This window comes from Dreissena polymorpha, chromosome 12 (assembly GCF_020536995.1).
Source record: "Dreissena polymorpha isolate Duluth1 chromosome 12, UMN_Dpol_1.0, whole genome shotgun sequence".
Lineage (NCBI taxonomy): Eukaryota > Metazoa > Mollusca > Bivalvia > Myida > Dreissenidae > Dreissena > Dreissena polymorpha.
The window spans coordinates 58131615-58203703 of NC_068366.1; the positions used below are offsets into that span (position 1 = coordinate 58131615).

Below are 72089 nucleotides of genomic sequence, written 5' to 3' on the forward strand. Positions count from 1 at the left end.
ATATAAGTATGTAATTAACAGCGTTATTAACCTCTTGTATTTTTAAGGTATTTACCCATAAACTGATGTCTAAGAGAGATAGTTTAACATTAAATTGTTGTTTCTCTAGAAAGGTTGTCAATTGATTCCATAGAGATTGAATATGTTTACACTTCCAGAAGAGGTGTTCTATTGTTTCAATATGTTCACTACACATATCAGATAGATTTGTGTTGGATAGGTTGCACTTAAAAAGGTGTTTATTTGTAACTATGATTCTCTGGATGTATTTATATTGAAAATTTCTCAGTGTGCTATCAGTAGTTGATTTATATGGCATGACAAATATTTTTTTCCAATTAAATTCTTTTTCTCCAATAAGGTTTTCCATTAAGTTAGAGCTTAAGAGATTTCGGCAGGGTTTTTAATTTGAAGTAAGTAAAATATTTTGTTCGTTTTGTTTTGTTTTGCCATTATGTTTTCTACGAATGTTTTTTGAGAACATGGTGTGTTATTTGTATTGGCTACAGCTTTAATATGTATTGGTATACTTTTGATCAATGTGTAGTACATCAGGAAATTACTTGTAGGTATTCCGAATATGTCGCATAAGTTATCAAAAGAATAAAAGTCGTTTATTCTGTAGTCGTATAATTGATCTACACATCTAATGTTTCGTTGAAACCAATGTTTATAGAAAACGTTTTATTGTTAGTAGTTATGTCTTTATTGTTCCACAGAATGATTTTACTATTTATTTTGATTTCTAAATTATTAGTAACTTTACACCATGCCGATATAACTTTCGATAGAAATGTTTTTTGGGTTGAAATTTCATCTATGATATTATTGTCGATGTCGATATTACATTCAAAAAGTAAGGAGTCATCATATGTTTTAGGAATTTTCTGGTAGAATAATTTCCATTTACTCGTTTTGGTATTATCTATATATCTTTTAACCCAACTGCATTTGATTGCATTCCGGAATGAATCTATATCTGTAAGTCTGATACCTCCATATTCTACTGATTGAATTAATTGAGTTCGCTTAATTTTATCAGGTTTACCGTCCCATATGACATTAAATATTTCTGATTTTATATTTTCAATTATATCATTTGGTGGGTTTGGAAGAACTGTTAGTGTATAAATTAATTTCGGGAGTGCAAACATTTTCAACACGGTGTTTTTTTCCGATTAGTGTAAGTTTACGATGCTGCTATGATTTTAAACAATTTTAAATTTTTTGTAATTTAGGCAATATGTTTTTTAGAATTGTTTCATTCTCACTGTTTGTAAAGGTTATTCCTAACGTTGTTGCCCCATCTGATGTCCAGTTGAATTTCATTTCTTTTTTAAGATGAATATTACTTTGCTACGGGAAAAACTTACAAAATGTGGAACCACTCTTATATTTGAATGTTTCGTAGATACAACTTTATTAAAAAACGTAAGGAAAGAAAATTAATTCTTGAAAGATCTGCCTACAGCATAGCAAAACATCAAAAATCAATATAATAGTTTACAAAGAAGTAATCTTATATGTCATCATGTTATATGGAACAACAAAGATATAAAAATATATAACAAATCCATCTTTCTAGTGAATAGGTATAACAAAGGTATAAAATCAATGGGACATGAGTACAATTAAAAAAGAAATGCATATTATACGTTTAGTGAAATGCAATTCTTATATAACATACAACCACATATTTTTAATTATTTTTCACTTTTATCCGCGACTCCAAACGAATATAAAACAATATTGCATATGCATTTATACATTATAAGTGCCAGAAAAACACCTTTTGTGATGTTATAGAGAATATAAAACAAATAAACAACTTTATAGATTAACTTTATACACTTTATAGTATACTACACGAATCACAAAATATTAATGACAACAGTACTGGAATTAAATGGTAAAAAATTGAATCTAAACGAAAATACCGATTGGAGAATAATATATACAATTCTATTTAAGTCAACAATTGATACATATCTGCGTAATGTTCAATATAAGTACTTATCTCGAATAGCACCTACAAATGAATTTTAAACAAAATGCGAACTGAAAGTGTGTAGTTTGTGCGAGTTTTGTCAAATAAATATTGAAACAATTTACCACTTGTTTTGGGAATGCGCTTACATTCAAGAATTATGGACGAACCTGCACAACTAACTTAAAGAAGTAAATATTGAAATAACATCTAACAAAGAAATCGCCTTCTTTGGCATTATCGACAAAAAGTATTAAGCGATGTTTTAAATTTTATATTAATTTTCCTATGAACATTCATATTTTACATGAAATGCATCCCATACGTCATCTTTTTTCTTAATTATCTTTAGATAAAAATACAGACGGAAGCAGATATTTCCCTTATTAAAAGCAAACACAATAAACGTTATCAAAATTGATCCACATCATCAGATATTTTTCAACCAATATTATTTAGATAACCTCTTTAAATACATATGTGCAATTGCTCTCAATACTAGTATTTTTATGTTTTAAACGTCAACAAAAGGTATGACCCAATAAAGAATTACGAGCTATGAAACTATTATGTTACTTTTTTTATAGACCGTCTAAACTCATAGTGTATTGTGTACATTGGCGCAAGTGCTAGCATGCATGTGAGAGGTGTCTGTGTGTGGGGGGGGATGTATTAAGTAACTCTGACAATATATCATACATGTGTATCAACTTATATGATTGATTGCACCGTATAACATTACTTAAAACTAATGTTCAACAAATCACAATAATTCTTAATTATTGTGATTTCTATGATATATTACCCATGCGGTTATTATGCGAATATTACTGGTACCAATGTAAATGTCAAACATTAAACATTAATAAGGAAAACAGTAAAAAAAAAAACAAAAAAAAAACACAACATTTAATTAGAACAGTTTTAGTATATGTGTCATCCTAGCCAAATCAAATTTATGTTAAAAAACATATACAATGTTACAATTGAGTTTTAAAATCTATACTTGTTATAGAACCTGCAGAATAATAGTTTTGAGTAATATGTGTACTGCTTTATCAGTTTTGTTTTTCTGAACGAAGCATCTACCCACAAAGATAAAAACAAGGGCTGTTTGTAAAACATGCATGCCCCCCATATGGGCTGTCCGTTGTAGTGGCAGCCATTGTGTGAATACGTTTTTTGTCACTGTGACCTTGACCTTTGACCTAGTGACCTGAAAATCAATAGGGGTCATCTGCGAGTCACGATCAATGAACCTATGAAGTGTCATGATCCTAGGCAAAAGCGTTCTTGAATTATCATCCGAAAATCATTTTACTATTTCGGGTCACCGTGACCTTGACCTTTGACCTTGTGACCTCAAAATCAATAGGGGTCATCTGCGAGTCATGATCAATCTACCCATGAAGTTTCATGATCCTAGGCGTATGCATTCTTGAGTTATCATCCGGAAACCATTTTACTATTTCGGGTAACCGTGACCTTGACCTTTGACCTAGTGACCTCAAAATCAATAGGGGTTATCTGCGAGTCATGATCAATCTACCCATGAAGTTTCATGATCCTAGGCGTATGCGTTCTTGAGTTATCATTCAAAAACCATTTTACTATTTCGGGTCACCGTGACCTTGACCTTTGACCTAGTGACCTGAAAATCAATAGGGGTCATCTGCGAGTTATGATCAATGTACGTATAAAGTTTCATGATCCTAGGCCCAAGCGTTCTTGAGTTATCGTCTGACAACCACCTGGTGGACGGACCGACAGACCGACCGACAGACCGACCGACATGAGCAAAGCAATATACCCCCTCTTCTTCGAAGGGGGGCATAAAAATTGAACAAGTATGGGCCAAACTAATCTGAATGCGTCCATACATTTATATCTACATTTGTGGACACATTTTGGTTACATATCATCTACTGTAAAAACACTTTGTTTGTAAAAAGGTTATGATTAAATATAAAAAAATACAACAATACGGCAATGATGAATACCAACTAATATTGTATTTATCTTTATCAATGTGAATGATTAATAGTTATAAAACACCCAATTGATATTTCAACGTATTATCTGCAAGATTGTACGATTGTAAAGCAGCATCCCGTTACAAATGTTGATTGAAATTTAGAACGAATATGTACAAATAATGTTAGCACACACGATATATTCAGGGCTTTCTAATACCAGTTAGTCATATAAGTGTGCTTGAAGTTTGATTGTTCCTATTTGTAATAAATCCAAATATATTAAATTGTTCACAAATAAAAGTAAAAGTTATATAAATTTGACATTATGTTTCAAGTAAGTCCTATTCAACGTTTCCATCAGTTCGTGAGCCGAGTGTCATTGCATATAAATAACAACCGGTCGCAACTACATAACTTAATCTGGTGATTTTTTCCGAAATTCTCCAAATGTGCCAGTAGGCAGGATTGTTGTTTGGTTTGCTATCTCGGGAAAGCGCGTATTTAATGACTGCTTTGCTTAGATCCCCTTCCATCTCATAGCAGTGGCCGAGCAGATTCAATGCAGTCGCCATATGGGATATCTCGTAGTTACGACCATGATCATAATGGAGATCCAAGATGCGATCATCAATATGCGTTGAAATGTAGTCTTCGAACTTTGTCAAGACAGCGATCTGTTTTTCACGAATGCCAAGACCTCCGTACGTAAGGTATTGCAGATAATACATAAACACACGAGAATCCACTCTAGCCTCACCATGCAATTCTGTATTTATAATTGGTTTGTCTCGGTTATCCGGTGCAAAGTCTGTTTTGGTCATTTCATACAAAAGCACAGGGGGAACGCACGGTGCCTCGTTAGAAAGAAAAATGATGCATAATGCAATTTTGCTTTCAATGTTAGGATTTGGTTTATTTTCAAACATTTCTCGGTGGTTTATGTACCGATTGTAATAACTGAAACATCGACATAAGGTCTTCATAGTGCACCGGTCAAATTGACGTTCTGCATATTCAAGAATAAATTTTGCCGACTGCAAATTTCCAGAGCAGTACATGACAGATGCTAATTTCAGTCGACTTGAGAATCCATTCGTCTCAAGGGCCTTTTCGAAGGTTTCAATGGCATTTTTGTTAATTGAACAAACCTTCATTTCCAAAGCAAGATTGCCAAAGCTAAGCATTTCTGGTAAATTATTGATTTTATTCGCGACATCACCGACTTGTACCGATTTCTTGAAACTGTCCATGACATCTTGGTTAATCGAGACGCCGCTTAGAATTAGTGGAGCCGCTTGAATAGAGCCTCGAAAAGACAAAAAAGTTGTCAATATTTCCTTAGCTGCTTGTATTTCAAATGCATTCGCGTTGTGACAATTTATTATTTCTTTACATTTGTCAATCAGTGTGGTCAGCTGATCCCCAACAACATCGATTGATTTACTGATGAAGCAATGGAAATCAAGCATAATAATATGGAACCAATGTATCCTTTCAAATGCGAGTTTACTTCGAATACATACATGAGAAATGAAACGTTCGTCAGTGGACAATCGTGTTGCGTTACCAAGGTAACTCACAAACCCCTGCAGGTTGTTATCTATGAGTACCGTCACCTTGTTACGTACTATGCGACGTTGTGCACTATTTAGTTTACCGTCAAACAGATTAACACGGTCAATGATATAATGAGGACATACGCCATCGCTAAGAAATTTTTGGAGTGTTTGAAGACATAGTTTCAATAACATTGCTAAGTAACCTTCTTGCGATTGGGGATCTTGCGTTCTTTCTAGTGTATAAAACAACACTGTTTTGCAGTGAAAACTCGTAAGTTCGCCTTCTTTCATTTTTTTTGTAATAGCGCGCTTGAGTAGTTTCAGCAACACATAGCATTTCAGCTGGGTTAGATTTAAACTGAACATGAGTTTCCTTTCAATAAGGTTCGGCGATAATCTCCACTCTGTGTGTCTTTTTTGCGAGGATGACTCTCCTACCGGTACAAGGAACCACACGCATTGTTTCGCTTCCTCAAACAATTTTTGAGGTGGCCAATTTCCCTGTCGGGGCCTGTCTAGCCACGTCTGCAATTCAGGAATGTCACCTGATACGCACAATGCGTGCACAATGTCTATATCGTCGCTAAAACTAGCAGAAGGTCCAGCCTTATAGGGAGATTGATCGTCGCTCATAAAAGGTTTAAAAAAAAATTCGGTATGTTTCCGATAAAACTCAGAGCTAAATACTACGCAATCTATTCCATGACTTACTAGCATGCCATTACACAAAGTTATTTTTGCTTTCACTGGTTCGGGCTTATCGCTTCTGTAAACCTGCATATCAAAATGTTGTGGATAATCCTTGATATCAAGCATCATGCAATTCAGCATTCCTTTTTTCCATGTTTTCGAATTCCCTCGCATGATATTAATACATGGTATACGCCGTAACATGTCTACGTCAGACCGTAGCCCTAGCGTTGTCGCGCCCTCTGACTGGCTGCCAAAACAGTAATGCTCGATTGATATATTGCTTTCTTTACTTAACATTGTTAAACCGGTCTCCATCATAAGGAATGCAATGCGCCTTGCCGTCACGATTTCCTCTGTAATTCCTTCATCCTCAAGCAATATGGAGAGTTGTTCAGATAATTCTGTGTCAACGTTGTCCATCTTAAACGAGATATGACATTTGTTAGTGAATTTGGTTACAATAGTTTTATTTCATATTACATTTTGGTATCAAAACATAGCGTATGCGCATTGTGAATAAGTGTTCTGAATATATCAAAAACAACTGTAGGTTAGGTATACTCATAAGTATGCCTCCAAACATTCTATTTTTACAATATGTTTTAAAATTAGATTTGTATACATGTACACGCTTATCTCACACACGATCCCATGCTAAAACGCCGTAAATGAAGAATAAAAGACGAACTAACAATAATATCAATTCTAAATGCACAACACATCGTTTCATGTCCACTTTACGGCTAAACATGAAAACAACACAAATGAGCTTCACACAGTACCATGTAGGTAGGTATACTTGACATGAACGGTGTTTGCTTTTGGAGTTTTTTCTTTTGATTGCTACAAATGGGCTCAGCTCCGCTTGTATTAAACCAGCAGACGCTCTTTGTTTCAGAGTTTGGGAAAATATGCAAAATATAAATAAACCCCCACTATCTGGTTATTAATGATATGTGGTATATAAATGAAAACATTGGATAAATGGTATCTTGGTTGTTTGATTTGTTTCCAATTTAAAGTGTTTTGCAGAAATGAGAAAGTAAGAAAGATGATTTGCATACAGGGCTCATATGTATAGTAAGGTTCCTATTATCATGCATAATACCCCGATACGATTTCAATTGTTCTAATTGCAATAGAGTGTGTTCTTGTTGAACATAATTTTCTTTTAAATAGTTAATTTAAGCCGATTCCGTTAAACACATATTAATATTTTATTAGAAAATTGCTTAATGCTTCATGAAAATCGCTTAAAGGTTAAATCCTTCAAATTGTTTACAGCAATAAGCCAAATCGAAATTGCGAACGAAACAAACGTTAACATATTAGTTCTGCATGAAACTGGGTTAGTTTCAATCGATGTTTTCGATGAGAAATACAAATTCGTGATTTTATTTGAGTTTTAAGTGTGTAAGGTATCGTGAATCGTTTTAAGTGGATTTTTAGGAGACTCGCGATCAAGTATGGCGAGTTAATTGTTTGGTCATTATAATAAAGGATCCAAAGTATAAGATCTTTGGTCACTCTGAAACAGAAGAATTGATGAAAACCTTGTCCGGAAAATACCAACATAAACATCTGCCAAGAATTTTCCAGATATTTCTTCAAAAGTGAAGACATGAACATGAATAGTTGATTCTTTTAGTTATTAGCTGTCTTAGTTAATGCTGAGTGCGAGCTGCAAATCATAGTTATGGCATTGCATCATATTCCATTAACAACGATATCAAAACCCAATTCTATATATAAATTATAAAACTATTTCCATTGTGTATCAGTCTACCAATAACCATTTATTGTAATAGCCTTACATACAGATGATAAGGTGTTGATGTTTGGAAATAATTGGATCCGGCAAATGTTGAAAATTGGACGATTATATTCTTAATGTTATAAATCATAGTTTTGTTCTATGAATATAGAGTATTATGTTGGGCGTACATTAAATTATGGAATTCGTTGTTCTTCTGGTTTAAAATATGAAAATATACCACATGTGGACAGGTTATTAAAATAAAAATTAAGTTCTAAACTGTACACAAGACTATGCATCAATTGAAACCGAAGAATCATAAATTAGTGTATGTAACTGCATTGTGATTCAAAAGTTAAACAACATATAGATGACGATAATGTAAATATTTAAGGCTTGCTCTTGGAAAAAGAGGCTTCACGCATGTGCGTAAATTGTTGTACCAGATAATACTGTCCGCACAAATCAGTTAGACACTTCTCTCTTTTATTGTCTTTTTTGTCGTTTAAAATAGTCTCTTTTTATGAAAATCCCGTTTAGGCGGAAAGTTTTTACCCTGGTTAGCCTGTGTGCACCTCACAGACTTATCTTGGTAAACACTATGTACATGCATTAAACCCCTTTTACTCAAGCATTTATCAAGTATTTATAAAATGATTGATTAAGTCTTCTCACATAAAATCTATTAAAGAAACATCAGTGGAGTGTGTTTATTTGATATCGTGCGCAGGAAAATCAAAAGTAATCAGTGTTCGACACTAACTATTCTGAGTAAGGAGTTCTTTGGACTCCCTTCTTCTGAAATTTAGGAGTCTAATCATACTTAATGTAGTCCAAAAATTATGACACTTTTTATATACCGTATTTTTGGGGGGTAATTAACCATGTTAACCCAACATTAATAAATCGTTTTTCATGTTTGATTTCAGATCGGAGTTCTAAGTGACTGCTGTTCACCATTTATTTGTTGTCATTTTTTTATTTTAGATTGCAAAATTATTTAACAAATGACACATTTAAGTTTATTATTGTAAGTGAAAAAACATTATTTTGTATAATGCATTTATAGATATGCCTGCTTGTTGATCATCGGGATTGGTCGTTACCACATGATATAAGCGTGTGGCTATGATATTTCTTAGTAAAAACATCATTTTGAATGAAAATTAAACGAATTATAACAAAAATCTACTTCTCTGAAGAAAAAAAAGATTTCAATATCAAATATATATATATATATATATATATATATATATATATATATATATATATATATATATATATATATATATATATAATAAAAGTAAAAACACGTGTCTGGGATTGTAAATATATATTGATTTAGCCAACGCGTTTCGTTTCAATATATATTTAAAATCCCAGACACGTGTTTTTACTTTTATTATATAATATTCACAATCTGGATTATTACATTTTATTTATATAACTATATATATATATCAAGGTATTCAACCCAATATCACCCGAAAACAAGGTGCATCGCTTTGAACAGCCATTACTTCATCAATTGTGCAGCAATTTCCATGAACTTGGTCTTAATCAACGCAGAAATGAATTTCCTTTCTAGCAATGTATATCTCTTGTGATATTTTTACAAATCCTGGGTCAAATAAAAAAACAACAACACGATACACAACTCGCGTGACCTTATCATCAACGATCAGACCGAATAGAGTTTTTTTTTAGAATTCAAATATGATTTAGAAAGAGTTTAACATACTTCCGTGTTGTGAGTTTTGACCCCAGATACAGTATTTGAGATAACTTATTAGAAGAAAAGAGGAAAACTATTTTAAGTTACACACCAAATAACAAAATACTGACCCTTGCGGTTTCAAAGAAGATTTTTGAAGTTATCGATATTAACTACACAAGTCCTTATCAATAATTTCAGTCCCGGGCTGTGGCAAGCTTTTACCCAAGGGGGCATGATTTAACAAATGTAACATAGGACTACTATACAACTAAACGTGCGAAATAATAAGCCTCTTGGCACTGCTGTTTCAGAAAAAAAAGACTTTCAAAGTTTTCACTAAATATATATAATTAAACAAGTAGCGCATAGGGCGGGGTCAATTATAACCCAAGAGGGATGATTTTAACATAGTTGTTACAGGACCACAATACGATGTGAAACATAAACTAATTTCCTGCCCTAACGTTTTGAGAGAAATCTTTTTAAATATATGTCTTCAAACATTTCTCCATCATTGGGCGTGGCCAGTTTTTACCCAAGGGACGATATTTAGACAAAAATGGTAGAGGACCAGAATAAAATGATACATGCCAAAAACGAAACCTCTTGGCCTTGCGGTTTTAGAGAAGACAAGTTAAAAATGTTTGCTCCAAACATATTAAGCAAGAAACCCTCAGAAAGGGGCCACTTTATTATTATTATTGGATTATTTTCAAACTTTTTAAAACTTCGGACGAGCCGAGCGATCAACAAGAATGACTTCTATATAATCCCTTCCTAAACTACTTTCACCTTAAGCCGTCTTTTGGAACGGACTGAAGCAATTTCGAATTCAGTTCAAATATTATGAGCACAATTGTTGCGATAGTTTCATTAGGATTTGGCAAAACATTTTATTTTTAGATTGTTCAGAAAGTTTCATAACACCCACATAAGGAAAATGTCTTAGATAACTTGCACTCATATTTTTCAGTAGACCAGAACCGTTTTCAAACTCAGCTGATATACCATTAGAAAAAGCGGACTTGGGGATTTGGTTAACATGTACCTTTTTTATTTAATTTTGACAAAGCAACCAAGTTTTTGAACGCTGTTTTGTAATTTAACCAATTGTTATTTAGACCGATTTCTTAAAATGTTTCGTGAATATTGGAAATAAATACATTCTCTAGAGTGTTAACAATGTACATTTTGACAACGGACAATGCAGGAACGATGATTAACAATCGGCAAAATGTAATCACAAAAGCTCACTGTAAGCAAGTTGTGCTAATTTGATCTAATATGGACTCTTGCTAGGTACATGTGTTTAAGCTATGACAGAGCACTGTGAACGAGTGTGTTAAAACAGACTGGGGTTCTTTGCGTTCCAAGTCGTTTGATTAAAACTCGTATATGGATTTTTTTTTGCTTACATACACAATAAAATTGACAAAGTATTTTCATCATTGTAATACAATTATAATTATACGAAACGCATCTTCTGACAACAAACTTGTTTACCAGACAGGGATTTTCATAGGATAATAGACAAATACTTATTCAAGTGCATTGTCCAAATGATGGTATTGTTCTTGTTTTCAATATGCTTCCGATATCACTTAGTTTTGATTGAACACTTCTCACTAACAATAGACCAGATGTCTATTATCTTCCTTGTTGAGAAAAACTATAACATCGCTCAAACAGTGGTTGAAGTGTGAGGTCATGACTTGGTATTTAAATTTTCCTTCTGCTGTTTGTAGAGGGTGAATATTAAATTATTACAATTTAAATGTGACAATAAAAAATGAAACTGAACGTTTTTATAGACAGCGATCAACAATTACTATTTATTTATTATTTACTGAGTAAACTTTTCTTTGTGCAGACATTCTGATTTTGCGAAACGAATAAATAAACGAAGGGATTTTTTTATAATTCACAGATGATTTTGGAGGAGTCCGATGGACTTCCTTGATACAAAAACAAGTAGTCCGAGTCGCATTTCCACGAGCATCGGTCTAATTAATCTCCACACTTAACTTAACGGCACTGTAGATGAGTATCAATTTAATTGCAGTTCACGATGGTTAATGCATACTTATAATTCTTTTACATTACTATAAATATTCTAGCTGAAAAAAAATGAAAAAAAAACCCATTGAATTGCTAAAATACATGTTTATTTACAAAGAACTGCCCCCTTTATTTGTGATACACTGTAAATATGCCACCGTGTAATATTGCTGACAAAAGAACCGGATAAATCAATAGTGGTTCAAAGAACAGTTGTTTCTTTATTTAGGAGACAAATAATAATTATCTTGATGTTCTTATTTTTTACACTTTAATGCAAGAAATAAAGATTACGTCGTTAAATAAAGAATGCGTCACTGAAGGTTCAAACGTGAAACACCCATTTATCAACTTAAAGGTTGCGAACATTCTTAAACAAGAAGACTTCAAAGATCTGCTAACAGTAATTTTATTTACTGCTTCCCGTAAAAAAAATACGACCGAAACAGCTACAAATATATAATTCTTTACTACTTCTCGTCCTAGAACAAAACCTTTATAGTCGCAAATAAGATTTGGATATCTAGCACGAATCCCTATCACACGACAGGCACGTATAGTTGTTCGGTAATCTCATTGAAGGCGCCAGTGTTCCCAATTGAATTATTTTGATAAGTAGCATGTCGCATCATTACATGTGTGCCCCCATATCTACAGACGGAATAAACACACATTGTTCTGAAACGTTTGATGGATATGGAGGGTGTGAGGATCAGTCACCACTTATCCCATTTCCTGTAAAATATGGCCACATAAAAAACTTAAAACCACTTGATAAATCTAGATATATATATGTTATTGTTCATTTTTTAGGCCGCATGGACATAATCGCCACTAGTTTGATAGTAATAAGATAGTGAATAAGTTAACTTAAATAAACTTTAGATTTTTAATTGAGGCGATTGCATGGGTAGTTTTTGGATTGTTTTATTTTAAAATTTCATGTATAAAAATATTTGATATCCAATTTTATAAAATGCATTATTAATGCTGTTTGTTGAAGCAAAGTGACAAGATCAAGCGAACCTATTTTCATGAGTTTCTTTTAAGCTTTATTATGGTTTGTTGTAGTTTTTTTTGCTGTATATTCTAACAGCCTGTGTATTTTTCTTTGGGGAAAATAGCTCGATACTAGTACTGCAGCTACTACTACTACTGCTACAACATCTAATACTGCTACTGCTGCTGCTACTGCCTCTACTGCTGCTACTGATACTGCTTGTACTGCAGCTACTACTACTACTACAATAACAACTGCTACTGCTACTGCTGCTGCCGCTACTGCTGCTACTGATGCTGCTGCTACTGGTGCTGCTGCTACTGGTGCTTCTACTGCAGCTACTACTATTACTGCAACAACTACTAATACTGCTACTGCTGCTGCTACTGCCGCTACTACTGATACTGCTACTGCTGCTGCTGCTACTGCTTCTACTGCAGCTACTACTACTACTTAAACAACTAATACTACTGCTACTGTTGGTGGTGCTGCAACTGCTACTACACTGCTACTGCTACTATTACTACTCCTGATTCTGCTACTACTACAACTACTACTACCACTACCACCAGTCCCACTACCACTTCCACAACTACCAGTATCACTAACACTACCGCTACTACTACTACTACTACTTCTGCTACTACTACGACGACTACTACTACTACTACTACTACTACTACTACTACTACTACTACTACTACTGCTGCTGCTGCCGCTATTGCTGCTACTGATGCTGCTGCTACTGCTGCTTTTGCTTGTACTGCTGCTTCTACTACTACTACTACTACAACTACTAATACTGCTACTGCTGCTGTTACCGCCGCTACTGCTGCTACTGATACTGCTTGTACTGCAGCAATAACTACTACTACTACAATAACAACTGCTACTGCTACTGCTGCTGCCGCTACTGCTGCTACCGATGCTGCTGCTACTGATACTGCTGCTACTGCTGCTTCTGCTTCTACTGCAGCTACTACTAATACTGCAACAAGTACTAGTACTGCTATTGCTGATGCTACTGCCGCTACTGCTGATACTGCTGATACTGCTGCTGCTGCTACAGCTTCTACTGCAGCTACTACTATTACTACAACAACTAATACTACTGCTACTGTTGTTGGTGCTGCAACTGCTACTACACTGCTACTGCTACTATTGCTACTCATGATTCAGCTACTACTACAACTACTACTTCCACTACCCCCAGTCCCACTACCACTACCACTACTACCAGTATCACTACTAGTAATACTACTAGTACTACTACTACTACTACTACTAGTACTACTACTACTACTACTACTACTTCTACTTCTACTTATAATAATACTGCTACTGCTGCCGCTGCTGCTACTGCCGCTACTGCTGCTACTGCTGCTGCTGCTTCTACTTCTACTACTTCTTCTACTACTACTACTACTACTACTACTACCACTACTACTACTACTACTACTGCTACTACTACTACTACTGCTACTACTACTACTGCTACTACTACTACTACTACTACTACTGCTTCTACTTCTGCTACTACTGCTACTACTGCTACTCCTGCTACTGCTGCTACTGCTGCTGCTGCTACTGCTGCTGCTGCTACAACTACTACTACTACTACTACTACTACTACTACTACTACTACTTCTACTACTACTACTACTACTACTACTACTACTACCACTAATAATAATAATAATAATAATAATAATAATAATAATAATAATAATACTGCCACTGCTGCTGCTGCTGCTACTGCCGCTACTGCTACTACTGCTGCTGCTACTACTGCTGATGCTGCTGCTACTGCTGCAATAGGTGTTTCTGCTGCTGCTGCTACTCCTTCTACTGCTACTACTGATGTTACTCCTGCTACTGCTGCTACTGCTGCTACTGCTACTTCTGCTGCTAATGCTTCTTCTGCAGCTACTACTACTACTAGAACAACTACTACTACTGCTACTGCTGCTGCCGCTACTGCTGCCACTTTCTGCTGCTACTGATGCTGCTGCTACTGCTGCTTCTGCTTCTACTTCAGCAACTACTACTACTACTACAACTACTAATACTGCTACTGCTGCTGCTTCTGCCGCAACTGCTGCTACTGCTACTGCTTGTACTGAAGCTACTTCTACTACTACTACAACAACTACTACTACTGCTACTGCTACTGCCGTTACTGCTGCTACTGATGCTGCTGCTACTGATGCTGCTGCTACTGATGCTGCTGCTACTGCTGCTTCTACTGCAGCTACTACTACTACTACTACAACTACTAATACTGCTACTGCTGCTGCTACTGCCGCTACTGCTGATACTGCTACTGCTTCTACTGCAGCTACTACTACTACTACAACAACTACTAAAACCGCTACTGCTGGTGGTGCTGGTACTGCTACTACACTTCTACTGCTACTATTACTACTCCTGATTCTGCTACTACTACAACTACTTATACCACTACCACCAGTCCCAGTACCACAACCACTACTACTGCTACTTCTACTACTACTACTACTACTACTTCTACTACTACTACTACTATTACTACTACTACTACTTCTACTACAACTACTACTACTACTAATACTACTACTGCTGCTACTGCTACTGCTGCTGCTGCTACTGCTGCAACAGCTGCTACTGCTGCTGCTGATACTGCTACTGCTGCTGTTACTCCTGCTGCCGCTACTGCTGCTACTGCTTCTACTGCAGCTACTATTACTATTACAACAACTACAGCTACTGCTACTGTTGGTGGTGCTGCAACTACTACTACACTGATACTATTACTTCTCCTGATCCTGCTACTACTACAACTACTACTACCACTACCACCAGTCCCACTACCACTACCACTACTACCAGTCCCACTGCCACTACCACTATCACTACTACTACTACTACTGCTACTCCTGCTACTGCTGCTGCTGCTGCTACTGCTGCTGCTGCTACAACTACTACTACTACTACTACTACTACTACTACTACTACAACTACTACTACTACTTCTACTACTACTACTTCTACTTCTTCTACTGCTTCTACTACTACTGCTACTACTACTACTACTACTGCAGCTACTTCTGCTACTACTGCTACTGCTGCTACTCCTTCTACTGCTGCTACTGCTGTTACTCCTGCTACTGCTGCTATTGCTACTTCTGTTGCTACTGCTGTTGCTGCTTATGCTGCTGCTACTGCTGCTGCTGCTACTGATGCTGCTGCTACTGCTTCTACTGCAGCTACTACTACTACTACTACAACTACTTATACTGTTACGACTGCTACTGCTGCTACTGCAGCTGCTTTTACTGCTGCTACTGCTGCTGCTGCTACTTCTGCTGCTGCTGCTACTGCTGCTGCTACTGTTGCTGCTGCTGTTATTGCTGCTACTAGATGCCGCTATTTTTACTTAAGCTGAAAAAGTTACTATAACACCTTTCTTGCAGATGAAAAAATTACTCCCACGCCGGTCGACAAGCGACAATTTCGCGATATTGGCTCGATATATCGTATTTAGCGTCGCATGATTGTCGCGCGTCAAGAGAGCGTCGCGAGAATGTCGTGTGTCGACCTAGGGGTTTTTAGGTCGACAGGCGAGATTCTCGCGATGTATCATATTGACTGTCGACTTATTTGTCGTGCGTCGGGAGAATGTCGCGAGAATGTCGAGTGTCGCGCTCGAAGGTCGACACACGACATTCTCGCGACATTCTTTCGACGCTCAATACGACGCGCGACAATTCAGTCGACAGTCAAGATTTTCTGCGATTTTTTTTTCTAAAACCCAGCGCGATATGCGACACTCAAATATTGATTGTCGCATGATTGTCGCGCGTCGAGAGAGCGTCGCGAGAATGTCGTGTGTCGACCTAGGGGTTTTTAGGTCGACAACGACAATTGCACGATATTGGCTCGATATATCGTATTTAGCGTCGAGAGAATGTCGTGCGTCGAGAGAATGTCGTGTGATTTTTAGGTCGACAGGCGACATTCTCGCTATATATCATATTGACCGTCGACTGATTTGTCGTGCGTCGAGAGAATGTCGCGAGAATGTCGAGTGTCGCGCTCGAAGGTCGACACACGACATTCTCGCGACATTCTCTCGACGCTCAATACGACGCGCGACAATTCAGTCGACAGTCAAGATTTTCTGCGATTTTTTTTCTCTAAAACCCAGCGCGCTATGAGACACTCAAATATTGATTGTCGCATTATTGTCGCGCGTCGAGAGAATGTCGCGAGAATGTCAAGTGTCGACCTCGAAGGTCGACACGCGACTCTCAACTTGGCTATTTCCGGATTCCGTAATAAACTATTAATGTAGAAAGAATAAGATATAAGAACTTAAATTTGTGGGAATCGCCTTTGGTTTGACGAGTTGTGAAATATATTTTGAACGAGTTTAACATAGTTTGGGGTCAAGTTAAAACTTTGTATTGTGGCGAGTTGCCTGGCACCAGCTACATGCATGGAAATGCCATGCCTGACAAAAGTTGTTTTACTATTTTTATAAATCTGTTTGTAATAAAGCTCATTTATAAATATCTGTGCATTTTATGTATATAAATACATTATATTTAGAAATCTATATGTTTGGCTTTTTATAAATAAATTGCAAGTACCAGTCTAATGCATTTTAGTGATTTATAAACTTTGTCATAAAACACACTTTAATGAGCATGTCAATATATGTATAGCATGTTGATGTACCTGCCAACAAATCAAGCGGTCAATTATAAGACAAGTAAAAAAAGTTTTTTTTAGATGAAATCAGTTCTCCTTTGCTGATGATAAATCATATTTATTTGCGCGAGTACTAACGTTTATTCTTCGGTCAACTCGGCTTTTGCCGTTTCTCATACACTTTCTGGTCTCTGTCTCTAAATGGGAGATTGAGCATTAACGCTTTGTTTGCTGTATAACCACTAGAACAATAAAATTTATACTTTTAAGTCATCTCGGTGACTTTTCTTTGTCTCTAGTCTAGACTTCAAACGACAGAATGAGTATATACGCTTTGTTTGCTGTAAGACCATATATTTAAGTTGCGAACACAAATAATTGTATTGTTTATTATTAGTTGTAACCTACTTTTAAAGAACTGAGAATAATTTGAAATTAACAATATGGAAACATGATTTACTTACTTCTTTCGCTTTTGATGATCTATGTTCCGCCATTGTTCCCACTTCTTTGGCTAAGCTTAGCACGTGACGCGATTGCACAGATCGCTTTAATATTTAGACGAGCAGGTCAAGTGAAATATCAGTGCACGTTTATATTTAGACGTTAAAGTGGACCTCGCCGATGATTCGCATGGATGTACGAGACGGTTATAAAACATGTTTTAGTACACGATGTATAAGACTCCACTGCAATTTACTATTAAACAATTGTGTAACCCGGTACAATGAACGATATACATTTTCTACTGATACATTTTAGTACTTATATCTCACGCGAATGTTTAGATGCAGTTATGCATTTCGAAAATACATTTGTTCATAAACAAACACAAAGCCGTATGTAATGAAATATAATGAAGCATATGTCGCTCCGTGGAAACGAATCTTCGATCTTTCGCTGACCAATCAGACTGTAGCAGTCTCCCATGAATCTTCCATAAATTGACCAATCAGATCGCAGTTGGTTGCCAGATAACTCACCCCATTGCCAAATCGCCCCAATAATACGACAAGTCGCCCCAATTTTATTGGACAACTCGCCCCAACCGAAAGACAACTCGCCCAAAATGTATTAACAACTCGCTTTGATTTGTTTACATAAATAATACATTTTTATTGAAGATATGTTTATATAACAATATTTAGTAGAAAACGAAAGTCGATTTTACGGTGTTCCCGGTAATTTTACATCTTTGAACTTCAAAATAGACCCAAACGACCAATACGGAAAAAACAAACATTCAAAGTTCATATTTATAATTTATAACATTGCTTATAGCAAAGACAAATACTTGTTTGTGTAAACATACAAAGAATCCATGAATGCATTTTAATTATCATGACATTTGTTTTCAATACTTATTATTGAAAATATGGACAAAAACACAACTTTCAAAGTACATATTCACATTTTAAAACATGTTCAATTCATTTTATTGAAAATATGGGAAAAACACAAAAGGTCCAAACATTCAAAGCACATATTCACATTTTAAATCAAAGCGTTGAAGGCACTAAAGTTGCTCGCTGTTGTATAATCTTATACGCAACTCAGTTTTCAAAATTATATTATAGCTTTTTATATCGCAAGTTTGAAATGAAAATTTATAAAGAGTGTGTCTTTAAACACAGGTTGAGATGTGTTTTTTTTCAAATCATTAATAAAAAAGATATTGTAAGCTTCATTTTAGGAAAACATGGCTTATGCATCAATTGTCATCCCAGTACCAGAGACATTCTTTAAACGAAAAACACCATAAAATCATGTGTCGTCTTTGAATAGCTTGTGCGCATTGCACAGGCTAATCAGTGTGAACAGGCTAATCTTATTTGACATGCATTAAGCCCCGTTTTCCCTGAAAGCAGCCAATATGTACATATTCCAATGATAAACACTAGACTGGCCAATGTCGACTTACAAGCTGTTAAACTCTATTGATTAAATACACACACTGCTGTGAATCATCAAAATTGTGAGATGGCTGACCCAGGCCACACTCAAAGAATGTAAAAAACTCAACAACATGTATAGGTTTTGATTGCAGAGTAACTCGTGATTTATTGCAGTATAACCACATGATTAATCGCAAAACACTCTTTAATTCCATCATCTGTCTACAGAAAATAGGTCGCGGGTGGTGGTAGAATGATAATTCATTAAAGCAAAGTTCAAAATGATACTGTGCATTGAAGTGGGATTGTAAACTTTTTAAAATTCACTTACTTAATGCTACAATTTGAACAAACACGTTTGCTCAAGCCATTTTGATAAGGCAAAAGGGAAATTATTGCTTGTATCGAGGTATGAAAACCATGGAAATAACTGATAACAAGTTTATCTGCAGTAATATGCAAGTACTATACTATCATAGATTGTCTAGGAGAAAACATAACACATTGATGTATTCTATGTTAAAATATACATGTCCGTCAATTACAAATAGATGTGCAAAGTATCTTGTGGAGCTTGTTTAACATTGCATAATAAGAGTACGAATTGAACCTTCTAAAAACAAACCTCTTTAACCAATGATGGGTAATACTAAAACACTTTTCATAGTAAGTAGTCACAATCAAAGCATTGTTAAGTTGAGTGTGTCTTTCAGATTCAGTTTAAAAATCACATTATGAATAAACTAGCCAGCCTAAAATATTCCTTGTTACGGAGAACACTGATTGTTATTAATTAGTGGTTGAAGTGTGCATTCTCGACTCTGTATTGAACCACTAAAAAACAATGTACCATACATTCTTCTCCAGTCTGAATGTTTAAATATCAAAAGTGCTTTTTGGAAGAGGTTATCACAAAATTTCCAACTAAAAGTTTGTTTATAGATTTAATAATTTCAAGCATAAATGTTGTATAGGAAAAAATGGTCTTCAACTGAAATATGCAAACGAAATTAAATATTCCTAAACACAAAAAGACAACAATGTGGAAAATCAAAATTAGAAACCAAAAAGTTAATTAAGAAAAATAATTCATTCAAGTGATTATACAATACTCTTAATATTTATGTGTTGCTTTCAGCCCATATCATACAGAACTAGATATGTCACAGACACTGATCCCCCATGACACATGTATGGACACAGTCAAATTTAATCTAACAATCAGTCCCACAATATGCTTCTGGACACAAAAGTGTTTTGGATGGAAGAAAGGATAGACAACACAAAAAAATATCATAGCTTTAATTCAATATACCTAAACAGTATTGAAAAAAAGCTCAGCATTTTTTCTTTTAAAAAACAAAGGGTGATTTATCTGCATTAAAAGGTGGTGTTGAACGAAAGTTGGTGTACATCATTCGCTTATCTATATATACACTCACACCAAGTTTCATTGAAATGCACGAAAGCAGTTCCACAATATGCTTCTGGACACAAAAGTTTTCTAAACGGATGGACAACGCCAAAAGGACAGACAAATCGACTATTATGCTCTTCCTTTTTGGAGCACAACATCTTTAACCTGTAATGTTTTAAGTACAAAGATATATACATAATTCTGGAAAAAATGCTGGTCAGTTTAGGGGTTTAGCAAACGACCTTACATAAAGAACTTGTGTAACCTTGACCCTTGATGTGAATCGTATGACGTTACATGAAGAATATTGTGTGACGTTGACCTTAACCCTAGAGATGAACATTGACCTTAGCCCTAGACATGAATCTTACATATGACACACAGCAAGAAAGAAGATGGAGAAGAATTATGGAAGGTTATTACAGAATCAGCTGATGCATAGTAAAATAATGGCATAATAATAAATATTTCTACAAATGTGTGACCTATGATGTGTGACCTTGACTTTGGTCAAAAACACATATGTCTTGCACTGCCTGATAATAAAGAACAATTACATCAGGATATTTTGCGAATTTTAGTATTTTAACCATTACCAAATAAAGCATATTCAATCAAAATGTGTGATTTTGACCTTTGTGTGTGACTCTGACCAGTACCCTAGCAACCCGGATCTTATATTTGACACTCAGCTAAATAATGGCGAACAATTGTGGACAGTAATTACAGAATACCTTGATGCATAGTAAAGTAATGACTAAATAATGAATAGTTCGTCACATTTGTGACTTTTGACCTCACTGTGTGATATTGACCTTGAAGCACCTCCAGATGATTGAGAACAACTATGGCAATTTTCATGGCTCTGGCTCATGTGTTAATGGAGATAAAGCTCTAAGGTTATATTAAAAAAGCATTTTTTTTTTAATATATAAAGGGCCATAACTCCGTTATTAACAGATTGTGTACAATGCCATATGATGTGCATCATCCTCTTATCCATATATATACTTAAACCAAGTTTCAATGAAATCCGCCAAAGCACTTCCAAGATATGGCTCCGGACACAAAAGTGCCGGACGCGGACGGTCGAAAAGACGTACGGATGGACAACGCCAAAACAATATTCCTCCGGCGGTGGCAAGTTTCATGGCTCTGGCTCATGTGTTAATGGAGATAAAGCTTATATTAAAAAGCATTTTTTTCAATATACAAAGGGCCATAACTCCGTTATTAACAGATGGTGTACAATGCCATTTGGCGTGCATCATCCTCTTATCCATATATATACTCAGACCAAGATTCAATGAAATCCGCCAAAGCACTTCATAGATATGGCTCCGAACACAAAAGTCCCGGACGGACAACGCCAAAAACAATATCCCTCCGCCTATGACGGGGGATAAATATACTTAGGAGCATACAAGTAGCCGGGTGCTGAACCAACTGGGCACGAACAATATTGCTCCAGACTTATAGAAACGCGCAACATATGTATATATATTGAGAACAATTATATATCTATTGAGGAAGTCTCTAAATTTTCGAGCAGATTTTTGGAAATATTTTTACATATCGAATTGTTTGGACATAAAACAATTGAATAAATCGTCCAAACATTTACAGCAATTACGGTATTCACTGACGTACAACAACAACGACGCAAACCTTCTCAAGGCTTGATAAGTCTGCAAAGCTCCTCGATGCAGAGTTGGTGGCCATCTGGGACCAAAATGGGAATAACAATTAGTCATCGATCTAAAGAGAACAACAACCGGTTATCGATCGTCGTGAAATGGTTCTTAGTAGTTCTGTATTAACCCGAAATAATTACATTTATTTCCCATGCGATAGCACGCTCATAGTGCTCGATGTGTGCATTCTACGAATTTTATTGGATAAAAATGTGTTTAATCGTGTGTGAATCCTAGATAATTACATTGTGCTTGAATGCTACTCTGTACGCAAGGGTGAAACGAATGATTAAAAACTAGTATATGCCATGTATGCTAGTTCATTTACTTTCGCGTATGCAGCAGCGAGATTTATGCATTTGTTGCTCGCGTTCACAAACTGAAATCTAATGAGACAGGAAAATTAAATATAAATTGGATATAAAATACACTTCATGTAGCCATACTTTTATATATTCAAATATATAAAAAATATATATATTAACAGTCCAAAGTTGAGAGTTTTAAATTAGGTGGTTAATGAACACTACGTGCTACATTCATAAGCACATAAACGTTTTACGATGTTTGAGCCAAACGTGTTTTTCCTCGTTTCGAATCATTGCGAATATTAATTGAATGTGTAGTTCACTATATATCGGAAACGTTCACCGGACAATGCGATATTGTACTGTGCAAAAATGGCGATTTGACTCAAGGAAGCAGTGGGGCATTTATTTCAATGTATTTTTCGACTAATTGTCATTTATATTACACATTTATTTATTCATTTAACGGATGCGTTTGTTGTCGTCCCTGAACGTTAACCTTGCATGTGAGACCTTGAATCATAGTTACTGCACATGGGGTCAAATTAGTTTGAAATGACTCCATCGCGGATGTTAACATAGCAAATGATTCTTAAAGGGGCCTTTCCACAGATTTTGGCATGTTTTAAAGTTTGCCATTAAATGCTTTATATTGATAAATGTACACATTGGATATAAAAAGCTCCAATTAAAAATAAAGAATACAATTTAAAAAAGAAAAGGTAACCCTCTGCAGGGCTCGAACCACTGACCCATGGAGTCCTGGAGTAAAAAGTCTACAACTTAGACCACTCGGCCATCCTTCCAGATACAATGCCAGATGTATTTTATACTTTATATAAGCAATCCTCGTAGTTTCCCCAAGACATAACGACAACAACAGAACTCTCCAAATTATTAATCCGTTTCGCGTTGCAACGATTTTTAACTTTCGGGTTTTTAAATCGTCAAAAGATGCATATAATGGCTATTTTAGAGCATGTTAAATGTTCAGTTTTACTGTTTCCTCACAAATATCACAACTAAAACGAAAATTTGCGAATCTGAAACAACTGAAAGTTTACTTATAATACTTTCGAAAATAACTTGACGTATTTTGCCACTTGTTAATAACATATTTCATAAGATCACACAAAGGTATATACATATACAGAGGGTGCAGAAACACGCGACTTTATGGTGTTCACAATGGATGTGAAAACACCGGTAAGGGGTGATTTTTTCAATTACCTTTCATAAACATTTTTTCTGATGAATTTCAGCTAGTGCAGTGGACGATATCTCCAAGGTCAAGGTCACACTTTGAGTTCAACGATAATAAATTAGCTTGTCCGGGCCATAACTAGGTCATTCATTGTAAGATTTTAAAATCATTTGGCACATTTGTTCACCATAATAGGACGGTGTGTTGCGCGAAAGAATTACGTCGATATCTCTAAAGTCAAGGTCACACTTTAATCAATAATGAGTCTTTACTACTTTGATAAATAAATAAATGTCCGCCAGACGATTGCTCATTTGTATGGGTATCATAAACGATCATATTCATTATTGTTGGCTGGTTTGGCTCATACAAGTGTTCTCTGCATGTCTGATTGTTTAATGGTTTGGTCCATGCATCATTGTTCCCCGTCATATTTATGATGGTTCAATAGTTTGAACAACAATTGATAAATAATTGATCTCTTTAAGGTGTTCAGTTTGTTAAACTGTTGATCAATACAAATCATCAATCATCGTTAAAATTCTGATAGTCAAAATTACACTCGGCGACACAAGACCTGTGCGCGTTAATTGCATTTGACAGATAACCAATCCTGTAAGCTGGCAGTTGTTCCTGCACAAGTCCTTATTCCTATAACATAGTATATTTACGTGAGAAATAAAAGGCCTTTATGCCAAACAATTTCAGATTGAGATTCGTTTTCGCCAATTGTACAAAACAACTTCACCAAATATTTAACAAACGCCACGTATCCAACCACATTGCTTAGACAAGGCTATACTCTTCGAATTTTCCAATGCCTCAAATTGTGTTTTAGGTACTGTTCTTTTTATGTGTTTTTAAATACTTAGGCAACACAAGATTACTAGATATGCGCCACGACTGCAAATATCACTTCGTCTTAAAATATATTAATGTTAGATCAACGGAAATGTGAGGTCAAATTTAAAGGCATCATCATCAATCCACACGTATAGCTAATGCTGAATAAAAGGTTCAGAACTGTCGTTGTCAATGGGCCGTGTCACCAGATCTGTTTATGCACGACAAAAGATGTACAATATATTCCTTTATATCAAATATTGTCACACACTGCATGGAGTACTCTTTGAACGAAACAGGCAAAAATGAGGATTTATAACAAATACGTCTATATACAATTTAATTACATATCAAAGAAATAATTAAACCACAAAACAACAGACATGGTATAACATGCAATTTACGTAAACATTCGGGTTCCAGTGGTCTAAAGCTTTAGAAACATCGTAGGCAGATCCCAAATTTATCTGAAAAGAAATGAACTTTATCCACTTACATGTTCAATCATTGTCGACTTAAGTTTACTAGAAATATTGTGGTTCTTAATTGAAAATGAAATACGTATCGTTAATCAAAAAAGCTGTTTTTTAATTAAAAATCTAATAGCCGTATCCATGTAAAACTACACATGAAAAGCAACACAAGTTTCCAAAATACACAACCAACTACAAGAACATACATAAATGCATTTGTACACTACATACTAAGTACATCAAAATGCACATTTAACATATTGTACACTACATACTAATTAAATCTAAATGTATATATAACAATTTCTCATACGATAAGTTTAAAATCACAAAATCTATGAACAGCCTGATATTAATTGAAGTACATTTAATATACTTAAATCGTCATCACAAAATATGTGGATAAGCAAACATGTAAGACATGAAATGTGACGAAAAAATGCTCATTAGAGATAGTAAGAAATAGATTGCCCACCTTGATCTGGACCTGCGTTTGTGACTCGACTTCTTACCGCTTCTGTCGGCTGACTCAACCTCCTCCCTCTCATACCTGTTGCCACGGCGACTTGAGTCACGAGTGGCACTGGAGTCGCGGCTCGCTGGCCTTCGCTTAACCTGAGCTCGGTGCTCATTTTCCGATGAGTCCGACCGAGAGCGCTCCCTTCGTTTTGGTTTAGATTCCTGGTTTTCTTTACGAGACTTTGATGACTTAGAGCCATTATCATGATCATCATAAGAATTGTCCCTTGACCTATTTTTATCTGCAGCCTTTTTGTCATTTTTCTTGGATCTTTCGCTCTTGTCATGCCTGTCACTTCTTTCATTTGACCTGCTGCGATCTCTTTCTCTCCCTTTGTTCCCAGATCTACTCATATCCCTCTCCTTCCTTTTCTCCCTGCTATCTCTCTCGCTGACTTTCTCCCTCGATCGACTCCTGTCTCTACGTCTTTCCCTTGACACACTTCTCTCTTTCTTTCTAGCTTTCTCCCTTGACCTGCTCCTCTCCTTATCCTTCCTCTTTTCACGAGACAAACTTCTGCTTTTCCTTTTTGACCTCTCTTTTTCTAGTCTCTTTTCCCTATCCAAGCTCACATCACTCTCTCGCCTACGCTTTTCCCTATCCCTGTCCCTCTCACTTTCTTGCCTTTGCCTTTCTTTATCATTTTTATCCTTCTCCGATTCTTTCTTTGAGTCACTTCTATGCACAACCCTGTCTGACTTGCTATCTTGTCTGCTAAATTTATTCTTTGACTTTCCAGACTTTTTAGCAGACACTGACGATGAACTAGAGCTAGACTCAGAGCTAGAACTATCAGAGTCTGAACTAGATGAACTACTTCCACTACTACTTGAACTAACTGAGCTTTCCTTTTTAGGTTTTCTTTTTGAGACACTCTCCCTGTTTCTATCACGCTTATCATTGCTTACTTCTTGCTTAACTTGCTTAGATTTCTGACCACTTTCATGCCTTTCTTTCTTAGTTTTTTGCACCACTTTCTCACTAGAATCAGAGTCACTATTATTGTTTTCTAGTCCAGGAATTTCCTCATGTTTGCGCTGTTTAAATGGGTATTTACTCTTCGACTCTGACAATGGCTCTTTCAAAAAGGATGGAGTATTTTGGATTTCATCTGAAAGTAAATAGTTATAACAATAGAAATATCTGATGAAAAAAAAGTGAAATGTAGAAAGCTGAAGTCGTAATTCTCTGCACAATATCAATACATGTAACATCCAAGATCAAAAAGAAGCTTTTAATTAACCCTGGTAAGTGACTTAAAATACGTAAACAAGGTACATTAAGTTTTGAAACCCAAAATGTTTGTAATACAAAAAAAATGTGCATTTATTTTTGAAGCAATATATGTTAACTTGCAATTTCAATTTCTTGTTCATAATTTTTGTACCTCATTATAGCTGAATTAAATAGGCTCCTTATAAAAGCTTTCAAATTAAGGCGAGTTATATATTTTAATTTAGATTACTTTAGTTCAACCTATAAGGCTCCCATGCTTATTTTAACCTTATTTTCAGGAAAAAAGAAATCACACTCATGTTTCCTATTTTATGGGGTTTTCTGAAGAAAAAGTTGTATAATATCTATTTTTAGACGAATGGCAGCGTTAGACCTGCTATAAGTACGCATAGATTGTCACACTTGGAACACAAAATGTACAAACATCTCCACAATTGCCCTTAAAGGTAAATACAACAAGAAATGTGTTTGTCAGAAACACTATGTCCCCTTCTGCGCCGCTTTTTTGTTGTTGACCTTTGACCTTTAAGGATGACCTTGACCTTTCACCACTCAAAATGTGCGGCTCCATGAGATACACATTCATGCCAAATATCAAGTTGCTATCTTCAATATTGCAAAAGTATTCATAAAATTAGCGATTTTGGCCACATATATTTGACCTCTGACCTTGAAGGATGACCTTGACCTTTCACCACTCAAAATGTGCAGCTCCATGAGATACATATGCATGCCAAATATCAAGTTGCTATCTTCAATATTGCAAAAGTTATTGCAAATGTTAAAGTTGGCGCAAACCAACCAACCAACAGACACTATAGTGGGTGGGGGACATAAAAATACTGATTTCCATTTCTTGTGTGCTTTTGCTGTGCAGTCCTGCAAGTAACTTCCATTATTGTCCTTTTAAAAGGCACAGTTTTTGAGGGTGGTAATAATTGTGTTATTTAAATACATATTTGTTACCTGCCAATCTAAACAAATATTGTACTTTTTATGCTTATTGTTGACTTATTTATTAAGTGGTACAGCTGTACAGTTTACTTTTGCAATAAAGAATTAGTCCATGATTATTGTCAACTGTTCAGTATTCAAGTATGGTACTTTTCACCCAATATCAAGAATTGATTGGACAGTCTTACTTTTGTCATGCTTCTCTGAGTCAAAGAAGTCATGTTTAATTGTTTCCATTTAAGTATACTATGACAATGCAGCATTAATGACTCATTATCTTGCAGTGTGATTTAACAGCAATCTCAGGGGAGGTAAATGCCCTACACTCTTTACACAGTTCAAATAAATTCTTCATTATTATATAGTTGCTGCAAAGATCATAAGTATTTGTAAATTAAGTTTAACATCCAAAGGGAGGAAATCAGATGAAAGAAGGAACAAGAGCACTGCTTAACAGGTGCCACGCTCAGCTGCCGGTGCAGTTTTGAATAAATGAAAGCTTGTCAGATTTTTTTTTGATTTTTTAGAAGTCACAATGACCTTGACCTTTGACCTAGTGACCCAAAAATGGGTGAGGCATGTAGAACTCATCAAGGTGCAGCTACATTTGAAGTTTCAAAGTTGTAACAAAATGTTAAGGTTTAAGCATGACGCGGACGGCGAACGTCAGATGGCCGACGACGAGCTGGCTATGACTATACCTCAGGTTTTCTCCGAAAACAGCCGAGTTAAAAATCACCCCCAAGCTTACACTTACCTTGTTTTGTTGTTCAGTTAAAATGTGGATTGTACCTGAATCCTGCATTGGTTACACTCATAGGTACTGGCAGTACAGTTTTTTAGTTTTACAAATCTGATATTAACTTGACTTTTGTAAATCAACTATATAATTAAATATGTATAGAATACTCCACACAAACACATCGATGCCCCCCAAGACAGTTTTGACATAGAAAAATCCACAAATCAGTTACAGGACTTGCTTCCACAAAATAATAATCTTCATACAAGAATATACTATGACATAGTGCTTTAGGTCAACAACATTTGCTGTTTCAAGGTCTTTCTACTAATCATTTCAACATATGACCATTTAGCTGTAAATCTCTGAGAAAATTAACCACAGTTAAAGAAAAGATACAACCACAATTCTGTTTTCATTTTAAAAAAAAGAGAGGAAAAAACAACAAATTGCTTCATTTTTGTCAAAATCGGTCATGATTTTTAACAAAAGTTGAATGCAGCAGACTATTGTTGTACTTTTACAGACCTCTTGGGTGTTAATGTTTGTTTACGTAAGTAGGTCTTGATACATCACAATCATTCACTTTCATCTAGTTACGGATTTACAAAGGTATCCTAATGTGAAATATCGTAAAGCGAATTACTTACAAGTTACAGAAAGTCACAAGTTTGCATTCACGCATGTACTCAATTTATATTATTCGATTGTGGGATTATATTATATTACACTTTTATAATTACATGCATTATGATTTCTTTTCAAACTATGAATAAAGAAGAAAATTCAGACTATCCCAAAAAAATTTGGTTCTTTCAAAAATAAAAATGTCTCATATTAATATGAATCTGGCCCACAGGTGTTGGGGGCGTGGCAAATTCAAAGTGATGAAAAATGTTGTTTTATGACATATTGATAGTGTTTTAAGTGAATTGGACACGAGCCCCACACCTGTGATCTGGCTGACAAAATTGTTTTCAATCAATCAAACTGACGTCATGTTCATAAATTTTAAGTAATATGTTGAGAATAACTCATAGTTGTTATAAAACCTTTCTGAAAACAAGGGACAAAATTGTCACAAAACCAGGTTTTCATTGTGAAAAAAAAATCTGATAAAGGGAGAAAACTCAAACTGAACTTTTGAAATGACCAAAAAAAATTAACCCCCTTTGTAAGTTTTTTTTTTTTTAAATCTATTTTTAGTCGTGGCGACCTTGACATTGGAGATATTGACGTGATTCTTTCGTGGGACACACCGTCCCATGATGGTGAACAAATGTGCCAAATGATTTTAAAATCTCACAATGAATGACATAGTTATGGCCAGGACAAGCTCATTTATGGCCATTTTTGACCTTTGAACTCAAAGTGTGACCTTGACCTTGGAGATATCGACGTAATTATTTCGCGCGACACACCGTCCAATGATGGTGAACAAATGTGCCAAATGATTTTAAAATCTGACAATGAACGACATAGTTATGGCCCGGACAAGCTTATTCCGCCAGCCCGCCAGCCAGCCCGCCCGCATTCGCCAATCTAATAACCAGTTTTTCCTTCGGAAAACCTGGTTAAAAACTAACTGGTTTGGGCATGGGGTTAGCAATCCCGAACATGTTAAACAGCAAATGGCCCATGAAATCAAGGACATAAAGCAAACAGTAAAAGTGTATTTGAATTTTTCTTATTACAGAATTCTAAAAACTCAAACTCCCAACTCATAGGAAACAAATACTGTAATACGCTTGCTGATAGATGTTCATCTTTTTGTTTGTGTAAAAACAAAAATATCTTTTTGTAACTTTGAATAACAAAAATATAAATACACCACCCATTCTTCATGTAGATCAAGTTGACAATGCCAATGATAAATCCTTTTAGATAACTTTTAATAGAACAGTAACAGGGGAAGAACCTTTAAGCTTGTTGAATGATTAGTGCAAAGTTTTAAAATATCAACATTTATTTAAATGCACTATGAGCCATAGTTTGCAACTATGTTAATATTTCATGACTGTGTTTTTAATTGTGTTAAATTTTTATTTTATTGTTAACAAGAACACACCTTATCTTTCACAAATAGAACAGGCTATAGTGTCTCCACAAATAAGGATGTAAAACCCAGGACACAACTCACGTTTTTTCTTGCTGATGAGTTCCGCTTCTTCACGCTCAATGTCGTCCAGACGACTGCGTTGGGCCCTCTCAAAAACCTCCCGTTTTCTGCGGAGTCGTTCCTCATAATTATCATCATTGTCAGACGATGATTGACCATCTTCTTCCTCCTTATCTTCTCCCCTGTCCTGGTCTTCATCGCTCTGGTCATCATCACTGTCCCCATAGCCAAGACCTAGAAAACACCTCACCACATTGACTTACACTCAAAGCATTGTGTGTCATGCAAATGAAGCAAAAAAGACCTTAAAAATGACATGTTGAATGAAGAATGTTCATTTAGATTATTTTCAGAACTACATTCATGGTATTTACACTGAACGAGGATTCTGTAACTAAAAACTGAATTTTGCATCACAAAAACAGAGCAAGAGTTGTTCATGGAATTCTGATAATAATTAATTTCATACAAAATAAAATGTTATTACAAGAAATAGTATATCACATGAGGTGTTCATAAAGCTGAAAAATTACTCATGACAATTACCTGTAATCAACAAAAGATTTAATCAAAGCAAAAAATTTGGCAACAAACATTAAAAAACTTTATCTTTTTTTACACAATTTTTTTTGTGAAATTAATGTATTCAGTACGAAATGCAACTGTGATAACTTACCAAGACCCGTAATAGTGGCCAAAGCAGTAGACTTGGCAAGCTGAGTAGCTGGAGCTTTGTTTATACAAGAGACAACATTAGTTTATACTCTACTCATTCAATCTACGCAAACGCAGCACAGATTCATGTCTGCACTTTGCACCCATGAACAATCTACTGAAAAATTGAAGTTGTCAACAGCATGTGTTAATACATACGGCACAATTTATTCAGGGACTTGACACTGCTTACCAAAGTGTCTTGTCCAATAGTTCTAGGCTCACCATTGCAGTTTTATTACCATTAAATATCTTGCACATTGACTTTTGCAGTAGTGACAAGCAAAAGCTGGACTTTGAATAGTATTATTAAGTTATGTACCCAATTTACTGAAAATTTCAATAATATATACAATAGACCTTGAATTATCATATATTTTCTAGATATATAAAACTAGCCATTCCTAAACAGAATATATACAGTCATTCATGATCAACAAAAATACAATATAGCTCACATAATTTCCGACACTGAAGGTTTCAATGGGTTAAAACAAAAGAAAAATCTAATGTAAAGTTAGTTATTTCATGGTGAACCTAGATACGCAGGTGTCCATATCTTAGGACTAAACAATAGTTATTTACCACGATGATTATTTTTATATTGAACAAACAAAATTTAAAGGTTTATTGATAAAACAATGAAAAGAGTTAGGTCTTTAGTACTTAATGTACAAAAACTTAACAACCCCACAATTTTGCTGGCAGTGAAATACATGTCTCCCCAATAAATATCTAATATGGGCACCTGCATTAATCTGTAACATAAGCAGGTATGACAAATTGTAGGCTGTATATCAAATAAAACAAGAAGCAGTTTAAACTGTTTAAATTTATTTAAAACACATCAACATAATAATGGCAACAACATATTGTAATTTGAATATATTTTGCAATCGTAATACATTCAATTGCATTTACCAGAAAGAGAAATAATATGCAGAAATTGTTGTCATTTAAAAATGAGTAAATGAAGCAGAAATTTAAAAAGAAATGAAACATTATAAAACTTACGAACATAGTTAAAATATACGTCCAATTAATGCCAAACGACTTTGAAAGTCCTTCCCAAAACTCATTATCCCTAATGTCCATTTGAAGAAAGAAATTCACAACTGTCCAAAAATAAGTGATCCAATATATTCCAAAAATAGGCATAATATTCTGGATATAGTGAAATTTCAATTCATTGAAATCAAGCCACTGACAGAGTGGTCTGTCATGTCTACCTTTGGAGGCGTGGATCCTGGCTCTGTTATAGACCTCCCTTGCCATCGCCCTCACCTCAGAGTCCGTCACTTCTAGTAAAATCTCTGTCAACATCCGCCTTACACGCATCATCTGAAAGCATGATTCCCAGAGACCTTTATGCTTGTTTGACTATGACTTGAACTACACAATACTCATGATAAATAATGTATTTCCATTAAATTCACTGTTGATTTTATGCTACAAAAAAGTCAATATGTAAACAACATTTCAACAATCTACACTTGAATTCATCATTTAGATAAAACATTACAACAATTTGCAGATGAAAAATATTTGTGAAAACATATATTTATGGTATATTTTACCACATACTATTTATGACTTTTGTACACATTTATCGGTTTACTTGCAAAATGCCCAATATAAATATAATTTTAGCAAATTGGTATCAACTTATATCATCAAATAAAACAGTGAGGTTGATTGGGCAACAATAGAATACGAGATTGAAAACCTGGTACTGCTTTGAAAGCTCTGTTCAAGGGAAAAACTCAGGAATGTTTAGATCAATGGGGATGGAAGTGTCCATGTATATGAGCACTGCGTGATGCCTTTTTTATGTTAAAATGAAATTGCTTGAGAAAATGAAAGTAGTTTGTTCATCAAATATCAAACATTTCGCGCTGACTGAGCAACTGGAAGAATTCCCCCAACATCCTTAAACATTGTAAGATGACTTTGCTTAGTCTGGTAGAATGGGTGAAAGTTAAAAATGTCTGAAAACCTGAAGTTTTCGCTAAATGCCCCCTTTGGGTGCAGGGCAAAAACCCTGGTATGGGGCATGAAGCTCAAGAAATTTAGCCAATAAGAAACCATTTTAAGTAAGATAAAAGTACTTCTCATGCTACTTCAAAAGACAATCTAATGATCCCAAAATCAAACTCATTTTGAATTTAACAGATTTTTTAAAGTTGAAATTCCTTGTCTGTAGGAATGCCTTCTTTTGTTCTTATGTTTTCTCAAGTCATAAGATGCAGATGTATTGAGCTGAGTTTAAAGATAGAAATGAGTTTAGGTATGAACAATTATAGTATTGGTATAAATATACTGGCACCTTTGTGCTCGAATTCGATCAATAGGTCACTTTTGAATTGTAACACTTCGAAAAGTTATATTTTTTATGTAAGGGCTTGTTTCCCGTAAATGATTCAATAATGTCGTAAACAATTATCTCCCTTTTATTTTTCTGACTTATTGCAATGTTATGAACTATTACTTTTTCGGGCACTTGCTTATGTTTATATACCAAAAATGCCGCTCTTTCAATAAAACACATTCGGAAATATCAATTACAAAACATCTTTTTTATTTCTGTGTTTTTTCTTTTCTTTATAAATGTTTCTTGTTGCTTGTACGAGGAAGGTCACCCCTATCACCACCTCCCAAATTATCTCATGGAATGTACATACAATATGAAAATTACTTGTTGGTGACCTGAAAAACGGAATACTGGCGCAAACCAGAAAACTTTCACCCATGTGACAGGACTCACCAAATACCAGGGCTTTGAGGTAAAATTATCACCAAATAAGCCAATTGCTTACTATCTGCAACTGTGGTTTAAAACATTTACATTTGACTACAGTTTTACCTTCTTGAACCTCCCACAAAAGAAATGGAACACAACAAGGTAGATTTGTCTGAGGAAAATTCTGAGCCAGTGAGTACCCTATTTTCCACCTATCCCTTGCAAAGTCAATGTTACAAGTTCTGTCTGCTTCTCTTCCTCCATTTTCAGGGGATGACTTGTGTGTTAAGTGTTGTCCCAGATTAGCCAGTGCAGTTCAGACAGGCTATTCAAGAACACCACTTTTTGCCTCAACTGGATTTTCCCTAGGAAGAAACATATTTTTAACAGAAATACCATAAAAATTACCAGGTCTGCCTGCTTTTCTTCCTCAGTTTTCAGAGGAGACGGACTCCGTCGTTCTGGAGTGGACTTCCTGCGGGGCTTGGGGGACGTCGTACCAGACCCAGAGCGACGTCTAGGGGCAGGGGACACTGACCCTTCCTTGCCTGACTCCTCCTCCTTCTCATCATCTGAGTCCTGGAGGTCAGTGGTAAGTACATGTAAGATTGCTTACTAAATATGCTTCCCAAAGTTTCGCAAAAGCACTTGAGGAGCATTGCTCTGGGATAACAGGGCTTAATGCCTGCACAGTAAGTGTTGTCTAAGATAGGCCTTTGAAGTCTACACAGGATTCCTTTAAACACAAAATATCATAAAAACAAAAAAGTTGTCCCTGATTAGCCTGTGCAGACTGCTGATCTGGGGCAACAGTAAACACATTTATGGCTTAAATAATGTAACTGTACAACCTCAACAGTCAAAATCGACGAGTTCAACAAAACAAAAAATGTAAAGCAACTAAAGAAATCCAATAATGCGTAGTATTCTGCTCTCTTTAAATATTAAGCTTGACAATTGAATAAAGGAAATAAACTAATTGGAGATTTAAACAATTTATGCTTCATTTATTTAAGCATCCTTCACATTCCTCTGCCACAAATATGGGAAAACAGAGCATACTTCACGAGCGTAAAGTGCTGCCCTAAATAAGCCTGTACAGCTTGCACAGGCTTATAAGGGACACCATTTTCAGATATTTTTGGCTTTTATATTAAAGGCTCTACTTAACAAAAATCCAGTCTAGGAGTAGGTGTCACCCCTCTTTGTCCTGTGCACACTCTCCCAGGGCAAGGCTCATTAGCACTCTACAAGACTACACCAGACAGCCCTTACAAGGCTTATTAGCACTCTACAAGACCACACCAGACAGCCCTTACAAGGCTCATTAGCACTCTACAAGACTACACCAGACAGCCCTTACAAGGCTTATTAGCACTCTACAAGACTACACCAGAAAGCCCTTACAAGGCTCATTAGCACTCTACAAGACTACTACAGACAGCCCTTACAAGGCTTATTAGCACTCTACAAGACTACACCAGACAGCCCTTACAAGGCTCATTAGCACTCTACAAGACTACACCAGACAGCCCTTACAAGGCTCATTAGCACTCTACAAGACTACACCAGACAGCCCTTGCAAGGCTCATTAGCACTCTACAAGACTACACCAGACAGCCCTTACAAGGCTCATTAGCACTCTACAAGACTACACCAGACAGCCCTTACAAGGCTTATTATCACTCTACAAGACTACACCAGACAGCCCTTACAAGGCTCATTAGCACTCTACAAGACTACACCAGACAGCCCTTACAAGGCTCATTAGCACTCTACAAGACTACACCAGACAGCCCTTACAAGGCTCATTAGCAATCTACAAGACTACACCAGACAGCCCTTACAAGGCTCATTAGCACTCTACAAGACTACACCAGACAGCCCTTACAAGGCTTATTAGCACTCTACAAGACTACACCAGACAGCCCTTACAAGGCTCATTAGCACTCTACAAGACTACACCAGACAGCCCTTACAAGGCTTATTAGCACTCTACAAGACTACACCAGACAGCCCTTACAAGGCTCATTAGCACTCTACAAGACTACACCAGACAGCCCTTACAAGGCTCATTAGCACTCTACAAGACTACACCAGACAGCCCTTACAAGGCTCATTAGCAATCTACAAGACTACACCAGACAGCCCTTACAAGGCTCATTAGCACTCTACAAGACTACACCAGACAGCCCTTACAAGGCTTATTAGCACTCTACAAGACTACACCAGACAGCCCTTACAAGGCTCATTAGCACTCTACAAGACTACACCAGACAGCCCTTACAAGGCTTATTAGCACTCTACAAGACTACACCAGACAGCCCTTACAAGGCTCATTAGCACTCTACAAGACTACACCAGACAGCCCTTACAAGGCTCATTAGCACTCTACAAGACTACACCAGACAGCCCTTACAAGGCTCATTAGCAATCTACAAGACTACACCAGACAGCCCTTACAAGGCTCATAAGCACTCTACAAGACTACACCAGACAGCCCTTACAAGGCTTATTAGCACTCTACAAGACTACACCAGACAGCCCTTACAAGGCTCATTAGCACTCTACAAGACTACACCAGACAGCCCTTACAAGGCTTATTAGCACTCTACAAGACTACACCAGACAGCCCTTACAAGGCTCATTAGCACTCTACAAGACTACACCAGACAGCCCTTACAAGGCTCATTAGCACTCTACAAGACTACACCAGACAGCCCTTACAAGGCTCATTAGCAATCTACAAGACTACACCAGACAGCCCTTACAAGGCTCATTAGCACTCTACAAGACTACACCAGACAGCCCTTACAAGGCTTATTAGCACTCTACAAGACTACACCAGACAGCCCTTACAAGGCTCATTAGCACTCTACAAGACTACACCAGACAGCCCTTACAAGGCTTATTAGCACTCTACAAGACTACACCAGACAGCCCTTACAAGGCTCATTAGCACTCTACAAGACTACACCAGACAGCCCTTACAATGCTCATTAGCACTCTACAAGACTACACCAGACAGCCCTTACAAGGCTCATTAGCACTCTACAAGACTACACCAGACAGCCCTTACAAGGCTTATTAGCACTCTACAAGACTACACCAGACAGCCCTTACAAGGCTCATTAGCACTCTACAAGACTACACCAGACAGCCCTTACAAGGCTCATTAGCACTCTACAAGACTACACCAGACAGCCCTTACAAGGCTCATTAGCAATCTACAAGACTACACCAGACAGCCCTTACAAGGCTCATTAGCACTCTACAAGACTACACCAGACAGCCCTTACAATGCTTATTAGCACTCTACAAGACTACACCAGACAGCCCTTACAAGGCTCATTAGCACTCTACAAGACTACACCAGACAGCCCTTACAAGGCTTATTAGCACTCTACAAGACTACACCAGACAGCCCTTACAAGGCTCATTAGCACTCTACAAGACTACACCAGACAGCCCTTACAAGGCTCATTAGCACTCTACAAGACTACACCAGACAGCCCTTACAAGGCTTATTAGCACTCTACAAGACTACACCAGACAGCCCTTACAAGGCTCATTAGCACTCTACAAGACTACACCAGACAGCCCTTACAAGGCTTATTAGCACTCTACAAGACTACACCAGACAGCCCTTACAAGGCTCATTAGCACTCTACAAGACTACACCAGACAGCCCTTACAAGGCTTATTAGCACTCTACAAGACTACACCAGACAGCCCTTACAAGGCTCATTAGCACTCTACAAGACTACACCAGACAGCCCTTACAAGGCTCATAAGCACTCTACAAGACTACACCAGACAGCCCTTACAATGCTTATTAGCACTCTACAAGACTACACCAGACAGCCCTTACAAGGCTCATTAGCACTCTACAAGACTACACCAGACAGCCCTTACAAGGCTTATTAGCACTCTACAAGACTACACCAGACAGCCCTTACAAGGCTCATTAGCACTCTACAAGACTACACCAGACAGCCCTTACAAGGCTCATTAGCACTCTACAAGACTACACCAGACAGCCCTTACAAGGCTCATTAGCAATCTACAAGACTACACCAGACAGCCCTTACAAGGCTCATTAGCACTCTACAAGACTACACCAGACAGCCCTTACAAGGCTTATTAGCACTCTACAAGACTACACCAGACAGCCCTTACAAGGCTCATTAGCACTCTACAAGACTACACCAGACAGCCCTTACAAGGCTTATTAGCACTCTACAAGACTACACCAGACAGCCCTTACAAGGCTCATTAGCACTCTACAAGACTACACCAGACAGCCCTTACAAGGCTTATTAGCACTCTACAAGACTACACCAGACAGCCCTTACAAGGCTTATTAGCACTCTACAAGACTACACCAGACAGCCCTTACAAGGCTCATTAGCACTCTACAAGACTACACCAGACAGCCCTTACAAGGCTTATTAGCACTCTACAAGACTACACCAGACAGCCCTTACAAGGCTCATTAGCACTCTACAAGACTACACCAGACAGCCCTTACAAGGCTTATTAGCACTCTACAAGACTACACCAGACAGCCCTTACAAGGCTCATTAGCACTCTACAAGACTACACCAGACAGCCCTTACAAGGCTTATTAGCACTCTACAAGACTACACCAGACAGCCCTTACAAGGCTCATTAGCACTCTACAAGACTACACCAGACAGCCCTTACAAGGCTTATTAGCACTCTACAAGACTACACCAGACAGCCCTTACAAGGCTTATTAGCACTCTACAAGACTGCACCAGACAGCCTGTGCACACTCTCCCAGGGCAACGCTCATTAGCACTCTACAAGACTACACCAGACAGCCCTTACAAGGCTTATTAGCACTCTACAAGACTACACCAGACAGCCCTTACAAATTTGCTCTTGCGCGGTATGCGTGGCCCGCCCTGGTAGCCCTCCTTTTCCTGCTTCAGTTGCTCCTCAGCCTCCTTGTCTGCCTGCTCCTTGGCAACCCTGGCTGCATCCGCTTCCTTCTGTTGCTAGGCAATGAAAAACAAGAATGCTCTTTATTTCCATTTTCATTTGGAACATTTGGAAAGCGATTTTACAAGAAGGCTATGTGACATGGACAAATCTCCTTTTTGGAACATGAACATTTTTGTTAATGATTTGAAACAATACATTTCATGAACATCAATTACTTATGACAAAACCCTAGAGACTGCTTAGAGTTGTGTTTTGCCTTAATAGATTTTAAGCTTGATTGAATTGAAAACCATAGGCTTATTTAGAAATCTTGTGTACATGTTCATAAAACTTGAAATTATGACCGTGTTTTTTATCATGAATAATAATTACATTGTTAATAGTCATTGTTATTACTAACGTGCTCATCATTTGTACCATTGGCAGTGAATTTCTTAGTGTTTCCAAACATGAAAGAAGTTTTATCGATACAACAAAAGAAATGTTAATTGCACAATTATTAAAAAAGACTTTCATTGATTACAACTATATTTCACTGAACTCAAAATGATGTAGAATTCTACCTGTTCTTTTTCCAATTTTCTTTGTTTTTCTCTTTCCATCTTTTCCAACCCTTCCCTTATCCAGGCTGGCAAAGTCTTTCGTCGAGCCGCATCTATTATCATAAAGAAACGGTGTACACACTTTTAGTTTTGAAACTTTATATTGTACTTATCAATCTTTCAGTATGTTGCGTGTGTTTCATATTAAGTTGTTGAGAACAATCAACTTGTCAATTAACTGATTAACGTGATTTGCTTGATAATAAGAGAAACAGACCGGAGAGAGCATTGTAAAGCTTTGATGCATTGTCAGGTTTACATTGTAAATAGTGATTGAGCTATATTGACTTAATTATATGTTGTGATAATCCAATAAAAGCTGAACAAATACTATTAATATTAATCACAACTGCTCATTTACTTGAAGGCTACTATTTCGTGACTTTTCTTACTTACAAAAACTCAACTAAAGTTTCATTTTTTAATCAGTTAAAATTACCAAAATTATATTACAAGGATTTCCATTACCCAATATACAAAAACTAAAGGTTACCCAGTATGACAGACTCATCCTCATGTGGTGACAGATGTCGTAAGGGCCGCTGGAAGCCTGGGTCCTGATGCATGAACTGTCCTGGTGGGGGCCCCCTGCCCCACCCACCTTCCCCATGAAACTCTTTTCCCTTGTTCTGAAGCGAAATATAAATGATCACCCTTTGGGAAAAACTGGGCTCAATGAATGTGCGTATAGTATCTCCCAGATTAGCCTGTGCAGTCAGCGACAACACTTACTGCTGTATAGTGTTTTTCTATTAAAGTAAGTCTCTTCAGAGCAAAAATAAAATTTAAGGGGCAAGCGTCATCCCTGATAAGCATGTGTGGATTGCACAGGCTAATCTGGGACTACACTTTTTGCACAAGCTTGTTTTTCCAGCGTGTGGCTCAAATACATGTCTCATATTTGTAGTTTGTTAATTTAAGGATGAGTTTTGAGAATTTTTTTTTAACAGGACACAGTATTTAAGTAATTTTATGCTTCTTGTTACTCACTACTCATGTATTACTCAAAAGCAAAAAAATCTCTTTTGACTTCCAGGTTAATATGATTTCATCATATCGAAGACATTCTCAATGGTCATTTTGATTGGCAATTATAAATAATGACTCTAATGTACAGTTGTGTTCTCAATCAAGTCACGATAAATTTAAAACAGCCAACAGTTAATACATGCACATAAGTAACATGATACATGTAATAAATTATAATACACTGTTTTGAAAATCTTTACTCTGCCGCTCAATAACACTATACTATCCAATTGCTTTGTTATGCCATGCAATACTTGAACGTTGATTTGAAGACACCACACCAGACACAATTTTACCTCAAAGCCCTGGTATTCACCGCCATGGTTGTAGTCAAACTGCTGGAAACTGCTGTGGTTGTAGTCAAACCCTTGCTGCATGCCCATCTGAAAATGTGTTGAATACTTGCACATCAACTCATGAATATAAAGTGATTTTATACGGATTATTTGAGGTCGAAATTTGTCCTCAATTTTGGCCCAACCTCTTATAATAAGATATCTCTTGCTCCCAACAATGACTCTACTATTCCTGTTCAAATGTAAGCTTTTTTTTTTTTTTAAAGGGACTTAATTAGAAAAGTTAGAGGCATGTTCTCAGCAATATCAATCTAAACAAGTTTGAAGGTAATATAATTTAGTGTCTGAAACAAAATACATGTTTAATCACAAAGTACAATATAACTAGACAAGTTGAAGACGAACATTGATACCCATATTCCTCTTTTGTCGGAAAACTCCACATTTGTCCTAAGTGCACATACCTTGTCCCCAGGGGAAGGTCCCCAGCCCTGTGGAGGTCCGTTCCACTGATTGGCCTGCATCTGGTTGTTCCAGCCCCAGGATTGCTGGCCCATATACCCTCCTGAAATACACACAGGTCCCGTATACAGGAAACAAATTACTCAGTCATAGTTGTTTCTCAAACACATAAATAATTTCTAAACAAGACATGTGAATATTTACATCAAACACGTCAAAAAGTTGCTTTAAACAGTATTTGAAAAGCTTTTTTGAACTAACTAAATATAATATATTTGATGTCAGTGTATAAAGTATTTTCTGGAAATGTTTCATAAAATCAAATAAGTTTGTTTTTTCTCCTACTATTTCTACAAACTACAACTGATAGTGTGTCCATTACCTTCTTCATTACCCTTCATATCTCCATTCTGGTCCAGGTCCATGTTGTCACCACCTGGGTCTGAAGAAGGGGGAGGGGGTGGGGCCTGTGAAAGATCATGATGGACTGGTACAGACTCCTTCTGGGCAATCCACTGCTTCGCCAATGAAGCCCAGTCCACTGGAAAATAGTTAAATATACACCAGGATCAAGACAAATGAGACCAGAAGAGAATAAATGAGAATATCATAGACTTCATATATATGAATACCCTGGATAATTGAATATTTGAATGTGACAAATGTGTTACTCAATTAAAAGGAATCAACTGTAATTCAAATGATAATGGTAACGCTGATGATCATTCTGTGCTAGTTTTCCACACAAAGTGACACACACACACACATATAACAAATAAGTTTATGTTATGAGACGTCAATGTTATGCAGAAATTTGGCAACTGCTTTTTTTCCTTAGCACCAACCTACCATTAAAGGTTTCATTCATGTCTGTAAATTCAAACTAAATTTATCAACCTGAAACCACCTGTTTAACTCCCAATGGTTGCCTGCCTTACAAGTTATAAAAAACTGAATTTTCGACTTGGTTTAAAACTTGATAAACAAGAGAATGATATCAACTTTAAAAAGCAATATCACTGTGATATGATACATTCAGATTAAAACAAACGTGTACTTCCTTTTTAACCTTTACAAGTTTCTATGTAAATACTGTGATTACCCTGATCAGCTGACAATCCCATGAAATGTTGCTGCATGGGCCAGCCACCACTCTGCCACTGGTTATTCCACATTGCTGTCTGAAATAATCAAAATGTTTTACTTAAAACAATAATACAAAACCCCTGTTCTGATGGATGGTTTCCACTTGCATAGCCAAACTTAATTAATATCAATTTAAGCATGTATACAATACCTTAACAAGATGCACTGATAGATCAATACATAACTACACGGGTTCTTTAAGGTTTTTTTAGTAAGAAGATGATTTCCAAATGTAGGAGGGTAATCTTAGTTTGTTTTCACTAAAGCTTTAAAATATAGCCCAATATTATTTAGTATTTTGGACAAAATTGCAGGGTGATTTACCTGGAGCAATGGACTTAATGAAACCCTTAGATAATTTGTTTTTGTTTATGGATACAAAGTTTGAGTTTACCATGCAGTATCATATATTGACTTTTCTTTACATAATTATGTTCATGGAAGTTGTGTTTTAAAAATCAATAAGATATTATTAAACTGGTTTAAACACTACAAAAAAGACATGAAATTAACATGTCATCCGAAATATTTTTATGCGGATATATGTTCACTTTCTACATATTTAAATAAAACCCGACTTTTTCAGTTTATAAGAAAAACATTCATAACACTTTTTCTTACTTCAATTCCTTTGTAAGCAGTCACCATCTCAGGGATTTCAATAGATTTTAAAAACCAGGAGTCAATGACCCCTGGACTGAAATTTTGAATAGTCAAATTGAAAAATGCTGGGGTCAAATCCCTGCTTTGGTTAACAATTGTTGACATTAATGGACAAGATAAGAGATTGAAATGTACAATGCAACCAGTTTGATTTTAAACTAGAAATGGCGTGGCCCAGCTGCACATATCCCAACGCCGCAACTTTTGACCCAGGGGTCAGATCAAAATTCCAAATAGTGCACTGTCGCACATATGCTCATAGCTACCATGTGTTTAAGTTTCAAGGTTCTAGTGCTAATAGTGTGAGAGGTGATAGTGGCCAGCACGAAGGAACGGACTGACAGACGGCGGAGATAACCACATAATTCCCCCACTCCAAATCGGAGCGTGGGGATAAAAATCATATGGTCTGCAGAAGTAACCCCTTACATTTTTCAAACCTATTTCAGAAATGTAATCACCCTATTTTTTCAAATTCCATGGGTAAAAAAACATTTTTCCCAAAATTATCTTAGGTATGAGTCAGAGATTTTTTTAACCTCTGCATCCAGTGTTACTTTAGGGAGTCTGCAGGAATAATCTGAACGCGAGATAACAAAAATTCCTGAAATTCACACCATAGACTAAATTTTTTAACACATTTGCACACACCCTTGCTGCAAGTGCAAAAGTACTGATTGCCGGAAGATTAGTTGCCCCAAATAATGTGTTGCTCTTATCTAGACAATAACTTAATTGTAATATTTTGTGTTTTTGGTCTTGTTTTGGCCGTTATCAACAGTATTTCAGTCACATCACTTTGGTCACTCAACCAACTAACTTTATCTGGGTAAGCGTGTTTAAAAGTACTTAGTTCACATGCGTATTAGAGTATAAATGAAAAAAAGGGTAGCAGAAGAATGGCAATAGAAAGGATTTCACAAGTTGACCAATACTGCCAATAAGAAAAGACAGCATTTATTAATATTTTTAATGAGAAAAATCATAAAATGTGTTGTGTAATGATCGTAAACTATATATATATAAATATATTTATAACAACAGTTAGACTTAGAGACTAGAGTGGGTGGGGAATGTGAAAATGGCAAAATTGCACTGAACACCAACAGGCAAACCCACTATGAATGGATACATACTTTTCGATAAATATTGGAAGTTTAAAAATAGCAGTGCAATAATTTCTGGTTAGCAATATACATTTGGAGAATCGCAGTCGCTTTACCTGCCAAAATCTTTCGCAAGTTGCCAATACCTATTCGCAAAGCGCGAACATTGCACTGAGTAAATTGCTCAATTGGGATATGTTAATTGGTGAATGGAGGTATCCCAAGCTGTATGGTTTGCAAATATTACTTCCAGAACGCTCAAGTGGATGAAAGTTTTATAACCAGTCTATTTACAACGCCTCGACGATCTTGATTGAAATCCGAGAGACGCAAATTATCATAAGTCGAACTGTCAAAATGCATGTTCAGCCTTATTCAACTATACTAAGGCGCTGTCAGTTATGTTTATATTCATGTTTAAAGAGGCTGCAATCTGAAACATCCAGAAATCAAAACATGCGCCTTTATCGGCAATTAAATCGTGCATTTTTAAGCAACAGGTACACACAATAGGTTAAAGAACACTAAATCTATATAATCTTATTACATAAATTTAATATATCCCTAATAGGAATTGTATACATTTATATTGGAGGGTTTGTTAATTGGACCCCAATGCAATAGAAACTCAAGACAAATTCGCTGTAAATCAGAAAAATAATGTTACAGTTAGTATTGTAGTGAAATAAGGTCACTTCCAACAGCCTTGCTGTTGGGCTAGCTCTTTAGCGACATGGTTATAGTGTCTGACTACCACTCTGGAGGTCGTGGGTTCAATCCCCGGCCTGAGCTCAGTAGAATCACATTAATGGCGACGAGGATGTGATTCACATTAATGGCGACGACGCAAAAAAGAACTGTGAATGCGGGAATGGGTCTGAGCTGTTTAAAGGGATCATTTCACGCTTTGGTAAATTGACAAAATTGAAAAAAGTTGTTTCAGATTCGTAAGTTTTCGTTTTAGTTATGATATTTGTGAGGAAACAGTAATACTGAACATTAACCATGCTCTAATATAGCCATTATATGCATCTTTTGACGATTTTAAAACCTAAAAATTATAAAGCGTTGCAACGCGAAACGATTGAATAATTTGGAGAGTTCTGTTTTTGTCGTTAAATTTTGTGAAACTACGAAGATTGCTTATATAAGGTATAAAATACGTCAAGAATGTGTACTCGGCGGAATAGCTCAGTAGGCGTTTTTACTTCAGGACTCTGGCAGGACTCCAGGGGTCACTGGTTCGAAACCTGCTCCGGGCAATGTTCTTTTCCTTTTTTTTTCTTTTTTTTCTTGATTTTTTACTGGAGCTTTTACGATCCAATGTTTACATTTATCAATATAAAGCATTTAATGAATAAGTTAAAAAAATGCCAAAATCTGTGAAAAGGCCCCTTTAATGGTTTCTGGGAGGGCCATGCGGATGCAAGACATGCTGTAGCGAGCGTGTCTGGGCCTTGAAACATTAAAAGGGGGAGGAGTGTAGTGAAATAAGGTCGCTTCCAACAGCCTTGCTGTTGAGCTAGCTCTTTAGCGACGTGGTTAAAGTGTTTGACTACCACTCTTGAGGTCGTGGGTTCAATCCCCGGCCTGTTCTAAAGTAAAAAATTCGAAACCATGAAAAAAGGTTGGATTTGATGAAGTAATTATGAGATAGGGTAACTCGTTCTCAAGAGTTTTTGCCATTTCTATCTTGCAGTTTGTTAAGATGAGCGTTGTTTGACTTGATTTGATTTGTAATAAACACTTAACCCTTGGTACACAAAATTAATAAAATATCTAAATCAAATGTTATCAAATATTTTCTCACGATGATATTTTATATGTAACGGTATGAATAGCTTCCGGAGACGGTAAATTCAGATTTTAAATTTTTTTTGATCAGCTTATACCAATCGGCATAATGCCATTCTGGCAATGACTTGGTATTGAAAACATAATCATTTTCTTTAATAATGAAAGGCTAATTTCGGTGGGTGACTGGGTGAGTGATGCAACTTAATTAGCCCTTGAGGCCAAAGCCAATTCCCCTTATGGGGAACACAGTTTACCTACTGGCAGAGGCATACCGATGATAATGAACCTCATTTTCTTTCAAATTTAAATGACTCGATTTATAAACTTAAGAATCCCTTAGCTCAAAAACAACAACAATCACATAATGTTTTATCACTTTTTTTCTGTTCTTTTATGTGTCGCCCCAGTGCTTCAAATGGCCTCGTTGTGGTTAAGTTTGAATAGACACTTAAAGTAACCGTACCACTTGTCCTCTTTTAAAAAGCTTATTTCTTCATGTTGGCAAATTAATAAATACATAAAATTCAACACAATACTGTTACTATGCATATTTGAGTTGTTATACATCTAGGGAATGGATAACCCAATCAGTGCTTAAGACAAATATATATGTCCCTGTTAAGGGCAAATGTGTTCCACTCATGGGTGAATTCAGTTGGTATTGCTTTTCAACTATATCAAATGAAAATAAGCTGGGATCCAAATAGTTATTTTAAAAAAAGATTCATAAGATCTGAGTCTCAGCTTTGATCTAAGAGTTTGGTATTATAGAATGTTACCGCTAACCCAGTCAGCATTTATGTAAGAAAAAGGTATGTAAAAATATTTTTCGGATTATTAATGCATATGCTTTATATTTTGTTTTAAGGAGGACATATGGACAACGTCCTGTGGTCTCAAGCACAATGGATGCTGATGAGATCAAACATTTTCGTTCGCTTGCCAACACTTGGTGGGATGAAACTGGTGAATTTGAGGCATTACATGCTATGAACAAAATTCGGATACCCTTCATACGTGATGGTTTAGTTCAGCAGCTAGAGATGTCCCCAAGGAACCCTGCAGAACCTCTGCAAGGGCTGTCGGTGGTGGATGTAGGAAGCGGTGGAGGGCTACTGACTGAGGCAAGTGGACATTAGTTTTCTGTTAAGAAAAAAACAATCCTAAAGTTCTAAGTGGCATTGCTAGCATAGTTGGTATAGGGGTAGACTACAAACCTGACGATCTCAAGATCTATTTCAAGCCAGGCAGCATACCTTGGGATTGGTCATAAAATTATGTGTAAAGTCATTCGTCCAAATCAAGTAGGACAGTTTTAAGTAATTGGTATAAGTTTTAACACTGAAAAGGTAACTGACTTCATGATTTGACTGACATACTTTTAAAAAGAGTGACCAATTTAAATAAACAAACATGATTACCGGTAGTTTTTAAAATTAAATAAACAATCCTAGTGTCCTACGTTGGAGGAGACATACATCTACAATTGTAATTGTTTATCTTAATGAAACTTTGCCCAAACATTTGCCTCAATGATAACTCAGTCTAGTTTGATATTGGGTCACAGCTTATTAAAAATTTAATCTAAATGTCAAATAAACTAAAAATCTTGCAAAAACTAGAGGTCACAATATTTGTTCCCGGTAATCATAAAATTGTCTTGGAACAGTCTTTCTTATGATATCTTGGTTGGGTTCTAAAATGTTTCTTGAAACATGACAGACGCTCATTAAGTGTCCAGTTCTTTGGGATCTCAGATGAGCAACCTAGGTCCTTAAAGATGTCAGATAAGAATCTTTTTTTATGATTTTCCAAAAATCATAATGTGTACGAGTAATAAATACACACTTCTATTTCTATGTTTTAGCCCATTGCTAGACTGGGAGCTTTTGTAGTTGGCATTGAGCCTGTAGAAGAAAGTACTAAAATAGCACAGTTGCATTTAGAAGAAGATCCCAGATTGCTGCCAAGAGTGAAATATATTACAGGTAATTTTATCTTTAAATGCTTATTTAACCTTTTCTAAGCTGGCATTTTACCATATTCTGTCCTGATGGCATTTTTTGTAATTTTTGTGCTGATACAAATATATTTTATTTGAGTATTGATATAAATTGTAAAAGTTTTGTTATTGGTTATTTTAGCAATTATCAATCATTTAAGTTTGAAATGTAAGAATTATATCATGTTAAATGATTTAAGCCACCATACATTATTTGTTGCAGAAAAAATCAGGCTTGATTCTTGTTTGTCTATGAAAAACTCACTATGCCATAGTAGAATTTATTACTGGTATACAGCAATATAAATTTTGAGCAAGTATGAATGAAGTTGTCAATTACCAAGTTCATGATAAAAGAATGTTCATTGAGTCAGCATTAGTGACTGAAATTGTTGTTGCTGTAAAATTGAGAATACAGTTGACCCTCGTTGGCTTGAGTCCCAGGAACAGACAAGAAAACTTTGAGCCATCCAAACTTGGAGCCAAACAAATTAATTTACCAGTTATCTGCACAGACTAATCAGGGACGACACTTTCCGCCTTAACTGAATTTTTGCTGAGAAGAGACTTTCTGTAAACAAAAAATACCATAAAAACGGAAAGTGTCGTCCCAGATTAGCCTTTGCAGTCCACACAGGCTAATCAGGGACAAAACTTTAAGCACATGCATAAAACCCCCTTTTGCACAGAGCACGGCTAATTTAGATTGTTCTGTACAGGCTCCGTGGAGGATTTGGTGAGTACAGAAGCAGAGACGTTTGATGCTGTGGTAGCGTCTGAGGTCGTAGAGCATGTCAATGACCTTGAGGCTTTCATGGCGAGTTGCTGCTCACTAGTCAAGGTAAATTATCAGTGCTGGTTTTCACCCTTCTTTGTGTTAGGGGTATTCACTTGACCTTGAGTATTTCATGGCAAGTTTCTGCACACTAGTCAAGGTAAATTATCATTGCGAGTTTATAACCCTTCTTTGTGTTCTTTTTATCTGGAATTTTATTATCAGTTTACCTTAACTTATGGTAATTGGAAATGGGAAAGAAGTAGTTTGATTAATAAGAATGTTGTTTGATAAATCTTTTACAGAACTAATACCTTCATAAGTAAAATGGTTATTATCCCCCGCCATAGGTGGAGGGATATTGTTTTGGCGTTGTCCGTCCGTCTTTCTGTCCGTCTTTCCGTCCGTCCGTCCGGAGCCATATCTTGGAAGTGCTTTGGCGGATTTCATTGAAACTCGGTTTGAGTATATATATGGATAAGAGGATGATGCACGCCAAATGTCATTGTACACCATCTGTTAATAATGGAGTTATGGCCCTTTGTATCTTGAAAAAATGCTTTTTTGAGTGTCAAATATAACACTTTTGTATCCAGACGCATATTGGCGGGGGATATCAATTCAACAAATTTGCTTGTGAGCACTTGTACTGTCTTTATTTCTAAACTGATGGCCTCTATTGTCATGAAGTCATAATATCAATTTTGACATTTGTGATGAGAATATAAAAATAATATTTTTGCTTTTTGGAATATGACTTGATGATAATGTTATATAAGCCAAATAAACTCTTAATATGCCTGTCCAATTTACTATTGTCATTGTCCTGACGTGTTTAACTTGAAATTATTGCTTGCCAAAATTACCAGTAATTAATTTTTTTTAAAACATCACATTATAATGCAGTCCCTTCAATATTTACCATTACAAGACATTGAACTATATGCTGCAAATTAAGACATGTATGCAAGTTGAGTTTGTTGCAAAATGATAAAACCCCCTTTTTTTTTTACTTTCCTTAAATTACAAATTATGTGAGTCCAGGTGTACCCAGAACATTCACATTGATGTTAAACCCTCTCTGTTGAATTTAATGCATAAAATTGTATACGTTTGTGGAGCAAATTACCTCCATATTTCTCAAACGATTAAATTGGACCTTGTTATCACTTTGTAGTGTAGATTAACTTACTCCTGGGTTTTGTGCCCTTGAACTTAGCAATGGGCATGGCAGAAGCATCAAATTTGTAGAGAAAAGTACTTCAACATTTCTCAGTACTTTAAATGAAATTGTTAAATCACTACTTTTGAACTTAAGATGTGCAAGCCACTTTTTGCACACACATTTATCCACACATTCTTGAGTTATGTACCTTTGAACAGGATAAGATATTTTGTATAATATGAGCCAGTATGACTTGCTTTAACAGCCCGGAGGTTCCCTGTTTGTGACAACCATGAATAAGACGCTGTTGTCAAGAACACTCGCAGTGTTTGGGGCGGAGAAAGTGTTTCGTATTGTTCCAGAGGGCACCCATGATTGGCAGAAGTTTGTGCCCCCCTCAGATCTCCAGTCCATTCTTGAAAAAAGTAAAAATTCTAATTTTAATTTACTCACAATTGTTCGTTTTACAAAATTGAACTAACCAGATCAGAATGACCTACTGACGTGTGGGATTTCAAAAAGAGCACAGGGATGGGTTACGTCTTAACTAAATAAATTTTACGGTTTCTGACGCATGTAGGTCATCTGATGCAGATGTTTCTGGTTTATATGCTTTTTACCCTTTACCACTTAGATATCATATGTATTTTCACGCTTTTGTAGTCCCTAAGAAAGGTATATTGAATTTTAGACCTTTCTTCTTAGATTCAAGTTTTTAAGGCTTCAACTCAAAACCTTAGATACTGATGAGCAGCAAACAGCATAAAAACTGATCAGACTGCGAGTTACAGTACTCGCAGCCATTTTCACTTTGCTTCTAAGTGGGAAAAAGACATTTTCACTTTGCTTCTAGTTCTAAGTGGGAAAATGTTAAAATTATATATCTTTTTATTTTACTGGCTGTATTAATTATATTTATTTAGGACAATTTAACTTATTTGAAACTAGCTTTTTTATGTCCCCCGCCACTATAGTGGGGGATATATTGTTTTTGCCCTGTCTGTTGGTTTGCTTGTGTGTTTGTGTCAAACTTTAACATTTGCCATAACTTTTGCAATATTGAAGATAGCAACTTCATATTTGGCATGCATGTGTATCTCATGGAGCTGCACATTTTGAGTGGTGAAAGGTCATTGTCATTCTTCAAGGTCAAAGGTCAAATATATGGGTCAAAATCGCTTATTTTATGTACACTTTTGCAAACTATTGCGGCTTTGTACAGCATTGCATGACAATATTCTGAATATGAAAATTATACGATGCAATGTCTCTAAAGCTTTTTAAAAAAATGAGATGTAGTTGATACTCGTTTTTGCTTAATTTAGTCTTTCTTCAAAAAGTTACGGTTTTGGTGCTCTGGTCTGTTTTTAATCATATATGGTTTTCAAATAGTAGTTAAATGGAAAAGTTTTCTCTTTTATTGCTATTTAATTTGAATTGTGACACTATTAGGTTAAGTTGTTAGTAAAATTAAATGTTAAATAATTAATTGTTAGCCAAGTGTGATGTATGACGCTCAAAGAAACCTGTTTAGAAGCTCAGTGTTTTTTGCATGGATTGTTTCAAGGTGGTTATCACAGAATCATTCATGTTTGTGGGTTTGTTATTTAGATGTGTGTCTTGTCTAGCGCATTTGTTGTTTGTCTCTCTGTTTGTCTCTCTGTTTGGCAATTGGTTCCCTATCATAACGAAAGGACTGCTTCGTATAAGCAGGGTTTTGCTCTCCTGCTGGTGTTGCTGAAGTTTGAATTATTGCACGGGTAGCTGCTTTTGAACATTGGTTGTTGCTTTTATAGGGTCAGCACAACACTTCCATTCATGCTATTGAAATGGGTGGTTTACAATAATATTAAATTTCCTTTTTTCAGATCATTTTCACACTCGACTGTTACACGGGATGTTGTACATGCCAGTACTACGGGAGTGGCGTTGGGTGCCCGACACCAGCATAAATTACGCTCTACATGCTGTAAAAGACTAGACACTTTTCTAGTTGTTGTACACTTTTGTTGAATAGATTATATTTAATCTGAAGACTATTTTTTTCAATGTGTAGTGAGTTCAAAAGTTGAGTTTTCATATCTGAATGATAATCAATGGTTATAACTTGATGTAACAGAAATAATTGCCCCACTAGCAGGACGTACAGAGGGCATAGTTGCATCACTTATCACTTGTTTAATAAAGCTGTTGGTCTGTTTATCGAAACTTGTCTGTTCACTAACTTGTTCATGCATTCAAGGATCGCACATTTTTTGGAACACATTTTAGCCTAAATTTAAAAATTATAGTGTCGAGTACAACAACCTCATTTTTACCTTTGAAATAAAAGTCTATTAGAGCTCATCTGATCTCTAATATCCCGATGCATTGAATGATTATAATGTTAGTTGACACACGTGTTGGGCTTTATGTGACCTTAATTTTCAAGGCCGTACTTCAAGGTAAAAGTAAAAAAACAACAACAAGAGCACTTTACTTATTGCAAAAATAATGATTGTGTGCTCTTTTAATTCCGCACACACGGATACTTGAACAAAAATCACAAACCATGTCTGTTTAAGCACATGTTTGTGACATTGGAAACACATTTTCTTTTCTGGATCATTTTGTTAGGTTACTGACAAAGGCCTGTAACTCTCACCTTCAATTTATAAGAATTATTGTCCGTTAGTGTACACCTATTTATTTTAGCTCGATTGCATAGAACGCCTTGGGCTTATTTGAAACGTGCTCGAGTCCGTTTCCTGTGACTAGAACCAGTACTTTGCGTCTAATGGGGGAAATCTTAAGAACGCTTCCACTGTGGGGATGAACCCGTGACCTCCTGATCGCTAGGCGGACACCATATCTACTACACCACGGCGACCCTAGACTCTATTGTCCTTTCTTTACTGAATACTTTCAGGTTAAATTTGCGTTAGAAAAATCAACAACTTGACATCTACTAAATATATTATTCATTAAGAACCGAACATTTTCTTAAGGGTCTTCATTTCTCATTTTGTCTTCAGAGTGTTTATTTAAGATCACAGAGGCCCATATTGGTATTGGTGTGACTAACACTAAATTACTTACACGATTTTTTTTTCAAATAATGGCCGTTGCTTTTCTATCCTTATAAGTTTGAAGTTAGTCCTAAACGTATATCATATGCTAACACTCTAAAACAATTCTATGTTTTATAATGATGCATTTAACTCACTTGAGCAACCGATGGTCACATTAGCCCTCTTGTCTTTCACCAAATGCTGCTTATAACTATATTGCTGTAAGTAAAAAAAGAGAGCAAAACCTAAACTTTAAGGCTGCTGTAATTAATGGACATCGGATTTGTTTTTAAAATATACACATATACAGATAAATTGCATTATGAAGTTACTGCTAACTATCTAACGGTTAAAGATTTCCTTAGTTGGACTATACTGTATGATTGCAATATTGTCAGACCTTCTATATACCGGTACTTAAAAAGATCACGTGTTCAAGTTTTCATAAAACAAAAGCCTATCATGTTTTATATAAAGTACGGGGGTCCTCAAACGAGGGAACAATGTGCCCCATGGGATCACGTCTGGGCGCGCCCCAGCGTTTACCATGCGGCTTAGAAAAAATATCAAAGTACTAAAAGTACTGGTGTGACGATGCTTTTGAAGAGGATGGATATAAAACCTCAATTTAAGTTTATCTATATCACCACAATTGGGTATGTTAATACGAACATTTGGGTACGATAAAAAATTTGGGTACGAAAATTTTGGGTACGAAAAAAAATTTGGTACGAATTTTTTTGGGGTACGAAACATTTTTGGTACGAAAAAAGTTTAGGGGTACGGGGAAGTAGTACCCGTGGGTAACTTGAACCATTGAGCGAAACTGGGAGGCGGGTCACATTCTTGTTCATTAAGTATGGCAATACCTTCATGATGATTCTCGAAAGTAGGTATGAGCACATAGCCGGACCAGGTGAGCTTAATCGTAAGAGCACTTGACAATCCGAGTTCGCCCAGGAACATTTGGATAAGTTAACTAATCAAAGCGATATTACCTTATACATGTATATGCTGAAATCTAACAATCGAACGAAATATCAAACATGGTATGTACACTTAGGTGGTTGTGTAATTTCTGTTAGAATATCGTTTTCAATATGTAAATTTAAAATGATTGTGCCCGCACTTGAGTTTGTTGCCTTGTTTGAGTCTATACGCGCCTAAGCTGCACCCAGTGTGTGTATTTTGTGTTTTTCCAAGGTAATGGGTTACCTCCGCGCTGAGGCTGCATAATATTGGGACCCGGAGTGTGTCCAGCACTCCTACCTAATAAGATTAGATTGACGACAGTTGGGACGAATTTTGAATGATAGCTGCAAAAACAGACAAAATATAACATTGCGCCGGGAGCGGGTATCAAACCGGTGTCGTAGAGGTGAAAAAGCGAACGTCCTTACCACTGCGCTAGCGGGACGGACAATTACGCAAATATTTTTTTTAAATCAGAGTTTATTTACAGGTCCTACCGGCCTCTTCACGAGGTCTTTGAGGTCCGACCTGAATTAAGCAAAGAAATGTTGTTTTATCTATATATATCATAGCAGTGCAGCGTTTACAATTTGAAGGTTCGAAATTGTTCGCATTCTTTAGTTTTGTGATCACGTAAAAAGTTAATTTTACATGTTTTCATTCGCAATTTATTTATAAAATCGAGAACGAATATCAAACAAAATAAAGAAAATATATAGTTGTTTCATTGGTCCATAAAAATAAAATGGATGTAAAATTACTAATTTAAAATTAACGTTCTGATACACTTATTGAATCTGTTTCCCCAGGATATGCTGTTCTATTAATATTTACCATTATCAATGATAATCAGCGAGGTATGCCGATTAGAAAAATCGAGCTATCTCAATCGGACTGGCTCGGTCTTTTACATAGGTCGCCATTGTGAAGATTTTTTCACTGGTATGATAACTTAGACGATGCTTTGCAGCATCGTCAAAAAGTGCGTATTTGGAATTAAACATCTTACCAATGGCGGTATTCTACAAATGTTGTTTGGGTAAAGACTCGACAAGACCTATCTTGCATACTTTTGTGTTATATACTTTTAAGAACGTTCTCATCTGAAGCCATACTGTGGGCTAGCCCAGGTAAAACCCACATTGGGTTCATAGAGCCGTCTTTGATGGTCCGCAGTTACCGTTTGTCTTAACCGAACAACTAAATGTCATTGATGACACGCTTTATTGCAAAGAAACATATCTAATAATTAATAATATTAGATACAGAATGCGTTCCACAGATCATGGCATACGCGTAAAAATTAATGGTCGTGTCTCATGTTGAACGTCCGCAGTTAAGCGTACATACAAATGTCCCTCGGGCACATCGAGCACATGGTGACCCCGTCCAAGCCGACTTTAAACTGGGGCTCGGAACATCCAGGTGGCGGCATGAAGGGACACTCAATGGCGGGACATACCTTCCACATTGGCTCGCCTAGTGAACAACAACAACAACAAGGTTTGTTGAAAAAAATGATTTAATTTGTTTAAACGGTGTTTATGTTTGAAACATTCACCACAACTTACAAAACGTCCTTAGTTGCCGCTCAACTAAAAATGGCTACATTGATTTTGATAGTTTGGTAGTTATTAAACAACTAATAATGTTTTGAAAGATTTTATGCATATTGGCAATTTGCCTTACTTATGTAGGCATATACAATAATTATACATAGAGGGTAATAGTTTACATCACGTGGGTCTTTCTTTTAAACATTTTAAATGCAGATTAAATATAGAACTTAAGCTTGGCATTTCGTAAAACGCGCATTTGTCTTCAAAAATTACGATTATCTTCTCGAAAAGCCGTTGAAAAGCCAGACACAATACGATAGTATGATCTCAACGACGAAAAAGAGGAATTTAATATGAGTTTAATTTTTTATTACGTTTGACTATGGATTGTGAGACTATTTTCTGATGAACACTTTTTAATGTTGTTCTTTATAGCTATTTGTACTAATAACTTACTCCTTAAATGCAAATTTATTACATTTTTAATATCAATAGCAACAGTTTTTTTTTTGTAAAAATAAAACATACAATATGAATAAGGTATTTATGACTCTATACATGATTAATTTCTTGGTTATACCATAATATGTATACTTTACTTATAATAATGAGTGCTCAATTCGAAAATTTGATGTTAATCGAAAGCAAGCATGGATTCACAAAATGATTGAGTACGTTTTTCCCTTATTTCTCTTTTACAATACAATAGTTCATCGCGCGCTGCTGTTTGTGCTAATATCAAATATACCATATAATACATTAACTCTATTTCAGCAAAGTATATAATACATTAATAATAAACTCACCCTTATGAGGTTCATATCCGTATGGCACATCGTCAGCCAACGTCACCCCTAGGAAGACACACAGGCACAGAAAATTCATGTTGATTACGTTTTGTTCTCGGTTGCTTGTAGTATGGTGGCACATGTAAATTTACCAGCGAATTTGTACTAGACGATGCCATCATGTATCTTCCAACCTGCCTCGAATTAATGCTGATGCCATGTAGCTCAAGGGCAGTAAAACGAATATAACAAGCGAATTCGTTGAATTGATATCCCCCGCTAATATGCTTCTGGACACAAAAGTGTTATATTTGGCACTCAGCTAAAAAAGCATTTTTTTAAGATAGAAAGGGCAACAACTCCGTTATTAACAGATGGTGTACAATGCCATTTGGCGTGCATCATCCTCTTATCAATATATATACCAAGTTTCAGTGAAATCCACCAAAGCACTTCCAAGATATGGCTCCGGACACAAAAGTGTCGGACGGACGGACGGAAAGACGAACGGACGGAAAGACTGGCGGACAGAAAGACGGACGGACGGGAAACGCCAAAACAATATCCCTCCGCCTATGGCGAGGGATAATTAATTGAAATTATGATTACCCAATCAGTTATCAAATAAGCCACACTAAAGCCATACTAACTACATATTTCATGAAGTCCATGGTATTTTGCCCTATGCAATATCAGCTGTTTTATCATATGTATAATCTACTTTTGCGATGGCGTAGTGTCGGAATAGACGTACTGCTTATACCATTTATTGTTTAGCTTGTTAATTTGCAAAATTTGTTTTCAGTGAATAAAACACAACACCATCCGTTTGGTAAATATATTAGCAAATATCACTACTTATTCCCCGATTACAGACATACGGTTACTACATCGCCCGTCTGTCAGTCTGACCCACTTCTTGTGCGAAACATAACTGAAACAGTATGTAAGGGTTTAACCCATTTATGCCTAGCGTCATGAAAAAAGGCCTTGACAAACAGCGCAGACCCAAATGAGACGCCACATAAAGCGGCGTCTCATCAGGGTCTACGCTGTTTGCTTAAAGGAATTTATGTAAGAAATCTTCTAAAAATATAAATAAATAAACCAGACATCATTAATTTTGTAAATAAATTGATCCAATTTAGAAGGATGGGTGAGTTCAGTAGGCATAAATGGGTTAAGTTGATACTTCATATAATGAAATAAGGCGTTACGATGAGGTGCAGAGGGGGTGCAGGTTGCATGGATAACAACTTTGTACTCAATATTTACGTATCACGTGTCGTTTGATAACTTTTCGAGTGCGCATAACATACAGATACGAATATATCTCTTGTAGAAAACTTTGATATTATATTTAGGTAAGAATTACTTCCTTCATTTTGAATATTTACATTATGACTGATATATTCTAATGTGCTTCGTGAGTATTCCAACGTGCTTGTTTTCTATTCGTTTATACGTTGATGATTGTTGCAACATTTTTGGTGACTATTCAATGTTTGTGTGTTCATTATTCCTGATTCGTGATTGAATAACAAATACTTTCACTGTAAAAAAATTCTACTTTTAAATTCTAACAAACGTGCTGAAACTACATCAGTCATGATGACACAAGCCATATTCGGTGTTGCCACTAGGCGTAATTAACAAATTAAACTTTTAAAGTCCAACAAACGTGCTGAAACTGCATCAGTCATGATGACACCAGCCATATTCGGTGTTGCCACTAGGCGTCATTAACAACGACAGTTAGCAACAAGCTGCAGTAAAAAGAATGCAAGTGAACGTTACCAAATTATGACAGCAGATGGCGCACGTTTAACTTCCGTACGTTGAATTACTTAGTTATTACTTTTTGGAAAAAGTGAAAACATCACTATTATAGTGAATTAACCGAATTAGTTCCCTTTGTTTTATGATCTTTATTAAACTAAATACGTTTAATTTTGCCATTTAGACCAGATGGATTACTGGGTACACAAGAAATATTGACTGTGGTGGTCTCGTATGGAGCGATATTGTAATGCGCAATGTTGTAAACCGCCAAGTGCCTAATGCTTAGCATTGTGTCACACAGGTCTTACTGACAATAACGTAGTGACGTCACCATGTATGTATAGAATGAATGATTAGTGCTTAACGACAAACCTTAATACGTATAACGCTTGACTGCAATTCGAATACGAAACTATACTAAATATTAAAACGTGTTTCTTAATATTATATTACTGTCCGTATAGTTTTTGGGCAATGTTGTAAACCGCTAATGCTTAATGCTTAACGATAAACCGCAATACGCTTGACTGCAATTCGAATACGAAACTAAACTAATACTTGTCATAGCTAGCTGTAACTAAAAAGGTATCGACGTAAATTGTAGCCCTTCAAGTTCATTTTTAACGAAAACATTGATAAGCATGGTTGTTTTCTGTAAAACTTGAAAGCTAATTATTTTAAGGTAGACGTACCGAAGGATACTTTCATGAACACGTGCCTTCAAAGCGAACAGCCATGTGATTATAAAAATACAAGTGCAAATTAATCGACTTAGTAGCATGCGTATACTGGTGGTAGTGCCTTTTCATACCGTTTACATGTCAATTTCAAAGTTTATTAGGTCTCTCCGCGCAAGAGGCTGCATTATGTGAGGATCCGGAGTGTGTCCCAGCACTGTTAATAAGCATAAGACTAATGAAAGGCGCTATAAATCTTGAATGATTGCTGCAGTTCCAGCTATTTATATACATTTTTTTTATTTTGATGGGGTCGTGAGCTGTGGTTAAAGACTGGAGTACCCGGGAAAAACTACACCTGTCGGGTGTTCTGACCACCGACCAAACACCCATGCAGGAATCCATCTGGAGTAGCCAGTGTGGCAACCACAGCGCTAGCCATACAGCCTGCTGGACTTATTGTCAGCTGATTTTGTAGCCATTATTCGGTCATATTCCCAATGGCAAAACATCTGTTTTCCCAAATGTATTTAAAAATGTATAATGTTCCATTTTATGACAATTTACCACCAAATTAAGTAATTTTACTCATAATAATTTTAATTGTAAATGAGCATGTGATCTGGTATCTTTCACTTATTTTTATGCTCTGCCAGTTGAAGAGGCATTAAGAGTTACCCTCGTCCATCTGTGCATCTGTCCTCTAAATTTCTGACGAGCAGAAATCAGCAGGGCATCCGTGTCATATGGAGACATTTCTAGCTATATACATATTTTAACATACTAAAATTAAATAATAATTGGGATCATTCTCAATTGTGTAACTGACCAAGTTGAATTTTGTTTGTTGAAAGTAGTAAATGTTACTGGCAATGTTTGGACATTGCCAATTGTTTTGTCAGAGAAACAAATTTTGTTGATTAGTGGTTACTTCCATTAACACTAGCAGGCATATGATAATGTGTTAATATAAAGCTTGCATTAATATGATAGGTAAGGCATCGATAGAAAACGTCATAGGAAACAGTGATAAGTTATGTCCGCTCTCCGAGTCGTGCACTTTGAGAATCTGGTTTTTAAGCTCCTACATTCGAAGACTAGGGAAAGGGTATTAAAAGTTGCCCATGTCCACCTGTCCGTCAGAAGTTATGTCAAGTTCGAATCAGTGAGGCATCGGTGCCCTATAGACACATTTCTAGTCTGAAAACAGTTTCTTTGCCTTCCAGTGTCTTATTTTATGCTGTATGCATATAAATATATTTTTGGCATGACAAGCATATATTTTATGACCTGTTAAAAGTGGGTGTGCAAAGCATTTTCACCACCGAGTGTCTCTAGTTTGAAATGTCAACACTGGAGGTTATGAAGTGGCTATGATGCTTGAAGTTTTTTTTCTTTTTTTCCATGCATATATTTCATTCAAAAAGATGTTTGCACAAATTTATATTAAAGAAAAAATCGACGTGGAAAAAGTAAAAAAATCCGAACCATTTAGACTATTATACTGAATAAACTGAATTAGTTCCCTTTGAAATATGAGCTTTATTAAACTAACTTTAATTTTGCCATTAAGACCAGAAGGATTACTGGGTAAACAAGAAATTGACTGTTGTGGTCTCGCGGGCCAAGTCGGTCTACCGAGCTCGCGAGGCCTAATCGTCGGGTCGTCTCGCTCGGGGCCGATGGGGCCTTTTGTCAGAACGCCTTAGAAAGCAAGTCTTAGTCTTAGCGGTAGCTTCCGAAGGCCTGCTCTCGGCTGATAATCTATCGGTGGATGCGATTTCCGTGTATCGGCAAGGGCGACAGTCTTTACGAGCGGGTAGAACAATTTTTCGGACGGCACCGCTGGAAACGAAAGCATTTCAATATATATAAGGAGAAAACAAATGATTTTTTTTTCTCTCGCGTCGTCCTAGTCTCACGGGCAGTAGCTGATCGCCTCGGTCCCGTGTCGAGAGCAGGAACATCGGGAGCTTGTACATCGCGAGCCATACCAGGGCCCTCCCAGCAGGGGCGACCAGCCAGAGGAACAACTTTGCTAAAGCAAGAAGCTCGGCCGCCGAAGCGGCTGGCAGTGGTCCCGGTCGCTTATATACCCGGCCAGCAGGAAGAAACCACAGGCCTGCCCTCGGCGATGCGAACGGGACTAGAACTAGTCGGTCCCAAGACAGGGCTTCCATGCCTTTCATACGGAGAGCCTCGACCAGTTCTGCCAAACAAGTAATACTGGAACAACGCCCAATGTACCAAGTAGGCAGCGTAACCTCAATGCGAGTATGCCAAAGGCGTTTTCGAGGAACCTGCGCGCTCTTGATGTAATGTAGTTACCCGTATATATATACGTTCGTCCACCTTGAGATACCTATTTCGAAGGGTTTCATCATGTATGTGCAAAGAGGAAACGCGTCGTCACCCACAAAGAAGTATGGCATGTTCAGGTCATCATGAGGAAAAGAATCCGGCTCTGTGACACCTACTGTACTGCGTTCAAGGGCCCGTGAAAAGTGGCTTACTAGGAAAACATTGCTATCGAAAAATTAACCGAATTAGACATGATGATGAATTTTAAACAATACAATGGCGTATTTGCATATACGTACTTACTCTCTTATTGTGTCTTTTTGACACAATGCATTACGTTTGTTCATGATATGCATTACAATGATATTGGGTTTGTGCAATATAATGCTTATTGCTCAAGTTTCGGTTACAAAAAGAAATAAAGCTTATTTGTACACTTTTATTTTAGTGAATACATCTGGGCTTAGTGTGAGATTTGACGCGTCATTTAATTAGTTAAAACCCTTCATATTTTGCATTGACCGTTCAAATGCTGTGACCGCAGCTTTAACGTTATCAATGTGTATGTCTCGTTGTATAGATAGTTTACTGTATTGTATAGACAATTTGTCGCTTGCATGTAATTAAAAAATAACAGATGTCAATAAGAATATCTCCCCCTGATATTGTCTTCCGATAAATCTCAAAAGGTACCACTTGATTGAGTTACACTATTTTTAGCGATGCAATTATCTATATTAGCTTTTAACCCGAATTTAGAAGTAAGAATAGGCTTGCTATAATTCTGTTTGTGTTCAATTCTGTACTGTGAGTAATCGATTTGTCTGATATAAATGCAAGATTATGAAAACTCTTGACAAAGTATATGTTTTATGTATAAATAACATATTTTCATGAGTTAAATTAATTTCAGAGTTAAATTAAAAGTTATTTATAGTACGGTTATTAGCCGTTAAATAATGTGAAAATTAGTTTAGCCTCAATTGTCATAAATAGGTTAAGCTATATGTCATGCCGCCAACGCACAAGGACCACACCAGGAATAAGGGATACCTATTGTTATCCTTGGTATAAGAATGGTGTTCTTAATCGCATGATTAGTTTTCATTTGTACAATATTTATGAATTTTTTGTCTAAGGTCTATTCTTCTTGTGCATAACACCTTTTTGTATTGAGCGGATGTAAAATAAAACCAAATAGTTATCTTATATTGATAAAAATGTTCAACTGAAACAATATCAGAACAATAATCTCTTTTTTAATTTTTAAAGAGTTAGTTCCATGGAATTACATGTTATTGTGCGTAGCATCGCTCAAAAAGTGATGAAGGAATAAAATATAAAGACGTGAAACTCCAGCTGCTGTAAAGTTAAGTTTTTCAAGTTTTTTTTATTGAAATCGGCAATATGCCCTTGACCATTTACATACAAGTTAACACATTTTAGTCAAAGTGCATCAGTACAATATAAAAACATACATCATTATATACATAAATTACTATGTGAAGTGTTCTAACATCATTAACAAAAGAAAATGTATCGACAGCTATGAAGGAATACAAAAGATATTGAATGTAATGATAGTAGGCGTTGAGAGTAATATAAAAATATATAGTTGTTTCTGACAAGTAAGTATGTTTTCTAGCATACCTTCTTGATTGATTTATTATATTAGTCGAGGATCTGGTCAATTTTCTTGATTTATACCTAGTGAGCCTCGTAAAAACTTACGAAACTTATTATTGACAAGTTAATTCCCTTTCGATTAACTGTCTTGTACGAAATTAGAACTCCATAAGTATTGATGAGATTTAAAATACAATCACATATGTAGATAGAGCCTGATGAAATGTCTTTTTTTACTAAAACGTTTTTAAAGTCTTCACGTTTCTAGTAAGCAAAACTCATTTAGTCAATTCAATGAACATTTTCGGTGAATTAATCACTGACGTTTAAATTTATTCGAGAGAACTCTTCCAATAGACACAAAAGCCACGTGTCTCAAGCTGTCGCCGCATAATCTTGTTATCGGACATTTAATGTAACGTAAATTGCCAAGCTAAATGGAAAATTTACTCGTACCAATTCAAAGCTTTCCGTATCTGTCGAAATGTCAGCCTAAAATCATTAATAACAAAAAAGTTGATTCAAACGAACTGTCAACATTCATAAGTGCCATACTAAATGGAATATTTACTCATATCAATTGAAAGCTTTCCATATCAGTCGAAATGTCAGCCTATAATCATAAATAACAAAAAAGTTGATTCAAACGAACTAGTCAAACAACATTAACATATAATTGCCGAGAAATTTTGCTGTGTTGTGTTAAATTACACATGTTACAACCAATCTTTGTAATGTACATCGTTCACTAGAATTTATTTCAGTATGTAGCACTTGAAATGTCTTTATTTATACACTGACCGCCTCTATTGTCAAAAATCATACTATCAATTGTGAAATTTCTGATGAAAATATAAAAAGGATACTTTTTGCTTTGTGGAATATGGCTTGATGATAATGTTAAAATTAGCCAAATAAACTGATATGCCTCTCTACAATTAAACATTGTCATACTCATGATATCCACGGCCCGTAATCACACCAAAACACAACATTTCTCTTGTAAATATCAACATTTGTAACCTTGCAAACAAAATTTGGAAGAGAGAGAGAGATAGTGTGCTTGGAGTCGAGGTTTTGGTCTACTAATCACTTTTGTCAAAGGGTTTACCATTCACAATTGCTTCAAATACCCATTAAGTGTTGGTCATAATCCCTCATTTTTTTAAATGTGTATAATTAGACGAACAATTGTTTCGACGTGTTGAACTTGAAAGTATCGCTTGATATTATTGATTTTCAAAACATCACCTTATTATGCAGTCCCTTCAATTTAATTTTACAAGAAATTGAAACATATGCTGCAAATTATAAAGACATGTATGCAAGTTTGACTTGTTGCAAAATAAGCAGACCCCACTTTTATTGAACTTTCCTTAAATTACAAATAAATGAGTCCAAGTGTAAACAGAAATTTAAAATTGATTTGAAATCCTCTATTTTGAATTTACTGCATAAAAAGTTAGACGTTTGTGGAGCAAATTTCCTCCATATTTCTCAAACAATTAAATTGGAACTTTTTATCACTATGTCGTCTAAATATACAAGGCATTTTAGGTCTAACATACTCATGAGTTTCGTGCCCTTGAACTTAGCAATTGCATGGCAGAAGCATCCATCATCACCATTTCTGAAGTGTAGATGTGCAAGCCACTTAATACATACCCTATGATCAACATATTCATGAGTTATGTTCTGTTGATCATGGATTAGTTTTTGTCTGGTATTATTGTATGTAAATGATTGTATGATTTGGTTTTACAGCCTAGAGGCTCCCTATTTGTCACGGCCATGAACAAGACGCTGTTGTCACGCACGCTAGCAGTGTTATGGGCGGAGAAAGAGTTTCTTATCGTTCCCGAGGGAACTCGTGATTGGCAGATCTCTAGTCCATTCTTGAAAAGATTTTAATTTATTCTACATGTATGAATACTTTAATAAAAATAACGAATGGTTTCTGTTCAAGTACATGTTTCTGATACTACAACACAGTTTCTCTTCTAGATTATTATGCTAGGTTACTAACTAAGGCCTGTAACTCGTATCTCTAATTTACTAGAATTATTGTCCTTTTTTTAATGAAGACTTTCAGGTAAAATTTGCGTTAAATACAATTCAACATCTTGACATCTACTTACAAAATAATATTCCACCAGAACGGAACATTTTAGGAGTCTTCATTTGTCATAGGTGTTTAGAGTCTTTATTGTAGATCACTGACAAGGGCCCATAACTGTGACCTGCAATTATCAGAAAAATGCTGCCTTGTTTGTTTTTAAACTTCAGGTAAATGTATGTGTGCACGAACTCCATGTTTATTTTTCTGTTACATATTATGCAGTTGTTTTCCTAACATTTGTGTCAAACAAGCTTGGAAATTATTTAAAAGAAGAGGTACTGGGATGACTAATTCTAAATTACTTAAATGATTTGTTTAAATAATGGTCGTTACTGTTCCATCATTATATGTGTGTTATCAGTCCTAAACTTATACCATATGCTAACACTCTAGATCAATTCTAAGTTTTATATAGGTCATTTAACTCACTTAAGCAATCGATGGTCATATTAGTCTTGTTTTTCACCAAATGCTGTTCTATACCAATATTGCTGAAAGTAAAAACAAGAGAGCAAAAACTAAACTTTAAGGCTGCTGTAATTAATGGACATTGGATTTGATTTTAAAATTTGCACATTTACAGATAAATGGGATTATGAAGTAACTGCTAATTATCTAACTGTTAAAGATTTCGTTGGTTAGATTCTACTTTATTGAATGCAAAGCCTTCAACGGTATTTACTGGTTCTTAAAACAAGGACATTTGTAAAAGTTTTTCCCCAGCTTCCCAGCGTTTACAAAGTGGTTTATCAAGAATTAAAGTGGATAATGATTGATGAGTTTATATGGAACAGCAACGCCACACAGTTTTATATTTGGATTTGGATCTGGATGAGTACGTCGAAGAAACCACTTCTTGTTTTTGCTCGACGGAGTGGAGTCCACGATTTAACCCTATGGATGTTTTGATACACTGTCTTTGACGATACCTTTTGTTGGAGAGTTTACAATGTCATCATTTAGGCCAGCATTTTTTATTTGTTTTACGGGAAATTTTTCAAAAAAATTGAGTCGGGGGGGGATAAATAAAAATAAAAATAAAATCATGAAAAGTGAGCAGTCTACCAAAAAAATAAAAATAAAACTGCCTAAACTGATTATTTATTTTATTTCCGAAAATTTAAAATTAAGCCAATTTATCCTTATGTATACTTGCATTAACCTTTAAGTGTTTTATATATCTTATTACACTGTTGTAGAAGCTTTTTATAATAATAGTAAACATATTATATATATATTTATATGTAAAAGCACCTTTCGCATGTATTATACTATATTGCTTTAATAGAGACCATTAACCACGCCATGTGTGTAGTGTATTATAGTGATCGTTAAACTTTTGTTGAGTGTTAATCATAAGTATGTTTATAACAAATATAGCATGCATTTGACTTAAATAAAAAAGAATTGAAAACATTTTAAATTGTTTAATAGCTTTAAATAACAACCAACTTTGTAACTTTCATCCATGGGTGGAATATGCACGCTAAAAAATAATATTTAATATACAACAGACCTACTTTATATCATGATAATTTGTATCAATCATGAGAAAAAATGAGCCACATAGCAGGAAATTGGACCTTAGGGCGATTGCGACCATTTTGGCTCCAAAAGAGCAGTCTGATCACGATCCAAACTGTTCAACATAATTGTCATTCAGTCAGTTTTTCTAAAGCTGTTAAGCGAACACTTTGGATCCTGATCAGACTGCGCTTGAATTGATCTTGATCCAAACTTTGTGTAGTGAAAGTTCTAGTACACAAAATGTGAATATTTTATTAAAGAAACCGTGAGTTATAGACTTATAAAAATATGTGCTGCATTTCATTTTTTATTCAGAGATAGTTATAGTGTTTATATATGTAAAGTCAACACAAGAGGCATGACTACAATATTTGGTGTGTAACATCGTTATGAGGTTCTCTTTGAAGTTTGTTCAAATCATGCAGAAAATTTGCCTTCCCTAGGGATTACTGTTTTGCTTATAAATATAAATAATATAATCATTCTCTGAAACTGCAAGGCCCTTTGATTTGTTGCGTTGCTAGCCAACAATATAGTGGTTCTTTGCTAAGTTTCCTCAAGTTTCCGCATGTCTCCGTGGTCAAAACTGTTTGCGCTTCAGGGGTCAACTGATTTATATAGATTAATGTCTTTGATAATCCCTAACAACACAGACACCGCAAGGGTCAGGGGTTCAATATTTGGTGTGTAACATGTTAGTGTTTTCTTCTTATAGGTGTGATCGAATCATACATTTTGAGTTAAAAATAACCCGTCCTTGTTTCACATGCTTAATATTTACTTATATAATAAAGAGTTAAACAATATTATTCTCTCAAAACGCATGGGTTAGATGATAATTATTTTGTATGTGACATTGTATGGCGGTAATCTTCGTAGGTTTTGTATCATGTCCATTGGCTTCACATGAGCCCCAACAAAATATTGAGGTAAAAGACACAATATACCTAGAAACCTAGATTTATTTCATTGAATATTTTCTTAAGTGAAAGACGTATAAAGAATTAAATAGCACATGTAGCAAGGATTTAAATTGTTCTAGTAGAATTACTCTGCTGACTGTATATAACTTACTCGCAATATTAATTATATATAGAACACAACTTTTGAATTGGAGTGTGTTGTCTGTATTATTTTAAGGAGAAACAGCAATGACATGTTTTGGATATATAATAAACAGAGAGAGAGCTATATAAATGTGAAGATAATAATAACCCTTGGAACAAATACATAGAGCCGATTGAGCAACAGGGCCCTTGCTACACTTTGGGGGATTGGGGCCGGGGCCCTTAGAGGGGGGAATTTCACGTCGTTTTCGGCGAAAAGGGGAATTTAACAATATCTTTTCACCAATCATTCAACACTTAATATTGCTCTATTTTAATGTAATTTACATAAATATACATTAAATCAAATGTTTATAGCAAGATACCAGCTGGCAACATAGGTATAAAAGTAAAAAAAAATAAAAAAAAATGTTGTTTTGGAGGGGGGAATTTTTAGGTGAAATAGGTGAAAAACGTATACTATTTTAAGGTTGGAATGGAGCCGAATTTCGGCCCCTAAAACGGCCAATTATCAACAGAGCCTGAGGTGTGATAAATTTATTTGCATTCCTTGCAGTACAAATCTTGCAGTACGAAAACATTATTAACAGTTGATAGAAGATCACATTTCGGCTAAATAATAACTTATTTTTGAAAAATCATGTCAAGAAAAATAAATAAAACTTTCTTGTGACTTTGACGGACATACGAACATCGGGACCCACTAGTATTGTCTTTAGAGGCTGTGTTGCATACTTTTTTTCTAAATAAAGAATATATATGGGTGGGTGGGGAATGGGATTATTGATGCAAGTACCTGTGGTTCAGTCCTCATGTTCATTATAAAGAAACGTAAAGTAGTACTTCTTGGACATTTCGGGATGTTGATTTTTATCTAAAAAAATATTACAGGATATGCATTTTAAAAAATACGCATATTTATTAAACCTACCCAAAACTTTTTAACACACCGAAAGTTATCGATGGTGACACCTCTGCATCATCTGCAAAAACTCATTATTATTTTGAATTTCGTATCACATTATATGGGCACGATTTCAACAATGGTGTTCTGAAGATTATCTTTTCAAATTGAAATTGGTTCTGCTCCGTTTTTAATTAATTTTAATTTGAAATATGCTACATTTGTCTCGTTGATGTTAATATCCGCCATTTCGGAAATGCAATATGAAAATCATTTGTTAAATACTCACCGATTGGCTTATAGCGTGTGGTATTGGCTGCAATAGCCAATGAAAATCGCTGACGCTTTACAAGTCGAATTGGCACAACGAAACAACCCGTATTATAAACAAATTTTGAACAACACTTTCGGCAATCTGCGCAATTTTTTTTTCTAGTTTTGGATAAAATACTAGGTCGGCGGGTGAAATGTAAATAAAAAAACGAAAGTGACTTTAATTTTTATTTATATTTGTCGAAAAATAGGGTCTGTCGCTCCCGTAAAACAGATAATAATAAAATGCTAAAATATACCAGTCGTGATATTTTAATCAATAGAAACTAATCATAAAAAAGTACGGTATTTTAGAACTGTTTTCGCCATTCATGGTTGACGGTCCCTTTAAAGATGTAAAATCCTCATAACATCGGTAAATTGAACGGCATTAGGTATTTATAAATGACAATATTTAAAAAATACACCGCAGCAACTATACCCCATCATTACTAAGCTTTAAACTCATTATGTACCCGTTTAAGTTTATTTTTACCTTTCCAAATACCTTTCCAAGTACCTTTTCAATTGTATGAGACTCGCTCTTGCAAACATCGCTAAATGCATGTGCGTCAAGTGGTGTTCCAGATTAGTCTGTGGGCTCCGGAATGTATCGTTTTAAAATGTTCTTTTTTCTACATGACTAGGCTGTTTGGACGAAAATTGTCGTCCATGAATAGCCTGTGTGGACTGCACTTGATTATCTGATATGACTCTTAACACACTGTAGTAAAGGCCCGTTTCCCCAGATTGAGGCTGATATGAGCTATACCTTTTCTAACAGGGTTACCTCATTGTAACAGTGCATGCCGACAAGACAACGTTCAACTGCTACATCGGCACCCTAAGTGACGCCGAGCCTGCGCAGATCCACACTGACGCCGGCATGAGGGCCGTCGAGGTAGGCGAATGAAATCAAATGAAAAACAAAACAACATAAAAATATTTTGAAAACAAAATTAGCAATGGTTCGTTTGCCAATTAAGAAACTATTTATAGAACAAGCAAGTGCGCATATTTACGTCTAAGCAACCAATCCGAAAGGCCGATATTACGAGAAACAGTGTACACAAAACATATTGTTAAATGGAGGTAAGTCTAGCCAGAATTCTGTTAAAACAATATACTACTCATTTGAGTTGTTGTAAAACTCCTACTTTAAATAATTTCCTGTTATACCATCGTAAATAAAATGCCACACCTATTTCAGTTGAGAGTGCTCGCCGCTCTTACAAGCGCAACCTTGGTAACGGACTCGACGACGCTGGACAAACATGACGTTCACGCGTGCGGTACTCATAGCAGCATAGCAACTACTTTTTATACCATCACGGCCTGATTCGACCACAACGAACATCAATAATATTCACAATGGTGTATTGTAAATTGGAGTCGATTATGGTTTTGGCCTAAATATCGCAACTGTGTGACAACTTTCATTTGATAAAGACGTGGAAAAAATACAATTAACGTAGCGTTTAGTGTGTTTTTGTTTCTGACTCAACAAAAACAATCAAATATTATATAATTACATCGACGCACATTGTTTAGGATGGGTTTATTTTTATTTAAATTAACTTGATGTCGAATGGAGCATTTATTTAACAGTGCAAGGCGTATTTTTGAATGTGCCTAACGCATTTTGTATTACACATCTACGCTGATTGATGCCAGATTTATATAATTCAGAGACAAGTTTTAAGTCTTTATTTCCGGGAGAAATGGCAAGATTTAACAAACACATAATTTGATACCAAGAGGGAGTACATTTTAGATATGCTAAGCAACAAAAAGCCGGAGCAAATGAATCTTACTAACATTTAACAGGGATGTATTGATGGCTGTAATGTGAACTTGACTGTTTTCACTTGTGCTGACCACAATAACATTTTCGCAACTTCTCAGAAAGGATATATATAAGATGTATCCGGATGTGTCTTCAGTAGTCTGTCTGTCTGCCTGTCTGTCTGTCTGTCTACCTGTCTGTCTGTCTGTCTGTCTGTCTTTCTGTCTGTCTGTCTGTCTGTCTGTCTGTCTTTCTGTCTGTCTGTCAGTCTGTTTGTCTGTCTGTCATTTGGGCTCGTAAACCGAGTCGCATGGGTAGGAGCTAAGTTTGTTATTCTTTGATCACATTCTAACTATTTTTATGATAAATTACGATAAATAATGTATAATTAAACAACCATTAAAATGTATATACCATATTGTTTTATTCCATAATAAAGTAACTGTATATAATAAAAGATGTAAAAGAAACAACATAACCAATTCGCATTAAATGTAAATGTTAGTCTTTCAAGTAGTATCTGAATACAAATAGTTAACTGAATGCAATTCTACATAAAATCAAATAGATGTACTGTACAAAAGAGAGTTCAAAGAGATGAACATTTTGCTAATTTCGCGTCAAAAACTATACAGCAAGCACTCAGTGCTTTTGTGCAGTTATCCTTATTCTATCGATGTAAGTTATTTTGTTAAATGCACATTATGTATTATCGTAGTTTAGATTAAGCCACGGACTATATATGAGGGTCAGGTTAAACCTTTCGTATAAAAAACAACAACAACATGGAAACATGTTAATATACGTTGTTCTAGTTATTTCGATAGAGTTTCGTTATTTCCAGCTTGATTTTGTAATACAAAAACGAAACATAAACAATGTTTATACGCATTTAAGAATCGACATTCGTTTGCAAATGCATATTTTGAAATTTTGCGTTGTTATACTGTAGGGTTCGCATTATTAGGTTAAAAAACGCGTATTTTATTATTCTCATGCTTAACATATACTGTAAGGATATAACACGAATGCGTTCATGTTACATTTTGATATGTTAATGCTACTACGATTCGAGACTAGTTATTCCATGTCAAGTAAACTGAATTGCACAACTAACACATTGTTATATTATAAGTGATAAGTATGCGTTACAAATCAGGTATATTTACGGTACAACATGATTAATAAATTGCACTTTATGGCAAAATATATAAAGTGCATATATTATTGTGAATGTACACATACAATATGTTACAATATTGAAATATATTTTTAGCAGGCACGCCAATGCCCTGTCCCCTCTAGAGG

General features: G+C 35.9%; 3 protein-coding genes across 4 annotated transcripts; 1 reads left to right on the top strand and 2 right to left on the bottom strand.

Annotated features, from left to right (window-relative positions):
- Positions 1-2299: 2299 nt before the first annotated feature.
- On the bottom strand, positions 2300-18285 carry LOC127853777 (uncharacterized). The gene is made up of 2 exons (XM_052388544.1): positions 17903-18285; positions 2300-6635 (listed from the first exon to the last, which is right to left on the bottom strand). The coding sequence occupies exons 1-2, from the start codon at positions 17933-17935 to the stop codon at positions 4305-4307; spliced, it is 2364 nt and encodes a 787-aa protein (XP_052244504.1). The 5' UTR covers positions 17936-18285; the 3' UTR covers positions 2300-4304.
- A 6812-nt stretch (positions 18286-25097) lies between these two features.
- LOC127853776 (arginine/serine-rich protein PNISR-like) lies at positions 25098-44839 on the bottom strand. 2 transcript variants are annotated; one of them, XM_052388543.1, is made up of 14 exons: positions 44689-44839; positions 42760-42838; positions 42040-42198; positions 41660-41760; positions 41196-41282; positions 40364-40499; positions 39832-39923; positions 39196-39321; positions 34706-34876; positions 32787-32898; positions 31520-31573; positions 30865-31077; positions 25748-26903; positions 25098-25266 (listed from the first exon to the last, which is right to left on the bottom strand). In XM_052388543.1, exons 2-14 carry the CDS (start codon positions 42830-42832, stop codon positions 25263-25265), a joined length of 2484 nt encoding a protein of 827 aa, XP_052244503.1. In that variant the 5' UTR covers positions 42833-42838; positions 44689-44839; the 3' UTR covers positions 25098-25262. The 2 variants fall into 2 exon arrangements, with proteins under 2 accessions (XP_052244503.1, XP_052244502.1); XM_052388542.1 differs by having other exon boundaries at positions 25098-26903.
- Positions 44840-44845: 6 nt separating this feature from the next.
- On the top strand, positions 44846-52513 carry LOC127853781 (ubiquinone biosynthesis O-methyltransferase, mitochondrial-like). The gene is made up of 6 exons (XM_052388550.1): positions 44846-45072; positions 47238-47493; positions 48237-48357; positions 49091-49212; positions 50577-50736; positions 52180-52513. Exons 1-6 carry the CDS (start codon positions 44930-44932, stop codon positions 52290-52292), a joined length of 915 nt encoding a protein of 304 aa, XP_052244510.1. The 5' UTR covers positions 44846-44929; the 3' UTR covers positions 52293-52513.
- The last annotated feature ends 19576 nt before the right edge of the window (positions 52514-72089 follow it).

Bases quoted from the DNA above. Each gene is read 5' to 3' on its own strand.
- LOC127853777 (XM_052388544.1), bottom strand. From the start codon at position 17,935: ATGGCGGAACATAGATCATCAAAAGCGAAAGAA. The intron at 6,636-17,902 runs GTAAGTAAATCA...ATCTCGTTTAAG, and splicing joins GATCATCAAAAGCGAAAGAA to ATGGACAACGTTGACACAGA.
- LOC127853776 (XM_052388542.1), bottom strand. From the start codon at position 42,832: ATGTGGAATAACCAGTGGCAGAGTGGTGGCTGGCCCATGCAGCAACAT. The intron at 32,899-34,705 runs GTAATTTTTATG...TCATGCTTTCAG, and splicing joins AAGAAAAGCAGGCAGACCTG to ATGATGCGTGTAAGGCGGAT. The intron at 31,078-31,519 runs GTAAGTTATCAC...GGTGTTTTCTAG, and splicing joins GGCCACTATTACGGGTCTTG to GTCTTGGCTATGGGGACAGT.
- LOC127853781 (XM_052388550.1), top strand. From the start codon at position 44,930: ATGCATGTTCAGCCTTATTCAACTATACTAAGGCGCTGTCAGTTATGT. The intron at 45,073-47,237 runs GTACACACAATA...TTTTGTTTTAAG, and splicing joins CGTGCATTTTTAAGCAACAG to GAGGACATATGGACAACGTC. The intron at 50,737-52,179 runs GTAAAAATTCTA...TCCTTTTTTCAG, and splicing joins CCAGTCCATTCTTGAAAAAA to ATCATTTTCACACTCGACTG.